Below are 60,948 nucleotides of genomic sequence, written 5' to 3'. Positions count from 1 at the left end.
ACCACACATCACACCGAACACCTCCGGAGGGAAGTGATTAAGCCATGAATAAGAGATCCACCAGCTGTTGTGCTTTGTGTGTGTGCATACACCATGGAACTACTGCAAAAAGCTAAACCTAGGGCCAAGAGAGCCTGGGACCAAAGGTGAGACCTCCATGAAGGACCATGACAACAACTACACGACTAAAAGCATGAGCAATGGAAACAGACACCATGCTGGCATGGATGTTTGAATTTGGCATCTTAATTTTAAACAAAGGAGGATAGAAGAGTATTTTTCAAATCCTCCTCATTAAGTAATGCTCTGAACTCCCCTTTCAGTGGGAGTTACACACACATATCTTTGGTGCCCTTGGAAATTTCAACCTAGCTTTGGTGTCAGGTCTACGGGGGATTTTTGTAGAAGTCTATGATAGCTGGCTTCAGAATCAGCCCTTCCTTGTTTCTGAACAGCTTTTATGCCTGGCCACAACATAGTTTAAAATACTTGATAATTACAACAGAAGACTAATCCCCAAAGACTGCTACCACTGGCTTCTGTAGAAACAGGCTTTTACACTAAGGGCACATATTTTCCCCAGTGGCTTTGGACTTGGACTTGCTGTCTGCCCTGAGAGTAGAAATTGAGCAGGCCTGAGCTGGCCTTTTCACTTCCACAGCAGCTACTGTGAGCATCCAGAGTTGAAATGGTGGCATCCCCTTCCAGCAGCCCCCATGGCACTGCCCCCAGACTCCAGACATGCACTGGCTGGAGGAGTATCCAACCACTCTGGGGCTGTTGGAAGTGTGTTAGAGCAGTTGGGGTTGGCTGGCTGCAGCTTTCCTTCTCCCTGGCATCCACAGAAACTGAAATGAGACAGGAAAGACACGGCAAAAGATAGAGAAAATAAAGAGATGGAGAGAATCTGAAAACCACAAACTGGGGAAAAGATGGGCAGGAACAGGGAAAAACGCAGCGAGAGGAAGAAAGAAAGAAAAAGTCACAGCAAAAGAAGTGCAGCAGTAACGCCTGAGATACAAACAGAAGCAGTTTGAGGCTTGTATGCATTGTGGCTGGGCTCTTGCCTGTGGTATTTAACTCCACAAACTAACCCAGCCATTATGCACCGAGGGATCGTTAGTGCAGCAGATGCAGCCAGACATACGTAGGAGTGTGTTAATATAAGGCCTGATGTAAAAAACACCTGCTGGCTTGGCAGGGTGTCTCAGGAAAGACACTTGTGGCTCGTGTGAGGGTGCAGTATTTACAAAGGTATCTGCTGCTTTCCCATCACATCATGCGTGATTCCCATTTGCATTACTGGGAGCTTTGCACAGTGACAGAGACTCCAGGCAGAAGCTGGATGGAGCTGGTCCCATTTACACTAGAAGGGAAGCTGAGATTAAATGTTCTCCTTCTTTTTCTCTCTTTTTTTTTCCATCCAAAATATTTAGGACATGGAGAGGAATTCTCTCTCTACAATACCTAGGCTCCAGGGCTGCCTTGTTTACGAAGGCTTAAGCTTTTATAAGCCTGAAGGAATTGCACTGATGCCATGCAAGGGGAAGAGGCACTTTGGGAAGATTATAACAATGTGGCTGTGTTATCCCAATCCCTGATGCTGCTGAAGTGGATGTGTGCCATTACTGAAGTCTTAGAAGGGCTGGCACACTGTCCCAGGATGAGATTCTCTTACAAACCAAAGATGGGGCTGGTACAAGGCAATTAGGCAGCAGTACAGTGCCAGGCTGCTTCCAGGAGCATCCCAGGGATGGAGGGCTCTGGCTCACATGCAGAGTGCAGACAGCTGCAGTGGTTTAAGATGTTCCCCCACAGCTGTGTGTCCCGCTCTCAGTGGGAGGCTGCCTGCGAGCAGGGCTGACGGAATGGGAGGGATGCCTGTGCCTCAGCTGTCCCAGCTCAGGGCCCAGGGGACACACGGAGAGCACAGATGGAGAGCTGGAGCGGCTGCAGCGTGGGCATCTCCAACACGAACTGGGGAGGCACCTCTGGCACAGATGCAAAGTGTGATGAAGGAAATACCATAACAGTCCCACGAAAACTAATTATAGTTCATTTGCTAGGGCCCTCAGCAAACAGGTTTATTCTCTGCTTCCTCATTGTTCCATGAGATTTCTTTCCCAAGGTTTGCTCACTTTTGCCTCTCTCCTTGCCCAGCTGTCCTTACTGGAGCTCTGGTGTCTCCCACTTCCCACCTCTCCACAAGGTGCACACACAGGAAAGCCTCTGGCACCATGGGAGCTGGTGGTGGACAGCCAGCACGACAGCCAGCCCCAGCAGTGAGCTGAGACACAAAGCAAGGATGCAGGGAAAGCTGCTTTTATGTCCTGTCTCTTGCCTTTCTTCTTGGCATTTTAAATCTTTCCTGCTCACCTTTCTCTTTCCAGATTTTTTTCCAGCCCCAAATAACTGCAGCAACACAACCCACTGCCTCACATTTCATTCTCAGTCTCGCAGTCGCCACTTTATTTTGCCTTTTCTCAGTTTCATGAAAGAACGCAGTCGCATGAATAACAGGATTATTTATCATCCTCTCTCTCCCCTTCCAGGATGACTCGCTGTTTATGGAAAGCACTCGAGTGCAGGAGAGATCGTGCTACAGTTAAACAGACAGTGCTTAAAGGGCCATTGCCTGCTCTCTGCTTTAACGATGTACTCCTCACTGACTTCCAAAAAAGAAGGAGTTCTGTATCCCAATTGATGGGAATGGCATCACTGCTGAAAGGTAAACAAATGCTACATCCAATAGGATGGAGAAGATGGCTGGACTCAGTGATCTTAGAGGTTTTTTCCAACCTAAATGATTCTACAATTCTATGGTTCTGCACTTCACTTTTTGCAAAAACCAAGAAATTTCATTCTGGTGTAAATGGGTATGTGGTCCCTCCCTAGCCCAGCAGTGTACCAGGGACATGCTCCCAGGCCCCACGCGATGGTGGCTAGCAGGTGACAGACCAAGTTAAGACATCTCCATGCAACACAGCCAAATGATGTGACCAGAGGTGCTTCTCAGAGGTCTTCTGGACCTGGAATGTAGCAGGGCAATGGTAACACTTGTCCCGAGGTGGTGAGAAAAGGGCTTTGGAAATGGTTGCTCCCAGCTTCTCACCTGCAGTTTGGCCACAGCCCCATGGCAGGTTCTCTACATCCTCTCTGCATTTCTGATTACTGATGAGCCCTGTGCCTATGGAGGATCTTTATCAGCTCTCAGGAAGAAATCGCCTAAGTACACAGTGTTGAGAATTTTCAGCTGGAAAGCACTGAATTCCCCAGGAATTTCTGTCGAGGAGCAGATGCCATCTCATGGGTTGCCTGCTCTGGTCCAACCACCACTGCCAGCAGGTCTGTGGGTACCAGTGTGTCTCAAAAGGATAGAAGTGCTCAGGGAGGGAGGGTGGGTTTGGAGACTCAGTGCAGGCTCCATGAAACCCTTCTGGAGAGACGCTGCACTGGGCTGGGGACTTCAGGCATGATCCTTGAATGATGTGCAGCCTCTGAGGACCAGGCTGCTGTAGGTGTAAGAAAATGAAAAGAAAAATGCACAGAACTCTACACTGGAGTTTCTGTTAAAAAAAAAACCAAAAAAAAACCAGAAAAAGCAAACCAATCACCAATCCTTTACTTGCTCTTCTCCTTCCCTTATAGTAACTAGGTTTCTGTGACAAAAAGGGTCAGAAATTCAATTAGGAAGCTTCACAGCCATTACAAACATTTGCAGTTCAAAGTTAGCAATTCCACTAGAGCAGCCTCCAAATCTCCCATGTCCTTTAGGTACTGCTGGATCCTGCAGTCTCTGGTGCGCTTGGAGTTGAAAATGTGTGTATCATTCTCGTGAGTTTTTATTGTAAGGGAGGAAATCTCACAGGACAAATGTGTAATGTTGTAAGAGCAACAAGGTTGCATGGATACAAGAACACAAACGGGGTGGCTCGCACTTTGAGAATACAAATTCTTCGGGAAGAACAACTATCTCACTGTGTTTGGATGGAGCTTAATAAAACTGACTGCTCTAAGCTAGGCCTCTACAGGCCTCCAAGCTACAAACAATGAAGAATAATATCACAGTTTTATGGTACTTAGCATGGCTGAGTTACATCCTGGATGGTCTCCACAGAATCACTGCAACTGGCGTTGATTTGAGTCAGAGGAGAAGAGCTTTACACCCCCAGTGCTGAGGAGACATGAGCACACCACGCACAGGACCCCAGGGGCTGAGCCCTGTGTGCATTGCTCTCATTTACAGCGTGTATCAGCATACCTTAAGCTGGGCTGGTACTTTTACAGTCATTCAGCTGGATGAACTACGTATTCCTGACAAAACACAGCCCATTTTTAATAGCTTTATCCACCAGGCAGAGGATATCCCGCACTCACAGCAGCTCCCTCGTCCCACAGGGGTGGGGAGCAGGGATCAGCTTCATATACCCACTAAAATAGCGGCCAGTGCTGGTATGCAAGTGCCCTAGTTTAATGCCTAAACATGGTATCTTGCCACCCAGGCTGGCAGGGCTGCCAGTTCGTGCTCCAGCCCTGAAGGTGAACTGCGTGTCACTCACCAGTGGCTCTGGCAGCAGGGAAGGTCAAACAGCCCCTCACTGTCAGCTGTGCTGCTGAACCTCCCGGGTAAGGAGCAGCTGGGCACTGGGGGAGAGAGGAGCACATTAACAAGAGCGTTACTAACTGTCTTTTGTAGCTATTACAGCAAGCAATGTCTGCAGGGACAACTGGGTCTAACCCCCACTGAAGTCAAAAGGGTCCTTTGGGCGGAGGATCAGCCCTACAGGAACCCTGCCCAATTCATAGGAGGGCAAAACACCTCCAGAAATATTGTAGCTTTAAGTGTCAACCCACATAAGTGGATGCTGGCCACGGCCACCCTCTGTGTTTGGGGCAGGGACATCATAAAACTTTTCCACACCACTTCTGATCACTCCACTTAGACAAAACCTTGTGGCAGATTTGCATCTCATGACTATTTAAGAAAATTATCAACCGTGAAAGCATCTGGAAAGCTACACCAACAAAAGTTTCAAAGACAACAAAGCTCAGCCAGAAGGATGGAGCCAGTGCAAGGATCCAAAAGGAAGAGCTGGAAAAGAAGGAAATCATATCTGTAGGTGTACCAGCTGGAATAATAACAGCCTTGCTTGTTCTCCTTGCAGCTTTCCTTGCTGCTCTTTACGGGCTGGGATTCAACAAAGGGAACGGCGTGTCTGCCATCAGTGCCTTCTGCATTTGTAATCCTTGCCTGCACTGCACCTGCACCTGTGCCAGCCTCATGCCTTTCCACAGGCAGGCAGCAACCGAGCTGCAGAGCAGGAAAATTACCTCCCCCCCCATGGCCACATGCCCCTCAGAAGCTACAGGCCAAAAAAATGTTCAAAACCAGAGAGGAATCACCCAAAGTGGGTGAACTTCCTGTCCAGCTTTCTGGATTTTATGTTTTGCACTTCTATCCTTTGTTATATGCTGTGGGGCACTGACAGAATGGTGCAGGTCCAAATTGCTGAGAGTATTTCCTATGGTCCCTTTCCAGAGCCAGGACAGCTGTGGTGGCAGGATGTACCCTGCAGAACATGCTGAGCAGCTTTGGCCAGCCCCAAAACCACACTGCAATAAAAGCAGGCCATCCTTCCAACAAAAACCCTTATCCAAACTCATTGTTTTGTTAATTTTAACTGGATTATCTATGAGGGAAAATCCCCGCTAAAATCACCTTGGAAAAAACTCAGGTTTCCTGAGACTCCCTGAGCAGGAATGTCATTGCAATGAAATTATTCCTCTTGCAACCTCAAGACTTGTCAGGAGGGTCAAACAAGCGTCGTTCCAACCTGAGCTCTGAATAGATGCCCTGGGCTTCAGGTACCATTTTGGAGCCAGCCCAGTGCCCCGAGGCTTCAACCCCCTCCGAGCACCACAGTGCCCACCTTGCTGGCCATCCCTGACTGCACTTCTCCCAGCGACCTTCCCGCAGCCCAGCACGCATCTGTGAAACGTGAGTTGGTCCTGTTACACTGCCTGGCCTGTGCTTCTAAGAACTGAGCCAGGAGAGATTTCAACAAGTTCTGTAGTGGGTGCTGCAAGCCTGACTTGGGGCACCCTGGCTTCAGGCGACTCCACCCGCAGAAAGCAGCACTGGTGACACTGAAGTAAGTGGTCTCATTCTGTGTCAAAGAGCTTCCACATCCCTTCCCCTATGCCAAGTGCTGTGCAAACCCTGGGAATCCTCTCTCTCAACACTCTGTCATGGTGTAATTCTATTATAATTCCTGACATTTGAGAGACTTAGTGCGTGCTTTAAATTAGACAAGCAATATCTTGCTTGCTGCTCTCAGATAAATAAAAAAGTGCAAAACCTAATTTTCTGATGCTCTGTTCTGTGTACTGATTTCCTTTTAAACCTGCAAATACCATCCTGTCGCTCTTTCCTCATGTGTGGCTTGTGGGTATTACATAAAAGGTGATATTTCATGTCTGGTGTACACATGTGCAATAGCTGTGCAGACTGCAGGAAGGTGCCATGCTGAAGCAAACATGCACTGGTATTTTGTTTTTCACACAGCTGTATGTAGGGACTTTTAGATCAAACAATAGACAAGGACAAAATGTGTTTTGTAAGCAGACAGACAACCTAAGTATAAAGTTGTTTGCAGAATCTGTGTGAATTTTATTTATGTTCCCTGGTCTTTGCTCTCCTCTGGGATCTTACATATTTTGCATTATTATCAAATATTTGTAACGATCCCTATAAACAGCCTAATGTTAAAAGCTACTCCAAGTGTAACTTGACCCAGAGGAAAGATGCTTATCTGAGCTCCACAATGACAGATTAAAAAAAGATGCTGATGCAGTACATCTCTTGTGAAATGAGGGAAATATAAGAAAAATCAAAACTGCATAGATTTTTTTTCTTTTACCATAAGATAAAGCAGGAGTTATCTCTGATGGCTTTTGCAGTGAAATACCACTAGCAAGAGCTACAAATATACTGCACTTCTGATACCAAATGCACTAGCCAGCCAAGGAAGGAAGGAGAGGAGTAAATGCTCAGCCAGCCGGTACTGTCAGAATCTTTTTCACTGTTTAGTAATTATTTTTTTTATTACTATGACAACACAGACCATAAGAATTGCTTCTTTAACCCCAGCAAATGATAAGTGCAGATGAGACTTAAAAACCGAAGTAATCACTTTTTACTTCTGCCATGTAAAAAAGTGATGGCACTACCAGAGTGTCCTGCCCTGCTCTGCCTCCTCCTGCCCTGCATGGATGGCTCTGCTGCAGTGTGGCACTTGGGTCATTTTTTTAATATCAGGAGGCATTTGAGAATGGCTCCACACTGGCTCAGCATTTTCTGTCTTAAAAAAAAAAAAAAAAAAAGCAGCATTCTCCTTTTTAAAGTGCTTCCAAATCTTTTACATCTCTTTTGCTTTTCTCTCTTTTCAACCCCCACCTTTTTTTTTCCCCCCTTGTGGTCCTGGAGACCACCCTGTAAGCCTACATGACATCATGAGAGAGAATTAAACGTACTTGAAAGGCCACTTCTGTTTTGGTGGGAACTTCTATGCAATTGCAAAGTGCCCATTAAAGCACAGGTTGTTTCCTAGAAGCATGTCCAAGCCAGTAGCGTGCAAACCCCTTCAGGGCTTCTAGAAAGCATTCGCTTTTGAAATGCTGAAGGAAATTCAGAGATGAAAGGATAAGTCTCCCTGGCTGTGCATTTACAGTCTATTGTCTTCCATGAAGGATAGTATCACTCCTCAGTTGTGTTATTGCAGTTAATCCACTTAAATGCTATTGGATTTTCAGATGAGCTGAATTCTTTGCATCTGCTATTAAGAACCTTTGTTTAGATGAGAAAGGGCTGTTATTTAAATCACAATGAGTTCAGGGAGATGTCAGGGTGCAGCAGGCACCTTGTGCCAATCCGCGACGGGGGAACGGGGGCAATTTCTCGCCGGGGCGGCGAGGAGGGAGGATGCGAAGAGAACGCGAGCTGCCCCCGAGGAGCGGCGGGGCCGGGTCGGGGCCGGCTGCAGGGTTCGGGAGCGGCTGCGGGGTTCGGGAGCGGCTGCGGGGGGGCCCGGGCCGGCTGCGGAGTCCGGGTGCGGTTGCGGAGGGTCCGTGCGGGGTGCGGCGCCAGGCCAGTTGCGGGGGTCCAGAGCGGGGGTCTAGGGCAATTGCAGGGAGCCGGAGCAGCTGCGGGGGGGCCGGGGCAGTTGCGAAGGCTGGGTCCGACTGCGGCGGAGCCCCGGGGCGCGGCGTCCCCGCGGCCGCGGCGGGGAGCCCCGCGCCCGCGCATGCCGCAGCCGGGTGCCGCAGGGCGGAAGGTTCCGCTGCCCCCCGCTCGCACCGCCCCCGCTGCCCCCCGCTGCCTCTCGTGCAGTTTGGGGGTGCTTTTGTATTCCTTAAGGCTGTGCGTGTGTGTTGTCCTTCGCAATGAAGGCTGCGCTGCAACAGCAACGTTAAAACCCGCACACCACAACCCTCCGCCGCTCTGCCCCTCCCCTTCTGCAAAAGGCAAGGCCCCCCCCGCTAAAATAGAATAACAACGATAAGAAAGCACAGACACGCGCACACACGATCGCTCCGTGGCCATGGCGATCCTCTGCCTTATGTAAAGGCAGAGCACACGGGCGAGCCCGCCAGGTTACACGGCGGCTGCTGCGCAGCAGCGCCCGCCCCCCGCCCGGTGCCGCAGAGGGCCGGCGGCGGGGGCTGCCCCGCTCCCCCCGGCCCCTGCCCGCCGCCGGCTCCTTGTTTTCCCCTCTCAGTGGGCAGAGCCCCTGGCCCCGGAGCAGGCGCCGCAGCTGCCGGCACCCCCACGACTTGTTGTTGGTGGGTCTGGTGCCGGGAGTACCCGGGAGGAGGGGCGGGGGCGGTGCACGGCGGGGCGGGAGCGGTATATGCTGCTCCTCGCCGGGGCCACGCTCCAGACCGGCCACCGCTCCGGAGCGAGTCCCGAGCTTCCCTCTGCCTGGAGTTGCAGTTCGTCTCCGATCCCCTTGGGATTTAAAGCTTCTTGCATATATATATATTTTTTTTTTCCCCCCTTCCTCCTCCTCCTCCTCCTTCTCCTGTCTTTTTCTCCCGTGCAAAGTGGAGCAGGAACTGCACCAAGGCAGCCCGCGAGATCCTGCAATACTGCTCCGATTTATCCCTGCTATTATTCCTAATTAATTATTATTTTTGACCTCGCCCCAGCCGGGGAGGGAAGCGGGACCATTCTCGGCAAGAGAAACATTTCGCTCCGTATCAATAAAGATTTTTGATTTTTCCCCTCTCCAAGGAGGGGCCGGGTGGAGGGCAGGCACGGCGGGGGGGGGCCGGCCCTCGGCGGAGAGCGCAGCCCCGCGGTCCCGGCGCGGAGCGGCGGCCGCGGCGGGGGAGGCGGCCCCAGCGCCGCCCGCGCGAGGGGGGCAGCCGCCCCAGACAGGTGATGGGCGTTTCGGCTGCGCTCCGGATCGACTCCTTGGGTTTCACTTTGGTCTGATCTAAGCAAATATGCAGAAGTACCGGCTGGTCTAGTCCTAAGAGCCAAGAGAAGCGAGCGAGAGCGGCAGAAGGGAGAGCAGCCACGCTCCCGTAGCGAGGGGAACGTACAAACAGCGGCCGCGCCGTCATTAAGCCACCGCCGCCCCGGGCAGCCCCGACCCACCCTGGATGCGGAGGACCCCCGAGCCACCCCGCTGCCTTTCCCCTGAGGGATGGTACTGAATTCCTGCGCGGCAGGAGCCGGCCTGCAGCCCCTCTCCATCAGCGTTGCCTTCCCTCCGTGTCTAAAGTGCACTAGACCGCGATGAGGACCTGGGCTTGCGTTTTGCTGATAGGTTTTGGCTACCTGTCCTTTACCTTCTCCGAGGTAGGTGAGAGCGGCTTCCTGCGCTGCCGGTCCCCGGGGCACGCTGCAGCCGGGGGTCGGGGCGAGCGGCGGTGGAGGAGAGCGGGGAGGGAGCGGGCTGCTCACCTGGGCTCCGTGGGCATCCCCGCGCCCCGGCCCTGCCGGGAGCGCTGCCCTGCCCCGGGCCCTGCGCGGCCGAGGCTGGGAGCAAGTTGCCATTTCATGCATGGCAGAAGCGAAGGGGAATGACCGTGCATTCCGCGCCCGGGCTGCTGGCTGCCCTTAAGGATTAACATGTATATAATATATATAGTATATATAATAAATATATGATAAAATATCCACGCCCCGCGGGTGCCAGCGGGCTGCGGCTGTGCGGAAGCCGAGGGTGCGCGTAGCCGGGCCGCCCCCGCGGCGCCCAGCGCTGCACACCGCGGCCGCGGGCACCGCTAGTGCAGCGGGCAGAACTTGGGTGAATCCCCCGCGCCCCAAAATGCCCCTCCTCGGTTTGTGAAGCTCTCCCGGAGCACTCGGGAGCTCTCCCGCCCGTCCGCCCGCAGGGGACGGAGGGGGCGCGGAGCCGCGTCCCGGGGTTGCTACAGGTGGCCCCGGTCGGGGCGAGCGCGGTGCTCGGCGCTGCACAGCGGCTGTAACTTTTCCCGGGACCCGGTCTGCTTGGCACTGGGAGCCGCGACGTGGGCGCTGGTAGGGTGGCGGCGCCCCGTAGGACGGGGCTCTCCTCCTCCTCCTCCTCCTCCTCCTCCTCCTCCTCCTGCCCGGGTCGGGGGAGCCCGCGCCCGCGGGGGAACTTGGCGCCCGCCCGGGCGAACTTCGGCAGCCGCTGCCCGGGGTGGGTTCCAGGCGCCGAGCGGGGCTCGGGGGCTCGGCGCTGCCGGGCACACGCTGCCAGGCGGGGCCGTGCGGAGCTGCCGCCCCGCTGAGCCGTGGCGCAGTCGGGCGGGCGGCGCGCAGCCCCCGCGGGCGCGCAGGCGGGGGCGGCGGGAGCGCTCCGGCGCCCCGCGGAGCGCTGTGGGGGGGGGGTGTGTACGTGGATTTTCCCCCCTGCTTCATCCCAACATGTCCCGCAAACACCCCGCACCCTCTCCGGCAAGCCCAGAGCCGCGGCGCGCCGCATGCCCGGCGCTGCGGGCGCGCTTGGCGGGACTGCGCGGTGACCCGCGGTGTGTGTGTCTTTGAAGGAGGCCGAGATCCCGCAGGAGCTCATCGAGCGGCTGGCGCACAGCGAGATCCACAGCATCCGCGACTTGCAGCGCCTCCTGGAGATTGACTCCGTAGGTAAATTAGTCCCGTCCTCCTTCCTTCCGCGCCGTCGGCCGCCGCCGCCCCGGGGGGAGGCCCCGCGCTCCCCGCGCTCCCCGCGCTCCCCGCTCCGCACCTCGCCCGAGACACCTGTGCGGGGACCGGCCCCGAGAGCCAGGCGACCCTGGGCTGTGTGTCACAGGGAGGCGGCGGCCAAGGGGTCGATCGGGAATTAAAACTTCCTGGGGTTCAGGGTGGAGAGGGACCTTGTGAACCCCCGTGTTTTCAGAGCTCTCTCTGTCTCGCAGCGGAGAAGAATTGCCATAAGGTTTGTTGTTGGTCTTGCATTGCTCTGTTATCTTTAAACTACTGTCCTAGAGGTATTTAAAATATTTGAAACAATATTTATGAATGAAGTAATGTCTCTTCAAGCGCTGGGCTTTATTAAAAGGAAAATAAACCGTCCGTGCTGATTTTAAACAGGAACCTGCATATGAAGCTTACCCTCAAAAATACACTCTTTTTTTTCCTAAAGAAAATAGTGCAGGGTTATTTTCTGCATCATTAGGCATGCAAATGGGTGTAGTGAGAACGTGCAGTTTAACAGATCGTTGCAGCAGTAAATCAGATCTAGAAGCATGGTATTGCTGGGTTCCTTATCATTTGGTTTCACTTGATGCACTTTGTTCCTGGTGATTTTTTCCCTCAGTTGAGAGAGAATAAACCCGGCACCTTTGATGTGCCCAGGGGAAGCCTGCATCTTGCTGAAGCACAAACATGGAGAAAAATGAATGAGTTCTTGCTTGCATTGGTACTGGGCCATCTCCTTTTAAACCATATGCTGTGTATTTTTGTAAAGTCTGTACCAGGTTCAATCACCTTCATTCAGAGTTGCAGGATCCTTCTAGAGTTTAACTCACTGCTTTTTGTACAGTGCTTATTAATGAGCAGCAATGCACTAGGAACCTATTTTACAGTCATAGCTTTCAATTTTCATGTGATTAGGGAGCAAATGTTTTCCCATTATACTGAAAATGGGAGTATTTCTGTCTTGCACAAGACTTTACCATAGAGGCTAATTACTAATTACCAGATTGGCATCAGTTTAATATTTTTGGAGAGCAGTGCTTCATCACTGTTGTTTATCACCGCAATTAGAGAAACTTTCACAACAGGGAAGGGGTATGCAGTTCATATTTCCCCACTGAAGGCTCTTTTGGACCAGACAAGTGCACTACTGCTAAAATCGTTTTCCCAGTGAACTCAGTGGAGTTGGCTGCTGTTGCAGAAGGGCTGGATCTGAGCGCTAGCATTTTAAAATAGTGCATTCTGCTCCTGCCTTTGATTCAGGGTTCTGTAGCTACCAGAATACATTATTTTTTCAAATACCTCAGCGTAACAAGCACATGCTTCATTTTTAAATACCACTTAGAAGGAGAGCAAAAGTTCACGTGGCTCCATTGCAAGAGAATCAGGCAGACAAGTGAGGCAACGGCAGGAGCTGAATAAATGGGTAAATGTAGCAGAGAAATTAATTTATTTCAGAAAATAATTACTTACCTCGTGGCAAATATTAACTGGAGGATGCAAGACCAAAAATAGAAAAGGTCAGCCACAAGTTTACCCATTTCATTTTGCCGTTTTCTTGCAATTTGTCAGTTTAGAAACCATTAGAGAAACAAGAGACATAAATATTTTACTATCTCACCATGAAACAGTAATTCCTTAAGACGTGAACTCAAACAATATTAAAAAATAAAACCAAAATATTCAGCCTTTCACCCGGTTCTTGCTTGTGTGAGTGCTGCTTTTGCCCGTGTGCTAAGCTGTACTCTGAGCTGCTCAGGCAGGGTTGAGATTTCATGGAGTAGCCCATCTTTACTACCCATATTTGCTTTTCCTGGGCACAGTCCTGCAGGCTTTACTGTCATGAGTAATTCTTACTAAGGGCTTATCAGAGTGACTAATCGAGTATTGAAATTGCCGTGCTTTCCTCAGTAAACAGGATCGGGCCTGTTTACTATATTTAGTATTAGCTTGAATTAGCAAATCAAGTGCTTTCTCGTTGTCCCTGGTAAGATGATATTTCTGAAATGTATTTCCTTAGGGCTGCAATTGCCTTTAGGGAACAGCCAGTTCAGTGAGGGCTTGTACAGCGTATATTTCTCTTTTATAGCATGTACTCGTTTTCAGCTGAGGCTCAGAACAAAATCACTCCAGTGACTGTTCTCTCCCTCGTTTTAGTGCATGGTATTGCCAGTCCTTCTGCATGTGAGTAGCCCTGTGTAAACTCAGTGGGTGGACTTGAGAATTAAGAATGATCTTGTAGGCTAAGAGTTTGCAGGATCAGGCATGCATGAAGAAAATGTCTGATATTCCTGAGTAACAAGGCGGAATCTGTGGAAAATGAAGGAAGAACAGTAATTTTCTCTCCTGCAATGCAAAACACATATTTTTAATTGGAAAAGTAAGTTTTGTAAGTCAGAGTGGGCAGGTTTTTCTTCTATTCTGACAGATTTGGTCTCTATATTGTAGCACAGAGATGACTGATAACCCCCTTCATAAAATTAGAAACCACACCCCCAGACCATCTGGCATATTACTTAAAGAAAAACACTACCCAACATGGAGCTTATCATTGTATTCAAAAAAGAAAATCCAGGCCAGTTTGTCAGAGCCCAGTGCTGCATGTCCAACTCGGAGGGTAAAGGCAGCATGAAAATTCTCTATCAGGAAATAGGGTCTTGTATGAATTTGCTGCGATTGGGATCCAGAGGCAGTGACAGAATTGCCTTGGCATGATGGAGAGCAGAGTGTGACCCTGTTTAAAGGAGAAAGCATGCACAGTCCCAGGAAGTAGGCAGCTCTAGTGTGCAGAGTACGGTTTTACTATGAGCAGCCTAAATCCCCAGAACGGGGCATTTCCTCCGCTCTGCCTGTGAAGTTCTCTTTGGCTCAGCAGCGTGGTTTTTCTCCTCGTGCTTCACCTCTCCCATCTGTCCTGTGGGAGGTAGAGTTCATTTCATCACCTATTATGTTTGCCTCCCGCTGGGAACAGATTTTCCCCAAGTCATCTGCCTGCATGGGGAAAGGCAGGGCTGAGTGTGCCTCTTTGCACGGGTTAAGGGCATCCACCAGGGTCACCTTAGGCCATGTGAATTTAACGGCCTGTGATTAAGAACTAGCAGAGCAGCTTTTGTTAAGTGGAGAAATGTTCTAAATTAACTGTATACTTCCATGGAAAAAGTGTTAGGCTGCTGCAGAGCTCAGTCTTTTGGAAAATGTGCTGTTGACTTTGCGGGTTTTGGTGTGGTGCTCAAATGTTACAGTGCAATGTTTTGGCTTCCCTTGCATGTCTTACACATCGTGAGAGGCATCTTCCATGTGTGGCCTGTGTTTTTCCTGAGACAGATGAGGGAGTACTCCTCCTCCTTTACAGTTGGTTGATCACACCTAGGTAAAGGAAAAAAACCCAAAAACCTAAACAAAACAGGATCTTGCAGGCTGCTACTTATATTTCCTTTAACAGATCAAAGTCGAAAACTTAATGACATCTATCTCTGCAGTTGGATGTCAGAAGAGCAGATTTTGCATCAGCCAAAAAGAAGATCAAAAAGCCAGACTGATGTTGCCATGGGCTTTTTGGCTCTAGGACTGATTTGTAAGACAGACCGTTTCAGTTTATTGTACCTTACATTGAATTCCTGAAAAAACTGAGATTATAAGAATTTCCTAAACTGCTGCTGTTGGTACTAGAAGTCTTGGATCTGTGCTTTCTGGATGCACATCAAAGTGACATCTAGAAGGGTTTGCATTAACACTGCATGTGTTGAGGGTTGTACCTCACATAAAATAGTTTGGGAAGAAGATGGAAATGCAAAGTATAAATTGATAAATATAAAGTAGCAGTAAACTTAGGATGCTTTCCACCTGCTTCTTGAGGGAAAAGAGTAATCATGTATTGGCAGAATGTCACAGGAACTCCATGATTTATATTCCATGACCCAGTGGAAAATTGCCAATCTGACAAAAAAGAACAATTTCAGCTACACTAATGGATTGACCAAGGCTAATTGCAAGAGTTTTTATGCCCGTCATTGATATGTTGTCACTACATAAAAGATTACGGAGAAATTTCTTGATCAGCTGCCATGAAAACATTTTTTTGTTATTAAAATGTTAAAAGAGAGCTGCACTAATCTGGCTGTGTGCAGCATCCTCCATCTTCCCTTGGTGACGAGCAGTGTTCAAGTTCTAAACTAAGAACCACCCATTTCTAAGCTTTCTGCTCTGAGCCTCATTTTGTGAGGTGCTAAGCACCCATAAACTCCCATTTCCTTTGCTAAGAGCTTATCCTCACCCTGCAATTAGATCAGTACGTTGGGGGAAAAACTGATACAAATTAAGTATCAGCCTTCCTTAAAGTTAAACTAGGGAATGTTTTTTCTAGCATCGTGGTTTTAATGAAATAAAAGAAGGTCTTCTGGCTACACATTCAGAGCCGAGTGTGAGTTTCAAAGCTGACTTGGTGATTTTTCACTCCTGCTTGGACAAGACTCCGGTTGACTTAAACACTGCTTGAAGCGCGATGATTTTCCCATTGACTTAACTGGGAAATGGAATTCCTTCCAAATGCCTGTGGGGATCAGGGGGACACTAAGTGCTTGTAGCATTGTGGTGTCTTCTGGCTCCAGCCATGTGCCCCATGATTCTGTTTATTAGACCCAACATGGATGATGTGTTGATAGAAATACTACAATTTTTGTTAGATAATGCACTGAGGTTTGCCTGGAACTTGTTCTGCTGTCTGCTGAGCGAGCTGTGCAGATCTCTTTTTGTAACCCTCACAGAGAGACATGGGCTTAGGAGCTGCTATACATGCTTGAGACAATGCAGTGAGACAGTGAGGTACAGGACAAGCCAGAGGCCTCCTTCACCTTAGAAATCATCTTACAAGCAACACATGCTCCTCGAGGTGTCATTTTGCTTTATAAACATGGTGATGGAGAATGGCTAAGTGCAGCTGAATTGAGCAGTTCTATGTAAGCACATGGCTTAACATATTGGTTAGCTGATCATACCAGTCCTTTGGTGCTTACCAGCTTCTTTAAACGAGGCAGCGAGGGATCCTTCATGCTAGGAGGGAGCTGTGCCAGCCCTGCTGAGTGTGGGATTAGGAGCTGTGGCCCAGCCCTGCCGTAGCGCTGGCAGCACGGACGGCTTCCCTTTCCAGCCTGACGCCTGTGCCCACCAAGCAGTTCGGATTAGAGGCATTACTTTTGTGTTTAATCTCCTTTTAAACACTGTTTGCTTATGGATGGAGATGCTGCTTGCACTGAGCCTAGCTTGGATCTTAGGCTGAGCAGAATTCATGCTGCTTTCTTTTGAGTATCACTTCATTGCCTCAAATTGAGGGAGAGGTTGTGACAACTCGAAGCTGCCAAAAAGGAGGTCAGTATTAAGGTGTTGGGTGGCTGAGTGCTAGGAAACAGAAGAGGGCTGGAGGCACATCAGAACGGATCCTCATTTTGCATAACACCATTTGGGATCAGGTGGATGGCCTGGTGCCATTGGAATGGGATGTGGGAGACCTGGCTCCACTCCCCAGCTCAGTTGCAAACTTCCTGTGGGATCTCTGGCAAGCCATTTTATTTATACCACTGATGAGTTTTCTGGAGTATAGGGTGCAATAAATGCAGAAATAAAACCCTTTAGTCATTGCTGTGTTACATGACAGGACTGGGACTGCGAATAAGGCCCAGTACCAGCTAATTAGTCAGGTTCCAAAATTTCCTATTGAAATCTATGGGAAACAAGCACTGTACATAGGAACTAGGAGCCAATTTGTTTGGATAAATTGAGACTGTGGATTTCACAATGACTAATTTCGTACAAGGGTCTGTTCAGCTGATAAGGAGAATAGGCAGGACCAGTGGGTGATCCTGGCACTACCTCTTGGACCTCCCATTTTATCTTCTCTTAGCTACTTACAATAGTATTTTCCAAGAAGTGATGATAAACCCTGAGATGCAGAACTCTTCCTGAGGTGCTGAAGATCCTGCTGGCTTCATGTCTCACCTGGCTGTGCAGGTGATTTGACAAGCTGCACATTCCTTAGGGCACAATTTCTTGGGAGGAGAAAAGGAGTTGGTTGTTTTGTGGAGCAGAGCCTTATGATGTGTGTTACTAATAAAGCTGAGATTAGAACAAGTTCCAGAGACAGTCAGCTGTGTATACAGAACAAACTGGAAGCAGGGAGTGTGACAGTGCAGAACATGGGAGTGTAGGGTGTTGGTAGCTTGCAGAGAGGGTAATTGAGTACTGTGTAATACCCTTTTATACTTTTTTAGAGCACATCACAGTTTTCTTAGGAGCCAGCAGTGAGAACTTGGAACTCTGCAGTGATGTTACAGAGGACACTCCAGGCAACAGAGTGCTAAACCCCTTAGTTTGGGTGTCCTGGGGTCTGTGTGCAGTTCTCTGTTTGGTTCCATCCTCTTGATTCCCCATTTGCAGATTGTGCTTGTGGTTTTCAGACCCCATGGCATGGGACACGACCTGAACTGCTTCACTTAACAAACCCAAATAGTTGGAGCAGTTATTTTGTTGTTTTTTATGATAAATGAAATGCCAAGTTTTCCATCTTTGCTTTTTCTCATGGCCCTTTAACCCATGTGGTAGGCTTATTTAAGGAACAAGACAAGCCTGGATGCAGTCCCAGAGTTTGCAGTAGCTTCAGATGCCCCTCCAAAGGTTAGGATACTTCACAGGGGATTTGTTCTGCAACAGAGAGGCTAAAAGGAAACCCATGCTAGTTACTTTTTGCTTTTGATTCTGTCCTAGTACTGCCCTGAAAACCAAGGAACAGAAAATTTACAGAGGCAGCATTGTTACTGTTGAGACTAATACCATATTTTTTACTGTAGCCTCATACCAGAACTTCAAAATGCTTGTAAGAAACATTTCACATGCAGGATTATTGTTCCTATTGCTACACCTTTGCAGTAAGAAAAGCTGTATTATGCCTTTCACATAAAAATGCAACTGTTTTACTTTAGATATGGTTCTGTGCCACGGTGTGTGCACTGTTTCTGGGGGCTTTCGGTAAAAGGGATATTGGAATTAAATTGTGCATGCTTATACATGACATTCAATGTCGATGTCTTTCTTCCCTGCCTTATGCCCTTGCACTTGCATTAACAGGGGTTACATTGGACTAATTGTAGCAGGATTTGGTCTTGTGCCTGTGAACAGCACAGATTTGTACCTATGGAGCAGCACTGTAGTGACGCTGGTGCAAACAACATACCTGAAGTTTAACATTTTGTTTCCTGTTCCAGGATACGATGATGTTTCAGAAACAAACTTGAGATCTTACAGTGTTCATTCTGCTAAACATGTGCAAGAGAACCGTCCTGTGCCCATTCGCAGAAAAAGAAGCATTGGTAAGAAACAAGCTATTTGTACTTTGGGAGTGAAAGCAGAGAGGGTGCTTTTGGTCAGCCAAGCAGGACATTTCACTGGAAAAATGTGACATGCACAAAGGAAAAAAAGGGGCATTTCTAGCTTCTGCCTTTCTTTTTGCACAAAACGAGCCGTTGCCTGAGAAGCTGTCTTCTGGAGGATGTCCATAGGAGACAGACATGCACAAATTCTTTACATTCACTTTCTTGTTGCAGCATGTTGGAAAGCTAGACCTCGGTTAGAAAATGCTGTGATATTCAATGTATAATTCATAGTGTGGGGAACAACTACAGCAGTGTGCTTTAAAAAACATCAACAGTTGGTAGAGTTTTCAGTACAGAAGCTCCACAAAAGGAAACAGCTTGACTCTTTATTCACAAGAAAAATACAGTTTATCCCGAAAATTGAAAGCCATTGATAGAAACTCCAGGGCATTGATTTCCATCACTGTGTAGGGCACCAGGCATGTTTACAGGGGATTTTATCCTTATTAATAACGATGGTGATCCAACAAAGCCCAAATATAAATTCAAAAAAGGCATGATGAAGAGGGTTTATAGGCACTGCTTGTTCACCTGGTTAGGTGTGAGTGTTCCACTGTTCCATCTGACCGTGGAAAACATCCATGGTCTTACCCATGGTGGGTAACTCAGCCTGTTTGTGCTTGGGGCTGTGGTGGTACGCAGAGATAGCCCAGCCTGCTGTCAGCAGGGATTTGCAGTGGGAATTGGCAGGCGTGCCTGGCGCATTGGCTGCCTCGGGAGAGCAGCGGTTCTGAAGCAGCCTGCGATGTTGGCACCTCACCCTGCAAGGTGCTGAATGCGTCCCCACAGCAGGCACTGGGAACTGGGTGTGCTCAATAACTTGCAGGAGTTGCCAGCTACCTTGCAGTATTGGATGTGTTAATTTTTTTGAGTTCATGGCACTGGGGGTTGAGAGTAAGAATTTTCACTCTGTTTAGTCTACTGAAATGCATCTCTTTCAAAACTAAGCCTAGATTTCCATGATGCAGGCACAGGCTAGGCCTGAGCTTCTTGTACTTAAGAACTAAGTGAAGAAGTGCAGGCAGTGTTCCAGTTCCCTGACACATCTAACCCAAAGCTATCACAAGCTTCCACTGTAAGGCAAGGAAAAAAAATCTCCCAGCTGTCTTTGGAGAACTTACCAGCAAACAACTTGTCCCTGCAATTGCTATTTTTTTCTGGACTGTTTTGTAATACCAGCTTGGCTTCTTAAACAGTCCCTAGGTTGATGATGATACATGGTTTGGATCATGGCAGCATCAGGCAGTGCTACAGAGCTACTCATTATAATCCTAAACAAGCTCACCTTACCTGAGCCCGCCAGGATCTTGGTTCAGCTGCAGGTTTTTCGGTCATGCTACTCTGGTGGTTTTGCCTCATTCAGGAAATAACAAATTAAGTAAAACTCACCATGTACAAAGCTTTGATAACTTCAGAAAAAACGGCAGTTGCCCTTTGGAAGGGTGGATGAACCAGACTCCTTGATCTGTGGGATTCTTAAAGTTCTGGAAGTGGAAACCCAAGTCTTGAAAGTTTCAAGCTGGTGCAGGTTGTTTCCCAGCTGGGCAAATTGGGTGTGATACAGATAATTCTCGGTTTCACTTCTGAGGTGCTGTTTGCCAGGTGTTTGTGTGATGGTATTTGTGTGCAGTGATGATCCCAGTGCTGGAAAACAACAGCTGCTGTTGCACAGTCACTCTGAGGCTGTACTAGGGGGTTATCAAATGTGGAGGAGCTCCTGGCTTGCTGTCACTTCCGGAGCCAGGATTGTCTTATCTCATGGTGTGTGCCCTGAGCTGTGTCAGGAGCCAGGCCACTGGAAACCCTCATTTTAGGGCTGGGCTTTGGGAGCGAGTCAAGCTTGTCCCCAGGCTAACACCACAGCTCAGTTGTCAGCAAACAGCGCTCAGCACTGGCTTGCCAGTGACCAGTGGGGACTGGGAGCACTGGTCCCACGTGTACCTGGTGCCTGTGGGTGCTCTGGGGTGGGAGCAGCTGCTCAGCTGGGGCTGTGACTCTCCTGTGCCCGCAGAGGAGGCCATCCCGGCGGTGTGCAAGACGCGGACGGTGATCTACGAGATACCTCGGAGCCAGATCGACCCCACCTCGGCCAACTTCCTGATATGGCCGCCCTGCGTGGAGGTGAAGCGCTGCACCGGCTGCTGCAACACCAGCAGCGTCAAGTGCCAGCCCTCCCGGATACACCACAGGAGTGTCAAGGTGAGCAGGGGGCTGCAGGGCCCTGACGGGGTCCTCTTCAGCCTGGGAACTCCACTCAGCCCTGTGCCTGTGTGACCCAAATCTTTACTCTCCATCCTCGGGTAGAACGCCCTTCTCCATTTGGAGTGAACAGATGGCCTTTTCAAGTTACGTGGTCATTGGAAAATCTTGGGTTTGGATTTGATTTTCACTGGATTCCCTTTAGGTTTTCTCTCTTTTTTTTTTTTTTTTTTTTTTTGCAATGAAAATAAAGTTGATTGTGCCTTTCCCATGATCTTGCACAGTACAGATCTTAAAGTTAAGAAGATAAAATGACTCAAGGGGCATTGGACTTAAAAAAATAAATAAATCACAGTATGGAATGCTGTTTTCTTAATTAAATATTATGCAGCCTAAATTGGGCTTTTATATTTGACAACATAACACTTTTGATCTGAAAAAATGTGTTTCAAATTATCTTACCCCAGGGATAGAAGACTCAACAGCTTCATGCTGTATTTACTCATTAGACAAAATCCCTATTGCAACTTTCCAGTAAATACTACGTGAAATATTTATGTTCGTTTGGCTTCACTGTGTTCTAATTTTTATCAGTATTTAAACAAGTGCTGTTGATCTACATCTGTGTGTAGGAGATTAGACTTACACTTAGCATTCATATTGTGAAGACTCTGAGTTCTTGTTGCCCTGAATTTCTTAAGAAAAGAATTCTATAAACCCCACCACATTCTTGAAGATAAAATTGCTCAGCACAACACACTGATTGCTGCACTTGCAATGGATTTCTTGAGGAAAGTGCTGTTCACTTAGTGCTATACATCCTAGAACAAAAATAAGGCACCTAAGCTATTTCATTGTTTTTCATACACTGTTTTCCATACTGCAGACATGTGTCTGGGCAGGATTTCTTTTTCTTTTCTGTTTCTGAACATCTGAAAAATGTTTTTGCATCCAAATAAGCTGGAGAAACATCTGAGATTCCCTCACTGTTCCCAAAAATAATCATACTTTACACTTGCTTAACTGCCTTGCCTTTGTGGGGTATGCTTTGCAGCAACAATTAAAAATGAGGTAAAAATTTGGATCAATAATTACTTGAGGGTTGAGAACAATCTGGGGAGATTGAAGGACTGCAATTGTGAGCCTTTCTGAACAGGAGCTAAACAGCAAAGTGCCTCAGGGTTGTGATATTTAGTTCTGTTGCCTTTGGGTTTGATGCAGCTTCCAGTTGATTTCGTGCAGCAGCAAACACGTACAGAGCAGCTGGATGTGCTCAGCAAAGAGCTGAGACTTGTGTTATGAACTTGCTGTTGGTACCTGTGTGTGATAATGGAATCTTGTGCTTCTCTCCTACCCCTGCAGGGATGGGGCAGATGCAGGTAAGAGAGAGGGTCTTGGCTGTCCCCTTGCTGCTGGGACACCGAGCGTTCCCTGAGAGCTGCAAACTCCTGGCAGCAGCTTTGCAGGATGTCACTGCTGGGGCTGCTTCCCCAGCACAGCACCACGTTGAAGGAATCTTAGTCTCTCAGTCAGCCCGTTGTAGTGCTTTGAGATTTGCATTCATTTTAGTAGGGCACAAGCTAAAAGTAGGCTCAGTGGAGCAGCTGCTTTTCGTGGCTGTGTAAATATATTGCCACCAGCAATATCAATATACGTCAGCCAGCTTTGGAGGACATTTTTTTTTTTCCAAGCTCCAAGACTGCTCCAAACAGTCATTAAGTAGCAGGGGAAAAAAAGGACAAGAGGTCAAGCAGGAACAGGATGTTCATTGTAAAGGTTGTAGGCTGACCCCACTGTCACACCAGAACTCTTAGAACAGAATCCATATTTATGCCCTCCAGAGTCAGATCCCCTTGTAGCTTTGATGTAATTGATGGTTTTCTGAGCCTTTTGCCAATCCTAAGTTTAGAGCTGAATGTCTGCTCATGCCATTAAGTAGCTGGCTCAGAGCGAGGGTCCCTGGAAAGGTGGGAGCGGTTTTGGAGAGCCTTCTCAGCTGCTCTGCAGTGCAGTTGGAAAGCCGGCTTGTGTTTTCCCCTGATGTCAGACTGCATAAAAGCTCTCTTTTGATGGAACATTGAAAAGGCTTTCCCCGCTTCCTCCTCATTGACAAGGTAGTGAGATCATAGCTGGCCCATTCACACTAGAAAAATGTTCATCCAGAAAGGTCAGCAAGTGGGTTTGCATCATCCAACAGGCGAAAGCAAAGGGTGTTTTCTTTGTCTCACTGAGGGCTGCTGTAGTCAAGGTTCAGAGACGGCTGGGGCAGTGTGGGAGGAGCAGTGGAGGTGCTTGTCTTGGGGCATTTCATTCCTGGGACATGATTCAAAGGCTGGAGGGTTCGGGGATGTCCTTTTTTTCATTTCCACTGAGTTCTCATCAGTGAAATACCCTTAATGGGCTTGTGGAATTGAAGCTGTAGGGAGGCTCCAAGCCAGGGGGGTTGGTGGAACAGCTTCCCTGAAATGGGTCGTGTGAGGTTTCCCTTTCATGGGGTGGGTTTCATTAGTGAAAGGTGGGTTTGCCTTGCATGGTGGCAGAGTGAGCCCATGAGAGCACAGCCTCCTGGCTCCAAAGACATCTCTGTTCAGCAAACTGCACCTGCACAGCCCTGCACAACTCAGACTGAGATGAAGAGGCTGGTTGGGAGCTGCTCTTTGATAGGGAAGGAAGGGCTTGTATTGCTCTCATGATAGGGGAATGATGACAAGGATGGGTGAATTAGGGGTGTTGGTGTCTGTTACAGAGAGATTTCCTCCTCTGTGTGCAGAAGCATTCGGTAACATCTGCAGATCCTGTTGCTTCTGTCCAGTGAGTTCAAGTATTTACCAAGTACCAGACCATAATTTATTTGGGGGGGTCTGAACAAGAGTCTTCCCAGCGTGGTGGTGTTCTTGGTGGGTTTGGTCACAGAAGCAGAAGGTAATTAATATTATAGAGAAAATCCTGCCTATACTGCTCATTTTGAATAGCCAAGCTGAACATTATGATTGTTTGCAGCAGTGCTTATTTACGCACTGAGAAACAAGAGCCAAATGATGCCATCTACCTCAGCTTTGCCTCAGGTTGGCCTTGAGCAGAAGCCGTGCCAGCTTCAGCCATTTCTGCATGTTCAATGTTGAGCTGATCTGGGGAATCTTAACCTAGTATATTGTTAGAGTACATTAATATGAGGGTGAGGTGCAGAGAAAGGGAGCTGGACATGAGGGAATGCAGGAACAGCTCCTCAGCTGTCACTGGGGAGTTGTTCAGAGGTTGGAAAAAAGTGCTGGAGTTCAGGATGAGTTGTTCAGCAGAGCTACCCAGCCTCAGAGCAGGGCAGTGAAAAGGCCATACAGAGCACATGGGATGTGTAGGAGAAATGGCTGTGTCATGTTTGCAGGTTTAAGAACCTTTTTCTTCAGTGACTTTTTCTGCCATTGGGATAAGCAGCACTTTGAGCTGTGGCTTAACTGAGATTGCAGCCAGCACTCAGTGGGACTGGCAGGCAGGACCAGGTATCAAAGGTCAGTTTAGGAATGAGAGAAGCAAAGGAAACCCTGATAGAGGTGAAGGTGGAAAAGCAGCGAGGTGCCCTCGGAGTGTGGGGAGCCTGGCAGAGAGCAGGGTCTGGCTGCTCTGCTCAGGGACACACAGACCCCACACAGCCATTCCTGCCCTCCTGTCCCTGGAGCAGTGCCTTGTCAGGCCCTGCAGGATCCCTCCTCAGTCCTTTAGTCTCTGTTGACTCACATCTTCCTCACAGGCAGGTTTTCCCTCCATTGTATCTGTGTGCATTTATTTTAATATGGAAGCAGTAGATTCCAAAAAGTATCCTCATTCAGTTGCTTTTTGGGCTTGTTTCCATCCAGTATTTAGGTATCAGCCTCATGAGTTTTGCTGTTACGAGGAGCTTTCTGTGCTGAGACTTCTCTTGCAAGCTCCTGTCCATGATAAGTTCTAGCTTTGTACTAGAGGTGTTTTGGACGTTCCTGCTTACAGTCTTGTTTTTTTTCCTGCCCTGATTTCATCTCTCCTGGAGAATCTCTAAGAAGAAGTGTTCCCATGATGTTTCCATTAGGCCACATATTTTTATCAGATTTTATTTTCATTTTTACTTAGCCACCACACTGTATTGCAGAATGTAGACCTAGAATCTGCACTGATGTATGAAGTATGGTGCCACTGATTATAAACCATTTAAGCTAATCAGTTATTTCCCTGTCTTGCTCTCAAAGGGTTTTTATACAGTGGTATTTTCTGGATCTGGAGTGTTTGAGGATTTTTATTTTTGTTGCATTAGAGACAAGTAAAAGGAGCTTGTTGATTTGTTGAGGACTGACCACCTCAAAGTAATACACTTGAGAGTAACGGCACAATATGAACACAAGGGAGAAAAATACAAAGAAGAAAAAAAGATGTGTACACAAGGCCAAATCCCATGCTGTTGGCACAGCTATCCATGTTTATACCCACTGAAAATGTGACCTGCAGCCTTTGTTGTTGTAGATCAGCATTGTGTGTGGCAGCAGGTGTTAACAGGTGACACAGACACAGCAGCTTATCTGGTTTGTGCTGCTTCAGTTCCAATATTTGCAACATCTTACCAAATGACATTCCTTCAAACTTGTGTAGCATGAAGTAGGGCAGTGGAACGTGTGCTGGACTGTGTTTTAACTACAGTACTAAAAGCCAGCTTTAAATTGCTGCATGAATTCATTATGACCCTCTTCAGAGTATTACTGTTTCTGTGGTTTTTTACTGTTGTTTAATACCAAATAGCCACAGGAACTGCATATATCTTTCAGTTTGTAAAACCAAGCAAAACAAGGACAGGCTTTTAAAAGCTTGATTACAGTTTATTTTTCTTGCATGTAATTTTCAATAAGACTGGTTTTTTCTAACAGCTGTAATAAGCATGGCAGATCTGAAAGCTGTTTCGTGATTGCTGGGTCCCTTTCTTTGTCTCTGATGATGGAGGTGTCTTAATTACTGTTTGTTTTCATAAATTTTAAGGATTAGTCATCCTTTGATGCCAGATGACTCAGTTGTACCATACATTTTCAAACCATCGTGTTCAAAGGCTTGATGGAGTTGGGTTCTGATAGGAAACTGGGTTCTGATAGGAAGTTTTGAAACATACTGCTTCGACCCATAGTTAGTCTTTCAGATAAAGTGTTCTGGTGTGTCATGGCCAGCTGTTAATCTGTTCACATGGAGATCTGACAATTTCAGAAGATACTTTTTAATGTGGATCCTTTAGTTATTGCACGTGTCTCTGTAACTTTTGTTAGCTGGGTAAATGAAAATCATCTCCAGATCCTGTTGACACAAGGGGTGGTGACTAAAATGTGGATCTGAGCTCCTTGCTCTGTGGAAGCGAAGGCAGATCTCCCGTTGGCTTACAAAGGCCAGGATTTTGCTCTAGCTTCTCTCACTGGCATTCAGAGGCCCTTGATAGTTGTGTCCCCAGAGCCAGAAGAATGTTTCTGGGAACTGGAAATGTAATGTTTTTTTCCGGCCACCACTCTCATTTTGTGACACTGTTGCTCCAGTTTTGAAAGGGCAAGGGAATGATTTTCACAGTGTGAAGATTGATTTGGAGCATTGAATCCCCACACAAGGAAACCATGGCTGGGAGTGAATTGTGGATGCTTTATTTAGTAATGACTGGAGCTTTCGGTTGGACCAGCCTTTATGGCTTTGTCATGGAACTTCTGTAGAGACAACCAGCCTCTCCTGGCCTTCTGTTCCCCCGTCTCTCTGCTTTATACTGCATCCATGGCATTTGTAGTTGTCTTGTTTGCTGGGACAGCCACACTGCAGCCCTTTTGTCAGATGCTGAGTAGGTCTGAGAAGCCATGATTTAATTGCAGTGGTTTCCATTTCAAGCAATGATCACCGCCTGTTCTGCAGCGTTCAGCACAGCTGAGAACCAAACACTGGACCCTGTACAAGCTCTCTATCACTCTCCTTGCCCATATTATGCCATATTCCCTTGCATGGCCCAGACCATCATGCCCATTACACTTAGCACAAGTCAGTGCCCAGCATCCCACAAGCTATTTCTGCACCCCAGAACGTCAGTGCTCCTGCCCTCTCTGCCATTCTTCCTCTCCCAGCTGCCAGCCTGTGGGTCAGGATGTCCTCGTGTTCAGTATCCCCCACCCCAACATCCTTCTGTTCTGCCTTGGTTTCCTTCAGATGAGAGATCTGCACGTAGCCAGAGCTGCTCCAGCATGATCCTTCCTCCAACCTCAGCTTGCCCTCCAGACTTTTTTATTTTAAGGAAGCCATAAGTGGAGCAGTGCAGTTGTGAACAGTTGGAAGGACTGGGGAGAAATACTCAGTCTGCCAGCTACCCACAATAAAGCCAAAGGCTGGACCCCGTGTAGGAGTGGTCGTTCCCTTGGACCTTAAAACTTGAGAGCTCTTGTGATCAAGCCCCAGATTACTGCAGGGAGGGAGTAGGAATGAGACTCTGCTTTCTGAGGTGATGTTCAGATGCTGGTTGTGTAAGGTTGAGCACTTTACATCCAGAGGGCTCTGGAGACACCAATTTGTAAATAATAAAATGTATTACAAACCATTGTAATGCCTTCACTGTCAGCCTTTAACAACATGTACAGAAGATTGTGCTAAAAGTGGCAGTTTACAAGAACAACCACTGATCTGAATCTGTAAAGAAGTTTATTGTGATACATGTGGAAACTGAGTTGCTTAAAACATCAAACCAAAATGAATGGGAAATTGTTTTATCTCTTGGGGGAAAATTGTTTCAAACTGCTGAACCTGAATAAACAAATAGTCTGTGCAATAAATAGTTACATGATGCACAATTAAGATAAAAGATGATTAGTATGCTAACATTTTATATGGGTTTGGCTACATTAAAAATAGAGGTTTATAGTTATCTGTCTTCAGTTCTGAACTGTAACCATGTTGATGTGTCTCAGTACATACCTCATCGTATTTTATAGGTGGCAAAAGTGGAATATGTTAGAAAAAAGCCAAAATTAAAAGAAGTTCTGGTGAGATTAGAAGAGCATATGGAATGCACCTGTACATCATCAAATACTAATTCAGATTATAGAGAAGAAGAAACTGGTATGTTTTCCTTTTATTTTTGCATTAATGCTGATTTAATATGGACCTTATTTTTATATTAGTAAAGCATATAAAGCAAACATTGCTTACAGTGAACTCAGTAGAGAAGCTCCCAGCTGCTTCTCTGTGTTGAAGATGCAAAATGAGGGCCAGTTTGTGCTGTATAAGGAGTTTGGATTTCAAATTTGAAGTGTATCACTTGTCATTAGGCTGGCCTTTAAATAAATGTAAATGCCCGGTAGTGTTCAGGTCTTGCTTTACTAAATTAAAGGTTGTCATGTTGCAGCTCCTGGGTGAACTCTGTTGCCTAATTTCTTTAGAATTGTGGAGACAGGGCTAACACCGAGATTTACTTGACCTTGGGGAAAATATGAATGAAATTAATGTAAAGCACTTTGGAATAAATTCAGTATTCAAGGCTAAGGAGTTAGTTTGGAAACAACACTCCTCATTCCTGTTGTTTCCTTACGCATGTTTACTCAAGAATTTGTCAGTTGTTGCCTTAAACCTAAACATGCCTTATCAAGACAACCCTTGAGTTACAATGGGGAAAGATTTATGGGGAAAAATTCTTACTTTAAATCTGGCTTTCATAAAATCATTCTGAATGATCTAAAATCATTACTCAGATCTACTTACTGCAGTGCAGTCAATGCAGAGCTTGACACACTTACACAGGAAACCCGCTATGGTAGAAAGGACATTTCCCTTTCTCCTGATACTCTTGAAGGAAGCCTCCAAAGTTTGTTTTGCACCTCTGCAGGGAATCTAAGAGTGCAGTAGAACCAGCCCAAAATTAAAAGAGTCAGTGAAGAGCAGGTAAACATGGGAAGAAAGCTGCCCCAAGGTGATAGATTTTGTAGGTGGTCGGGTAAGGAAGGTTTTCTGTCCTGGCTCCATCCAGGATGGAGACATAAACCTGGTTCCAAGCAGATGTAAACATCAGTTGCTATGTACAGAGCAGAGGAATTAGAATTTCTATAAAAATGAAGTTAAACCTCTGCTGCGATTTTACTGGACATCAATTTATAATCTGAGCTGAGTGTTTAGCTGAAACTAGGTGGAGTTATTAGACAAAACCACACATAAAGTGGCTATTTTTAATGTGCATATGGTTTGATACATTTTCTGTGTCTCCCATTTGGGAAAAAAGTTTCATTAGATCAGTTTCAGTTTTCCAAATTGTCTTTAATTGCCAAAGACTAAGCAATTGGTTTTGATGTGCGTAAAAAATGGGGCAGAATTCTCACGGAGAAATATGTGTTCCTAGGAGTTAATTACTGGTAGGAACAAAACTTGCACCCAGCAAGTGGATGGTGAGCTGAAAATAGCTCAACTCCAGAGCTGAAGGCAAATGTTGAGTACTGCATGGTAACAGTAATTATAGATGGATCTTGGGAATGACGTGTGCAATGCCAACTTCGTTTATTGTTTCTTTACTTTTGTGTAATTACTTTGTAAACTCAATGTCAAATCAGAGTTGTAAAGTTATTACTTTAATGCGAAGGATAATGAGATTTCTTTGAAATGTAAACGGTTTGAGTATTTATGACTTCAGTGTTACACGAAATGCATTACCTTAGGGCTTTTCACCAGCCCTGCCCTTATGTTAACAGGAAGGCCTAGGGAATCAGGTAAAAAACGGAAACGAAAAAAGTTAAAACCAACATAAAACCTACTGGAACTATTTGATATTCAGGTAGGACCTATATGCTGAACACCCTAATAGCACAAGAACTGGAAAACAATCAAATATCATCACTTCGACTTAATCACTGTTCAAAATCTTGACACTTGCTACCTCAAGGCTGCAAAGAGATTAGATTTGATTGGCTTTGATAATTCTACCTGCTGGTATTTTCCCTTTAAGCTCCACATCACCATCAGCATCTTACATTCTTGAGCTACTTCCTTTTCTTGCCTTTTTTATTTCTTTTTTATTGGAGGGTGCTAATACTTCAGCTTCTGAAATCTCAAGTTCCATTGCTTCTGCTTGTGTTTCATTATTGATTTCTGAGGTCAAAGCATCACGTGATAATGCATGAATGAATTTTCAGGTTACAAATTGTTGTGTTCCCAGTCCCTGGCTGTGAAACATTGAGTGTACATACAGCAAATCCTATTATTTGTGTGACCATCAAACTCACGTTCTGGCGTGAGCTGGGGTTGATTGCACATGCACCTGACACAATCTGATGATCTGCTTACTTGACAAGAAAGATGCTAAGAAATGCCATTTTTTTATTTTGTGTTGCAGAGCCCTGTGTTACTTTCACCAGAAAATTAAGATCTTTTTTTGGTCTGTTCAGTCTCAGTAGGATGATGATAGTCAGTCATCAAAATTCATGAGGTTTTCAGTGTAGTGAAAAACTAACACCCTCAGTGCAAAAAATGACTGAAATCCTTTGGCCAACATATTAGCAATGTATGATGATGGCGACACACATTCCAAATTAAATATGGAATTTCCATTTCTTAATGACTTGAAAGTATGTAAACTGCAGCACTTGCAATTGGTTCTGGTATTTGGAGTGGGAATGATTTGGATTTTGCAGTGTCTCTGCCTAATGCCTGGATGATGGTGAATTTAATTTCAAGCCCCTGTTTTTGCACATAAACTCCCAGTGGCAGTTTTCATTTATACCAATGTATCATTTCTAAACAATGCTAAACTTGATATCCTGTTTCAGATTAACAGGTATTTATTGGGAGTAGTATGATAGAAGCAAAGATTTTCTAAAATTCAACTTTAAAAGTGAGCATGTAAACTCAATCAAAACAGCATTTAGAACTTCTTGTCCCAGGTTAGTGACTCTTCATGCAGAACAGTTTTTTTTTTTTTAAGTCATCTACTTCAAGGACAGGACCTTTGATTCTAATCATAGAGTTATTGTATCTTTTTTCTCTCCTGCAGATGTAAGGTGAAAATAAGCTAGAAAAAAAACTTCTCTCTGGGACATGGATGTACATGGTTTGTTACATTCCTGAACCTACTATGTATGGTGCTTATTGACTGTATACTTTATTTGTTCTCCTGTGTGAAAAAACTGGCTCAAAAGAACACTTAATGAGAACAAAGAGACAATGTACATTTGTTTAATGTGACATCAAAGCAAGTATTGTAGCACTCTGTGAAACAATAGGAAGCTTCCCTGTCCAAAAAAGAAAAAAAACGAAAGAAAGAAAAACAGAAAAGAAAAAAAGACAGTTGAATGAATGGAGGATACCAAAAGTACTCAAAAACATGACAAAAATCTAAGTGAATAGTGGATTTCTGTCAGAGCAGTCAACGGTGCTTTACGTCAAGAAATGTGCCTGCGTTCTTGATGAAGATGGATGGACACTGGTGGACTTCAGGCACAAAAAAAGCAGGAATGTATGAAATGATCAAATGCCACGCAAACACTATAGAACAATACGTCCTTGCTTGGTGGTGTTTTAAAAGTCTATACAAAAAAACCTTCTGGGGAGCCTTAAGTGGATTTTTTTTTTTACACCATAAAGTGATTATTAAGTTTTCTTTTTACTCTTTGCCTAGCTTTTTATTATCTCTTGGACTACATTTGCCAATAACACATATAAAAGACTGGTATAACAATAAGCAGAACACAAAACATTATGGTATTTCTCCTAGTGGGATGCAAACTAATGAGATGTATTAAAATAAAAATGGTATACCTATGCATAATTTTCTAGACGTTTCTTGGTTTATGTTCCCCAACCTCCCCCGTAATTTAAAGCATTACATAAAAGAAAAAGAGAAAAAAAAAGAGAGATGTGCGTAAACAAATCATAGGATATCCATGCAAAAATCCTTTTTTTTTCTTTAAGACTTATGCCAGTTGCCTACTAGTGATATTGTGTTAGCAATTGTCATTCTTATCAGTATACAGATACTTTTATTTCACATGTTGGAGCTGTGTGAAATGTACAAATTCTTGTATCTGCATTGTATAATGTCATGGTGGCATGGGAACTACCTTGCTGCAAATATTTGAACAAAACCTAAAATTCTTTATTTTTGGTAAAATGTTATGCTTTATGTGTATTCAACAGAAATATGTGTTTTTGTAAAGGTGAAGTTTGTATTTTTATCTAAAAATTAACAGTTTTATATACCTGAGAAAGCCTGCTATGTTTTCTTGAACCAAAAAAAAAAAAAAAAAAAGAAAAAAAGAAAAAAAAAAGCATTTTGTGGTCATATTTTTGTAGTAGAATAGCCCAAATAACATCAAAATCTATTTTAACTATAGCAGGGCAGATAAAATACTCTGGCACCAGCTCCTGTATTTTCAAAGTGCCAAGGGATTAAATGTTCAGTTCCCCACAGATTGCAGTGGGAGCCACATGGATAAATCCTTCTGTGCTGCTTTGGAAATTTAGGGCTGTGCCAGATATGACATGGCTACTCACTTGGCCAAAATCACTGCCCCACCCCAGTAGTTTGGATTATGTACCCTTTGTTTTACTTGGATTATGACATTGGATATGTAAAGTGAACTACTGGATTCTTTTATTTGTGAAACATCTACAAAGAGATGTAAGAGTTTTCTTAGTTTGGAACAACAGAAAAGTTTGTCTTGAAGACAGTGTTTCCACTCAAATAAAAATATCTTCAAATGTGAATGAACTGCAGAACCTTAAAACAACAAAAGAGAGCGAGATGTTTAACCTTTCCATTTCTCTAAATATAGTTCAAACATTCCCCTCCTGTTCCTGTAGCTATGTCCAAATTCAACCAAACAAAGCAATGTTAGCTAACAGGCATTATTGGCTTCAGATGCTAATGCAGAGATAGAGTTAGTCACCGTTCTATTTTGTGATCATTTTCCCAGTGTATTTGTTGAGCACCAAAACTGGAAATACATTTAACTAAGATTGTCTGTGCTTGTTTTCCACTAAGTGTACTGTTCACAATGTTATGCACATGAATGTATGTGTCTGCGTTTAAAAAAGTGTATAAAATGTAATTTATATATTTATGTTTCAGTGGGATGCCAATAATGTTGCTCCGTTCCTTTTTTTTTTGTCTAAAAGATATCTAATGAAAGAAAAAAAACCAAACATATATCCATTAAAATCATGTAGATGAAAAGCATTATGTGACCCACTCAGACACTGTGCAGGTATGAAAGGATGTCAAAGTCACTTAAGTGGAATAGTTTGCAAAACAACTCTTGGAAAGAGTCCTGTGGTTGCACTGTCATGAGAAGGTTGTGTTTGGGTTTGTGGGCCAACTCCTTGGGAGTGACTCCCCTGGCTATCCTGGAGCTCTGATTTACGTCCCGAGGGAGTCTGGCCTTGTAGCAGAGTCTTGAAAACAAAGCAATCCGAGAGGTTTTGTTGGTGCCAGCAAATAAACGTGTTATGCCAAATTCAGTGCACCAGGAGAGAGTGAAGACTGATGGGGACTTTTCCAGTAGCCATTTGTTTGAGACTTGCAGTCTTGAGTTAATTTTGTTACGAGGAATGAAACGCACACGAGTCGTTGTTGTCAAGCACAGTGTTCATACAGCATGCGGCAGAAAACACAAAAATCTCAGGGCTATGTTCTCAGCTACTATAAATTGGCAAATGTTTCTGACTTCAGCTGCCCCCAAGCTAGTTTACATCAGATGAGGATGCAGTCCGTGGCTGTTAAACTGCGAGGAGTAGTGTCACGACATGAGCTCACTTCCTGTAGTCCAGCTGAGCTCTCACCCACCAGCCTTGGGACCGTGGCTGGCTGTGGGATTAGTTCTCCTTCAAAGTGGCAGATACAACCAGGAGGAGCAGTGACATGGAAGGTTGTGACATGGGAGTCGTTAATTCAAAGTTAAGTTGGACATTTCAAGGACCATATCCTCAGCTGGTGTAAATCACCGGATCTCCATTGCCTGCAATGGAGCTGTACCAGCTTACACCACTTGAGGGGCTGGTCCCTCATTCTTGCTCATCCCTTCCACTCCTCGGTCCCGCAGGGATCTCAGATTGTCGTGTACGGTTAATGTAATCCTGTGTTCTCTAATACTTAAGCACAATAAGTGAATATAAGAATGAGTGTCAGACTTAACTTTGAATGTCCAAGCTCTGAAATGGTTTGTTTCACCATTGTGGCTGTAAATTAAACAGTTCTCTGTGCATTTGTGAATGCCGTGTCATATCTTCTTCTGCTGTCTGCTGGAGGTGGACTCCCTCTGGACTTCTAATGTGCTGCGTTTGGAGTGTTACAGGGAAGGGTGTGAGCAGTTGGAGCCACAAGATATCTGATGGACACCTCTGTTATTTGTGGGGTGGGGGGTGAGTAGGGGATTTAATGGAGTGAAGGATGGTGGTTGTCAAAAGTTGCACTTCCATGCAATGCTTCAACACCTTGTTGGTTTTGTCCTTCCACATTGTAGGCAGCAGTTTGAGGATGAAATGTTTTTCTGTTCTACATTCTGCACTCATTTCCTCTGTCCAGGGATCCAGAACTTCTTGGTCTGATTGTATCTTTTTCTGAGATCTTGTCTGATCAGAAAAGACGTGCAGGGAGGACTGCCCAAACCCAATGTCAGTGTTACAATATGTGCATGCTCACTGGTTCTTTAGTCAATTCATTACATTTAATTCTGTGCTTCATCTTTCCAGACCTGTCTTTCAGTAGATTTTATTGAGTGAAACCAAGGACTATGTGCCAGTTTTCTTTCCTTTTCTCCTGTCCTCTGTCCTGCCTGGCATCTGCTGTGTTAAGCAGTGCACGATGACTGCAGGCAGTTGCTCCTCTCCTAGGTTCCCAGGAAGCTCCAGCACTTTGGGTTTAGGCTTTTTACTCTTGCTTAAAACAGCATATTTGGGTGTCCTCGTTCCAATGGGCTTCAGCACTCCACTTAGGAGATTCTCTTGCCTGTTCTCCTCAGGTCCACGTTACCTTTCTGTGGGCTGTTTGCCAGCTATTCTCTGCCTGACTTTCCCATCCCTCTTGTTTCTGTTTCTCAGAAATTATTTTCCCTTCCTAAGATGTGTCTCATATCTGTTTACTCTCCTCCTGCCTGACAGAACAGCCTTTGATCTGTTGGTCTCCAAATCAGATGGTTTATGTAGGCATGTGCCCTGAGATCCTCTGTCCCAGACCCACAGGCCCATAACTGAAATTATGAAATTATATACATGTGAAAGGCAAATGTTTTAGAGAAAAAGATTTATCTTTGCATTTGGAAAAATACTCACTACTGAAGACTCTTTGCTAAAGCCCTGTCCAATTCCAGCAGCAGTGTGACTGTAATAGTGGCATTGAAGCTGTTCCAGACATCTGACAGTTTAATTAGGATCAGTGGCCCCATTTAATGTTTTAATTTGAAAGTTTCAGATTTTATTTTGAAGTTTCAAAACTACCTCAGGTTTGCATGCTCATGTATTACTGTAAATAGAAGGAAATCATGTTTGTAGGCCCCTCCCACGGCTTTGAAAATGTTGTTCTGGATAGTTATGTGACCCTCACTTGGGCTGGAAATAGTGCTTGCTGTAAAGCAGACACCATTTGGAGGTTTTGAATGAAGTCATTTCCTTGGTGTTTCTAATGCACAGTGTGTACTACTAGCAGATCTCAGAGTCAGGTAAACTCATAAGAATCCCACTTAAATTTCCTTTAATTTTGGGTAACAAAGCCTATCAGTGTTGCATTCCTTAAAAATCAGCCTACGTTTTGTGTTTATTAGTCAATTTAATTACTGCCTGTCTTCCCACATTTTATTAGCGAGGCATTATTCCATGTCTGAGCTTTTCTGTGCTGCTCTTTGCTGTAGCATTTCTGTGGCACAGCCTTGAGCTGGTTTGTGTTCCTATCTCCTCTGAAATAAAGAACTATTGTTATCCCATTTTAGGCGAGACCGAGGCATGGAGAAAAGCCTGTGCAAGGTCATACAGCAAGGCTGTGGCAGAACCAGGGAGAGGACTCAGATCTGAGTGCTCATCCAGTGCCCTAAATCACACGACCATCTTCCCTTTCCAAGAATGAATCCTTGCACCCTTAGAGCTAAATACTGAAAAGATTGAGGGTAAGTCATTTTGCCTAATTACTGTGCATCAGATACATGATCAAAAGCCACTGCCATATTGTCAGAGAACGTAGTGATTGATGGAAATCCATCTTTCTGCCCAGGAAATTATGCAGCCTTTTATCCTATCGTGATGGGCCAGTCATTTCCTGCTTCTGTAAGGAATCAGCCTTTCATGACTTACAGTTATGCACATAGAACAAGACTCAGATTTTATGGGTATTTACAAAAATTTAGTAGACAATTTTCATTCTCCTTTAGTTCAGTGCCGTTCCTTCCTTTTATGGTGTGGGTAACATTTCCTAGGGGAACGGTTTTTATCATGTGCCCAATCCTAAATTTTTTTTCCCAGGCCCTAATATGGAAAAACACTTTAAGAGATGCCTGTGTTTGCTCTTCTTCAAACTGGTGCCTGAGCGTGCTCCTAGCTTTGGACAAACATGCCATTGACCTCAGGCAAATGGAGCAGAGTTGATGCTTTATTTTTTAATTAAGGTGTGCCTTCCTGGCACAGGATCCCAGTTGTGGGCTGGGGGTCTTTGTGCTCTCAGAGTGTTGAAGGATTTTGTAAGCAACCCCAAAGATGAAGTAATGAGACTTGTATATACGACTAGGAGAGCAGCTGGGACAGTTCCACTCCTGCTCCCGTGGAGGTTTCCATTTTGAACTACATGTTTCTTCATTTTGGGGGAAAATATTTCCTTGGCATGGGTGGATTCAGGACTGCAGTCACTAATGCCAATGAGCCCAATTTCAGATCATCTGTTTGGGTACCCAAATTGAAAACTCGCAGTCGTACTGATAACAGACAAATTTGAGATGGGAGAAATTAATGAGAGCAAACTTCCTGTTAAATTTGGCAACTTTTGGTTCAGGGAAAAGAAAAGGAATTAGAAGGTAGAATAAACAAGACCAAAGGCTCAATTATTCTTTTTTTTTTCAGTTGTGGCATGCCACCTGTCCCTTTAGTCATCCCAATTACTTGCTGCATCAGGCTAAAGTATGTGCTGAAGTAGCTCAGAATCACTACAACATGTGAAAAGTTGGGACTGGTTCTTGTTGAACTGCTGCCTATTACCATGGCATATGACTGTGAGGTGGGGCCCACAATCGCAGTTGTAAATCAAAGAACAAGTCATAGGTTAGGTTCTGTTTTCCTTAGATATTGTCTCTAAGTTTGTTTTCTGTATGCTGGTCTCGAGTGATGTTTAGTGAGCTTTCCAATTAGGTGGAAAGTCACGAATACCTCGTTCCCAACCCAGAGGTAAGGCAGTGCTAGCTCTTAGTCTTGTTCATAATCAATGGATGAAATCCTGGGAGCATCCTGGTGATAGCATTTCTGTCACTTGAAAGTTTCATGTCAAATTTTTCCAGGGTTACTTCTTCCCTGTAAGAGGGAAGAGGGAAAAGAGGGGAATCCAATCGTTTTTATGTTTGACTTACTAGCAGGCCGTCAAATCTGACTTGGTTTGAGTTCTGAGCAACTCAGAATTTCTGTTTGGGCTGATACTTGTGCATGCCAGATGTCTCCCAAGTTCTTAGATAAAATGCACAAAGAAAGGCTCGCTTGAGTGCTTCAACAGAAAAGAAGTTCACGTGTCAAGGCTGAAGTAGTCCCTCAAACCAGGAAACAAGGAGCCAAGTTTTGTAACAAGTGTTGCACACTCATCTTCAGATCAGACCTGGTGTTCTGGCCTCTGTGTACTGTCTTTGATCCTGCATAATGAAGGCAACTGTGTTTACTGTCCAGCTTTGAAATTCAGAGTAGCTGTTAAGTCAGGTGTGCAAAAAGCAGAAGCATCTAGAGATAGAGTTGAGTCCATAATGCTTGAAGTCTCCTGGGGATTTTGAAGATACCTGTATTCTTGAAAGCAATCACAAGTAAGTAGGAGAAAATAATTTTAAACACTTCTGAAAATCCCACCCTGGTTTATTTGGCAGGTGAAAAAAGGATCCAGAAGAGATACTACTTATAAGGATAGTGACAAAGTAGATGTTTGTAGAGAATGCTCATGCCTAAATCTTTCAGCAGTTAATTATCATCTTTACAGACCATAATACTGGAATACTTCACTTATCAATGCATCAGGGCTTGGATGAACTTTGAGACGCATGAAAACGAGACACTCCTTAGGCCTGTGGTAGCTCTGTGTTCTGGTAACTGATCAACCAATTACATAATTGGTCAGGTCTCTACCTTGCATGAGCAGATACAACTCCATTGACTTCTCTGGAGGTGACAGTCACCTGAGAGCTGACCCGAAACTCTTGCCACGAAGCAGATAATGGTTTCATATTTTGCTGTTTAGCGTTGTTGTAAAAATAGACTCATTTCCTGGAGCAGTTAGAACAAGAAAATAGGGAAAAGCAATTTCCCACAGAGACTCATCCACACTGGAATTCACCAAGGACCCCGGATGTGAACATGTGCTGATAGAAAACATAAAACAGCAACTTTGTTTAGGGAAGCCTCTGACCTGTCAAGAATGCAGAGCATTTCTTACCAGACTTTTCCTTGGCAATTAGTGGGTAGAATTACTCATAGAAATTGTTTTGTTTGCTTGCAAGGGGAGAAGTAAGACATAAATTCAAGATAGCCTCTCTTTGACCACAAGAAAGACTCTGTTCACAGAGGGCCTATGGGTGAAGTGCTGGGTGGCCTCAGCTCCCTTTGGGGATGAACTCAAACTTTTAGACCTCACTGAAGTATGAAGAGCCCCTCCAGACGTGCTGGACATCCCCAGCTGGAATTTTTTCAGCAGTCTATGGGATTTGGGCATCCACTTTTAATTCATTTCTACGTGACTTTCAAGAAACCTTTGTTGGCATCAGAACATCTCTGTTCTGAAGAGAGACTAATTTTGACCCAACGATGCTGCCATGACTTCTGCCTTCCATCTCGAGGCAGCAGCACTCAAACCTTAGGTTTCAGACATTTCAGATGGGGAGTCCCCTTCACTCCAGCCACGCTTCAGCTTTCCTTAGCACTTTGGCTTTTCATGTGTTTTCTGTATAAAGGTGGTGCTGGTTTAAGCTGAAGACCAGGGAAGTTTCAAGAGGCCAGATTTCACCTCTGGGCCCTGCTCAGCTGCTGTTGAGTCTGTGTGGGGCCAGAGGCAGAGGGAGAGATGCTCCAGCACTTCCAGTGTGGGTGTGGGCTGAGGGCTCTGTGCTCACACACTTGGAAGTGAGGATATTTCTTGGCCCAAACTCACCCACTGTAAAGTATTCTGCTCAGAGGTCTCCTTGGAGCCAGGAAGCTACTCAAAAACCTGCTCAAGATCCGAATTCCCCTTGACTGCAGGGGGTTTGCACAGCAAAAGTGACAGAAGCAATTTATCCCAGACAGAGTGGTTTCCTCAACAGGCCGTGTAGGAGTCGGGCAGGTTAATGCTCAGCTTGTGTACTTCACTGATTGTCCCAAGTACCTCTTTTAAATCAAATTTTAGCTGTTCTGGGATATGTTTCTTGTAGAGGTGCTTCAGAAGAGCTTGCCTAACAGCTTGTATCCATTTGTTGTGAAGAGCCTGCTGGCCCATCCAGCGTGGTTGGGCTATGCCTGTGTAGCTTACAGGGGGTTTGGGACCTTGCAGCTGGGGTCAGCGAGTGCAAATGTTTCCCGTTAGCTCCCTGCATACCCCAAGTTGTGATTCATCAAGGGAGGCAGTGCAAAGCTGAACTTGAGGCGTGTGAGATGTTTCTTTGAAGTTACTTGTGTTTAAAGTTAGGCATGATCTGAGTTGACTTGCTGAGCTGAGGCCCTGAAGAGCGCACTGTGCTAAATCAGCACAGTTTAGTCTTTTCCTCATTGTCTGGAGTGATGTGAGTTTCAGAAGGGTCTGAAACCTTTCAATAAACCATTCCACAGGAATGAGGGAAAGCTTTAACTATTCACTGGTCTCTACACTGGAGAGCCCAGAGCTGTGCTTGCCCTCTCTGGGCCTTCTCCTTCCTTAGTTTCTTCAGCGTGTTTCTTTTCAAAGGCAAGTGGGAAAAAAAAATCTTAAAATGGTGCCTTAAAAGGTGGGAAATTAATCAGATCATATCATCTTGATTTCTTTATCTCACTTAATTAAGGAGAAGTTTGCCAATAGTGATCTGGTATTTCCTAAAACAAGCATATATGAAGAACACTTTGAGGAACTTCAAAAGAATTTTCAGGCTAGATCAGGAAAAGATAAAACCAGAAGTGGAAACTTCTAATACACTTTATATTTCAGTACTTACAGGAAGTACATTGTTGCATAGGATACTAATGAATTCTGCAGGAGAAGGTTTCCAAAAGAAAAATGAAATGGCACCTTCTCTATCTTAGAGAAAAGGTCTGAGGGCTTTTGCAATTATGACAGATATGCACTGGATATGTATGGTCATATCACCTGGAGAGAGTCTACCTCTGGCAAAAGGCTATTTAGAGTTTCAAGTGTGTACACTATTGAATTTCTGTAGCAACTTCCTGGTCTAGCTGTGAAAAGTGATAAAGGGAATGGTAAAAGTCTATCTTGCTTTCAGTTGCCCTGTTCTACACCCCAGAGGGCAGAAATGCTGCCCTGTGTATAGCTGGCTGCAGGAAGCAAGGCAGGAGCACATTGGAGTGGTGAAGGATGAACACATAAAGCTGGTGCTGATGTTCCCAACCAGGTAGTGAGACCAGCAAAGTGAAAGTAGCAACGTGGATGCTCAGACACTCCAGTGACACTTGTCTGGAAAAAATATTATTTGACAGAGTCTTAATTAACTCAAGTGGAGAAGTAATTCTAAAATCCTGATTTTGGAATCCCAGAGAGTTAATGCTCTCAGAAACGATGTGGTACAGGATTGCTTCACATTTGTAAAGCACACAGAAACCCTAGGGATAACAGGTCACAGTTTTGTACTGTTTGAAGAGGTCCCTGGTGTCAGCAGAGCCCTCTCTGGTGCCTTGAGAGTGGAGGGGTTGTGCCCCAGGCTTGGCTCAAGGGTTCAAGTCCAGGTATGAGCATACTTTAGGCAGCAAGGCAATTTCCATCAGGACTGAAGCACATGGACATTTTTTCTTGTGTACTGGCAAGATATTTAAATATGGTGTTAGTTGGTCTTTGTATCTGCAGGGACCCAGATCCTTTTAAGCCTGTGGTCATGGTAAGGGAGTCTGACTGAAAATCCAGAAGCCTTTGCCCTTGTGAAAGTTTCTACTCTTGCTTGGAAGTGATATTTGGACTCCAGAGTTACAGAGATGCTTTTGCAATTGTTATATCTGTCTTTCTGCTTCTTTATAAATCAACCTGCTTGGCCTGAACTGAATGTTTAAATAATAAACAGCTGAAAGACAGTCTGATGGCTTCTTTCTGAGTGTTTCCCTTAGGGAGCCCTTGGGATCACATGGCATCTGCCCTGACCTTAAGGACGTGCTTTCTGGAGGCTTTTTTACAATGCTAACAAACCTCACATTTTAACTAGCTGTTAAATAAGCCAGTCAGTGGTAACTATTCAGGACAGGGATTAGGAGAGTATTCTTGCTGGCATACAAGATGGCTCTGTCCATGTGCTGGCCAGGGATGAAGGGCTGGAAAACTGTGTGGTGGAAGAGACTATTAATGTGATTTTCCACAACTTTCCTTGCAGCTGCATTTTTGAGAGGAGAGAGGCAGAGATGGCTAGGCTTGCAGTAACATGTTGTGCCGTCATAAATGCTACAGCCACCATCTGTTTCCAGCCCACGACTTGAAAGAAAACTGAGCAGTAATCTCATAATTCACATGAGAGTTTTACACTTGTGAACCCTTCCCAACCTTTGTCTGATAATGAGGGGAGTGCATGGTGCTAAGTTTTGTATTTTTCCTGTACGTATTAGTGTTTATTCGTATGTCTTTTCCTGTTTTGTTGTTTTGTGGGGTTTTTTTTTTCCACCAAAAAAAAAAATTTCACTGGGAGGAAAACCAGACCAGTTCCACGGTCAAAAGAAACATAATAAAGGCAAAATCCCAATTCCAGTGATCTTGCTGGCAAAATTCTCCAGGAGGAGGTGCATTTAACATTCCTCACTGTGTCTGTCTTAGTTACTTGTTGATTAACAGAAAGGAAGACATTAGAGAGTGAGGGGGCAGATTGCTGAACTGCCCTTTCCCTGCAGAAGCAGAGCTGCTGCAAGAGCTGGACATGCGCATTTTAAACCGAACCATCAGAGAGGACGGTAAGGGTAGGTTGGATTTTAACGAAAACAGATTCTTCTGCTAATCTTTGCTTGGGGCTGGCCCTCCGCAGGATTAAGGATCCCACCTGCTGTGCCAAAGACATGCTCAGGTTGGGGCTGCTGGTGGGTGGGAAGAACACAAACATCTGAGAGTGACTCTGGTGAGCGATCCCAGTCTGTCCTGGTGCAGTGCCCTCGGGGAAGCCAAAGAGTTGAGATCATTTAGTCGATGGAAATACTGCTCCCCTCCAGCCTGCAAGGCAAGGTGAAGCATCATTAAGGATTTCTTTCTGGCTGCTCTGCGAAACCAAGGGCTGCTGTTTCTCCAGGCCTTCTCTCACCTTTGGACCCAATTTGCACACCTCCTCCTACCACAGCTGAATGAACTCTTGCTCTCCTCTGGCCTTAGGAACAATGGCTTTCATCGTCTCTACCAGACTGCAGAGCAGTTTAAGGATGAAAGGGCTTCTCATTTCATATATCCCACTGCTGCTAGAGCTATAAATCATCGATGGACTGAATTTATAGCCAACTGCTACTGCAAGCAAGTGAAAGTTATTTTGTGTTGTCATACGTATGGTCAAACTGTCCGAGACGTTGCCAAACAAAAAACTGAGCTGCTGCTGAGCAACCCATTCAACCTATTCTCATTTTATTTAAAAATAATAAATAACTGCCAATCAAAGGAACTTATTTTAACATGTGCTACCTGCTGGGTGATCCTCAGTATCTCCGGGATGTGTCTGTAAGTGGAAGATAGCTGCTAGCTGTTGCCAGGTCCAGCAGATATGACATGAAGTTCCCCCAAGAAAAGGTTTGTGGGCTCACTAGGGTTGAGGACAGGTTGAGGGCCACCTCCTTTTTTAGCACTGCTTGCTGTTCTGAGAGTGTTTGGTCAGGTAGCAACAGTGCCCAGAGACCACAGTGACTTCTGCTTGAATCAGGGAACAATCTCCATTGACCTGTACAGAGCAGTGGCGCTTCTTCTGTCTCACAGTTTGCTGACAGGTGGATTGTTGGTGGATCTCTGGGCTCTGGAAGGCTGGCCTGTGCCTGTTTTGGTGCCTTGTGATGGTGATGATCTAAAAATGAGAGAGTAGAAACTCTTCAGGCTGCTGGGGTCTGAATCATATATTTCTGTATGATTTGCTTACAGAGCCAACAAGCCTGAAAGGTTATTTTTGTATTTTACCCAGGCTCATTAATTAGCTGGGGGTGTTGGGAGCTGTCATATTGAGTGGCCTTTCCCTGCTCACTCCTGTTGTCCTGCTGGATTCAATCCCTGCAGCCTCCCACCCCCTTGTCTGCAGTTTATGGCCACATCTGGAGTGTCTCCCTGCACACGTGCTGGTAGGAGCCTCCTCCCTGCTGGCACACACATCGTGGCTTTTGGGGTCCTTGGAGTTACAGGCATCCCTCCCAACACTTTATTTTCCATGAGAGGGAAAGAGAGAAGGGGTACGGAAAGGGCAGTGGCAGGGAAGGCCCCTGACATGAAATTCCCAGGAACAGGATTTGCACATTTTATGACCGTTCAGATGGAAATGCAATGGAGCTGAATTATTCCTCCTTAATCCTGCTTTCTCACTTTCCTCCCAGCAGCCTCTTCCCCTGCAGTTTAGGTAATGCAGAAGCTTATAAACAAATCCCAGCGCGTGAAAAATAGCAAAGGGGGGAAAAAAAAGGGACCTGGGTTAGGGCTGTGATGGATAGACAGGTGGAAGGCAGGCACCAGAAGGGAGGATGAATGGTAAAAGCCTTTGATGGAAACACTAAAGAGCTATTGAAAATCCGAGGGGTGGGGGGAGGGAGGAGAAAGAATAGCAGGAGGAGGGAAAGCAAGGGAGTCGTGCCCCCGTCCCCCCGCCCTCTTTCTCAGGATGTTGAAAGTATTTGTCCTTCGTTACAAAATGATTGAACTGCCGCCAGGCCAGGCCACCCTTCCAGCCATTGCACTGGGAAACTGGCACTTCTGAAAGCCTCGTCGCCTCTCAAATTTTATAGCTTTCCCTTTTTGTGGGAGTTTTTGTGTTGTGCTACTTGCAGGATTGTTTTCAGATTTGCTGCGTATCAAAGAAACTGTGTTTTGGTTTTGTTGCTCTGACAAACACAGAATCCAGGTAATGAAAAGAAAAATTAAAAAATAAAGAAACGTTTTTATCAGAATACCCAGCTGTCTGCCTTTTATTGAGTCAGAATTTCATACACTTGGTATTCACAGTGTGAATTTGGTTTACCTCTAGTGCTTTTTGAAGGAGGAATTTCATCCTACAAATAGAGCTTCTGCTTTACTAATGTCTCTGTGTGCACAAAAGTGGTGCCTGTTCTTCAAGTAGTGAGGATGACCCTGCTGTATCGTAATTAAAATGGATTTTGCACCACGTACATGTAGACAACAGTGGGAAAAAATAATCATTCCCCTTTTCAGAATGGTTCCTGAAGCTCTGCAATGTCTTTGACCTGCAGGATCTACAGATGGGAAGAACTGTTGAAGATCTGAGTACGAGACTGCTCCTGCTGCCAGAGGCTGTATTTGTACCATGTATTTATATGTGTATGTATTTATATAAGCCTGATGCTCGGAAAGGACTGGAGCCGTGCGTGTTCTTAATTGGATTTGGAAGTCTGTAGATGCAGCATCCACCCAGATTCTGTTAACCAGGGGAGGACCCAAGGGCAGTCACATGTCAGAGAGGTCGAGGTGCTGGTGGTGCCCTGGCCAGGGGGTGACCAGGGCCTGGCTGTCCCTGGGTGGGTGCCTGCTCTGTGTGTGGGGTGAGGGCTTGTCCTCCTGTCCCATCATCTGCATCGCCCTCACTGCAGCCCCAAGGGCGCTTCTCTGAGTACACAGTCCAGACAGTCAGCTGTCTGTTGCCTCCAGGATTAGATCCTGGGATTAGGTCTCTGATGGGCCATGCCATATAATTAAAATAGTCCTGGGAGAGCAGAGAGGCAATGTGCCACCTATACACAGCTGAGTACTGGGGGGCTGTGCTTGCTCACAGACCTGCTGCAGCTGAAAGCAAATCTCTCCACTAACATGATTTACAATAGCAGTTTCCACCTAAACATCTCCAGTGCCTGGTTACATTCATGAGTTTGCAGTGCCTCAGAGGTAACACTGCCTTTGCCCCCAGTTCCAAAAGAGCAGAAAGAGTAAGTGGTTCGCTCAGGGTTAGCTGGGAGTCGCTGGAGATGGTGCTCCACTCTCCTGCCTTCAAAGGAATTTGCTGCAGTGACCAAAGCAAACAGCCCCTGCTGTTACCACGCCGGACTGTGGCGTGTCATTCGCACTTTGTATCTGAGATGCTGTGTCTGGGTAGGTATCACTGTCCTTGTGAACCAGCTTTTAGTTCTGGAGCGTGGGTGAACACTTGTCATCATGCCAGGATGACACAAAGTCTAGAAATTATGATGGCAATTCAGGTCATGGGATAAAGGGGGAAAAATGCTGTCTCAGAAGTGTCCCCGTCTGGTGTCACTGCTGGCGATTATTTAAGATGCAGGACATGACTGTGGCAAAGATCAGGTCGTAGCTGATATGAATCATGCCTTGAAATAACACTTTCCTTCTTACATTGTGAAAATTACAGCAGTATGGGAAGTGAGAGAAAATGGGATTTCCCTGGAGGTTAAAGATTTTCCTTTAATCAGCTTTCATAATGTTAATTAAACGTTTGGAACAATGGCTGAGTCCTGGGATCCGCCCGCTCTTGCATAACTATCTCACAATGCTGATTTCACTTTCATGTTTATTTGCCAGCATGATTCCAAGTGAGAGCTGAGCAAGATCTCCACACCAAGGAGCTCCTTGGGGTTTGGGAAAACTCACCTCCCTCTCCTACCTCTCCTAGGGAGAGCAGACTCCAGCTCTCCCCTCCCGAGGAGGAGCAGCCTAGAGGGATCAAGGCACTTTTGTCTGTCATCGTCGCCCCATCTGCAAATGGGGCTAATAAAAACTTACTGGTATTTTGAGGCTGGTGCATATAAATATATTCCCACCCATATGGAGAAAAGGGTGTGTTTATAGAGATCAGTACATGGGTACATCTATTCCGGGTAGGTAAGATGGATTACAGTGCCACTTGTTCCCTGAATTTTTCACTCTTTCTGTAGCATAGTTGCTACGTGCCCATGGGAGCCCTCGTCCCTGGTCCTTTGAGCAGTGGGCTTAATATAACCTGGTCTCATATCACACACACACAGGGCTCTGGGGAAGAGAAAATTTGGGGAATGGTTCACAGGCAGGGCATGACATTGATCACCCCAGGGACCACACACCATGGGAATGGGAGCTGTGCTGGGCACATTTCCTGGGCCTCTTGATGCCAGACTGGGACGTGCCTCCCGGTGGTCTGAGATATGTTGGTGAGCCCCAGAGCTGGACTAGAGATGTCTCAGAGCAGCCACCAGCCACACACGTGCAGGGGGTGCCCACACATCCAGAGCCACAGCCTGGCCACTTTGTTCTTCAAGTTAGAAAGGACTTGCTTCAAAAACAAAGTATTAAAATGTACAAATGTCGGACACTATCAGAAAAAAATAAAAAAGAACCTATTATATTTTAGGTCAAAGAGTTATCTAGCTCAAGATTTTTAAATATGTGCAAAATGCAGTTTGTGCAGAGGGGCCATTAATCAGCCTCTGGAAGAACTGCCTTTTCTGTCTTCTTTTATGCTGCAAAGATGAAAACAAAAAGCAGGGAGTGCAGGGGCAGCTCCATTTTCCCATTGGACGGAGCAGGAGGGCACCTCTACCCGTGCGGGCTCCTGCTTCCCTGGCAACATGTTCCCATCTCTGCAAAAGCTGTTTAAATACGCCGAGCCACGCAAACTACACGGCACTTTCCCTGTTGACACACGCCTTTGTCTGCTCAGAGGAGGTGCTCTGTAAACACCAGTGCTGGATGGTTTTTATGTGACTTATTCCTGATTCATTGGTTCTAAATTAGTAGCCCCAAGGCACACACCTTTCGTACAGGCAGGGAAGGGATTGCCTCTTCTCCCCACCTTTGGAAACTTTGACCTGCTGGGATCACAAACTGTAGGAAATCTCAGAGGCGAAGTCCCAGGTACCGCCAGCAGTAAAACCTGGGAGTAAACAGATTAGATGTGTTTGAAAGACATTTCAAGGCAGCTTGGGCTATCTGGCTCAGTTTCCCTATACCACAAGCAAGATTAATTTCAGGACTGATTTTGATGGCATGAAGGCTTCTTCCTTAATACAGGAATTGGCTGTGTAATTTCTCTATATATATACATATTTATCTTATTTTCCTCTTTGGGAGTGAGGAATTGAAATCTCTTCTCCACACCCCTTTGATTAGCACAGGAGTGGCAGGAGGGATTTTTCCTCTCTTAGTCATTCTGGGCAACCTTTGAGCCCGGGTTTTCCACCCTGTTCCCATTAGGAAGCTGCAGAGGCCACACGAGTGAGTTCCTGGCCAGCTGGGAGCCGTCAGCTGCCTTCAAAGCCCTGGCCAGCCCTCCTGTGATAAATCTATGGCGAGGTGTGTAATGCACATGGTATCAGCCCCATATCCCACACAGTTCCTGTCCCAACAGGGATGAAAGCTTTTTTAAAAACTGGAGTACAAAAGGGGAAAACCTATTTCTTGAACTTTTAAGTCAGTTTATGGAGCAGTCAAGAGTGTTAAAGTTGGGTCTTACTTGGCTTTATCCGAGGGCTGCTGGCTGTAGGTTTTACCAGCCTCTCACAGGAGTGAGGTGACAAAGCCCTAAAAGCTGAGCTGGTCCCTCCCAAATCCTCCCTTGCAGACGGCAAAGTACATTGTTGATTTACACAAAAAAGAAATGCAGAAACCTCTCTGCACCTTTTGGGCTGAGACAAATGAAGATTTTGTTGTCAGTCTGGCTTGGGCATCACCTTTCCAATTCTCTTTTGTTTGGTCTCTCAGTGATTCATCTCTCCATTTCACTTCTCTTTTGTTTGTTCCATAATTGCTGGCTTAACCTGGAGGCATGAGGCTTCCTTGTGGAAACATCACCAGGCTGTCAGTCAGCCACGGAGAGGTGGTACAGCTGGTACAGTCCTTCCTCCCTCTCAGGAGTGAGTGAATCATCCCTTGAATATGCAATATCATCCAGGACAGGAGCCAGGATTCTCAACAGGCACATGAATTCCAGCATCTCTGGAAACATTATTTCCACATTTTGGGCAGACTAAGAGACAGTAAGTAAATAAGCAAGCTGTGGCATTTGCAATCTCTGTAGTTTTATTTAAAGTGACTGCCTGTGCTCGAAATGCTTGTGTGAGTATTAAAAACACAAAGAGAAAAGCAGTGTATCCTTGATCTGATACTGCCCAAGGCAGCTTCAGGGTATGGCCCATTTAATGCCATTGAGCAGTCCATTGAACAGTTAAGAACCCACCAGAAACAGTAACTGCCTGCTTTCCTCCTGAGCACTCACATGAACCAACATATCCCAAACCCTCTCTGTTGCTGGCCTCTGGATTTCTCCTTTGGAACTGTGTCCGTGCTGGCTCTTGGTCCTGCAGGGAGTCATTTCCCACTGCCCTCACACAGGAGCAGTGAAAGGCACACGGGCGCCTTCCCTCAGCTGGGATCTTCCTCAAAACTGTCTCCCCTCCAAGGAAAAGACCAATTTCCCATGGTTTCCTGGCCTGTAGGTGGGATGTAGCCAGAGAATCGGGGAATATTCACTGCATCAGTAGTAGTCCATGACACAGCATTTCACAGCATCAACTGGCTTCCTGAGCCCTCGTGTGCTGTGTTAATGAATCCAATAAAACTGCACCTGAGTGAACGTACAGTGAGATTTCACTGCTGAATGTGTGAGAGATGCAGTGGGAAAAGAACACTGCTCTGATTGAGCTGGGGAACACCAGTCAGGAGGGCTGTGATATGGTTTTCTCTACTCTTATTAATACCAAGAGCCAAGACTTTTTCTGCTTCGTTTTTGTGCCGAGGTTATAGCTACGTGTTAACCTTCATCAGTCCTTCTGATGATAACACTGAAAGTGAAATACCATTAAAATTATCTTCCAATATGTTTAAACCACTCTGGCACTTTTCCAGGCAGTGTTTGTGCCCCTGTTTATGCCGCAGACCCTGGTGACCCTGGAATACTTTTATTTACGACAGCATAAGCATCATTTCCATGGCAACATGCTTTTCAAGCTGCAGATTGAGGATTGCAATTTCCTGAGCAATAGAAGAAGCAATGGTGGATTTTTTTCCTCCTAATCAGCTAGTAGCAACTTTCATGTGCAAAACGACCAGCCTCGACAAATCAGTTAAAAGCCACATTATCATCAAGGCAATTTGAAAGCTCAGCATGGTTAGCCTAAAAATAAAAGAGAGTTAGATCCAGTTGTTTAATGGAAATGGAGATCGTGCAATGATATCCTCACTGCTGCTCTGGTAAATTGGCTTCGACTTGCTCTGCAATGCTGCCTAATGAGGAGCAGAGCACTTCACTGCAGTGACACATCAGTTACAGGAAGACTAGGACACAGTTATAATCCTATATGGCTTCAGACAATGCCTTCCCATATTGGAGGAGATGACAGAGCCTGTTTGAAAAGAGCCCAAGCTATCAGCAAAGGAGTGTTATTAACAGGGATGTTGGTTAGCAGCTCATGTGAGGCTGTGCTTGGTGCTTCTGCCTTCAGAGAGCTCCGGGGTGCAGCTGCTCCCCGGGATGGAACAGCCTCCTGTGCACACAGAGGTGCCAGCACAGCCCTGGGGGCAGAAACGCAGAACTGACTGGGGGAAACATCGCTCAGCAGTGCCACAGCACTGCTTCCCTCCCCAAAATAAGTCTTCAACAGCAGTTTAGTGCTGTCACTCCACTAATAGGCTCACGGAGGGGAAGAAAGGTGCAATGATGTGCCCGAGGTTGCCCCGGCTGACAGCCAGAGGTGCTCCCTGGAGTCCAGGACACCATCCTGTCTACCAGGGGCCGTGACCCATCTATCAGAGTAGGGTGTGTTTGAAGGCTGAAGCTGTCCCCTGCTCCGCCAGCTTGGTGCCCAGCACTGCCAGGACCATCACTGCTCACTGGAGAACAGCACTTTTCACAGCTGCTCTTCTCACCATCTCTCACAGGCAGAAAATTTGCACTAAAAATACTGCTTTAAGGAATTCAGAAAAAGGTGAGGATGTTCTTTCCTGTGAGATTGCCCTTGAGAGCGAAGAAATCTCACTTCCTATCCAGGCAGGATTTGATGCTGACCACGCCAGGTCCAGGAAACTGTTATGTACCTTATCAGAGACAAATTTCTAAGTCATAGTAGATATCACCTCAGAGAAAATAAGTGTTGTTGCTGGGTTTTTTCTCCCCCTAGAATTTTTTGGGGTGACAGGTAAGTAAATATTAAACTACATTCTGTAATGGTACAGGTACACTCTACTTGATAAAAACCACGTTCACACTGATTTGCTTTGGGCCTCCAATAGTTTTGGGGCAAAACTTCCACTGTTTTGAAAGCATTAGGACAGCAGAGGTGCCTTCAGGTTCAGGGGACTCCCATATCTCGTGAGGTACAGTGGGCCATTAACTCTCCTGGTGGAGGCTGAGGAGATGCTGCTTTCAAACACAAGCTTTTCCCTGGCAGGGCCTGGTGAGGTGTTCTGGGGTGTTAGCTAATGGACCAAGCATGCTGCAGAGCTCAATGTCAAAGGCTTCCAGGACATCAGGAGGTGCAAGGAGCCCTGGACTAGGTGACATTTCAAGGTTCCTTTTGACCCAAACCGTTCTGTGATTCTATGACTAAAGCCACTGCATACTCCTGTGCAATGCCAGCCAGAGCATCCCAGCACCCTCCTCCCTTTGAAGTCTGTTGTCAGACTTGATTTGGAGTCCAGGCACCTGGGATAGGAGCTCAGGCAGCCACTAAGCACGTTCTGCCCCAGGGAGAGTGCTCACCCTCACGCTGGCTGGCGATGGGAGAGCAGGAAGGGTTTTCAGCCTCCTCTCATGGTTTAGACTTGAACTTGGAACTGTTTGTTTTTGCTACGCCACCCCTTCCGCCCTAGTTAATAGTCAACTTTGAAACCCAGCTTTATGTCCCATGTTTGATTTACATTTCAAATGCAGGGCCAGCAGGGCAGGCTGTCTAAATCACTTGTCAGCACAAGGGAAGGAGGTGACACAGTAGGAGGAAAGAGTGAGACGGGGCTATGGCCCAGTATAAACGTTCAGGCAGCTGGGCACTGGGAGAGTCCCCAGCAAGCGACAAATGCTCACCTGGCTCAAAGGTTGGGGTCTAACCCAGGCACCACACAGGGACCAGCTTGTCTCCTTTGATTTACTCTCCATTCCTCCAGCTCTACAACCCTGCATCCTGTTTTCCTTCTCCTCTGCAGCTGTACGTGGAGGTGAGGCTCAAAAAGACCCAGCGAGAGGAGTTTCTTTTGAAACCAAAAATAGCCTGTCATGATTTTGCTTTTTTTTTTTTTTTTGGTCAGCACATTGCAGTCTTAAATTTATCACTGAACTGGCACACAGGAAGCCTCTCTAATGGCTGGTTGGAGGGCACAGGGCAGAGCGAGTTCACCGGCCACTCTCAAAAACTGTCTGGCTGGAAATATCATTTTCAGCTGCTCTTTGATGAGGTAACATCAAGGAGCAGAGCGACTGCACACACCACCCAGGCCACTGCCAAATGGTTTGCAGGGCCAGTCAATGTTGCATTGAGGAAAGGGAAAACATTTGCAGAATCGGTCAAAAATGAATTAAATGTGTTTAAAAGTGATTCCTGTGCAGACTGTTTACTTGGAATGGCACAAATATGATCAGCCTGTCCTTAGAGACCTTCTCAGGCTTGACCTGATGGATGTGGTGATGCTTAATCCTGCCCTGATGCTGCTGCCTGGAGTTGTGCTGTGCGTGCCTCGACAGCTCATCAGCAGAGTCCTGCTGGCTGCCACACACTGCCCTGATGCATTTGTACAGCAGGACAAACTCTTCCTTTCATCTTTTTAAATTAGACACAAGATCCTTGGGCTGCAGAAGGAGCAGCCAGCCCCTCGTGGAGATGGCAGGTGGAGGAGCCAGTGTGGAGGCACAGCCCAGCACCATCAGAGGCTGGTGAGAGCATCGTGCCTCTCCAGTGAGCCCACATTCGCCCCAGCTTCCCAAGATTTTGCTGGAAATAGCTACCTCTTTTTCTTGCAAGCATGTTAAAAACTACCTGCCAGGTTCAGCTGATGTAAATCCCCATAAATTCGTTCACCAGCCTTATTCCCAGAGAACTGCTGCTTAATGCTCTGTTTCTTCATAGCTGCAATTTCTCTCAGTTTATTTTAACGTGGTGCCTTGCTCTCAGCTTCACCACACACATCCTCTGAATTGCCAAAAAGGCACTGATGAACATGAGCTGTGTTACCAGAAATCACATTCCCGTTCCTGTTCCTTGGCTCATTTCTCCCTCATTTCCCTTTGCCTTCCTATTTTAAGACTGCATTGCTGACATACCTGTCAGCTAGATCCAGTCAAATATTTATCCAGTAATTTAATCAGCGAATTTTATCGTACCTTGCTAACTACATTGATGATTTTCTCCTCATTCATTGCGGTGTGTTAGGGAGCTGGAAGGCTGCAGGTTCACAGGGGTGTATGAAGTCAGAGGAGTTTATAAAGCATAAAAAATTTCTCCTTTTTCCTCCCAGCCCTGACACCTGTGAGGAGCCCTGGCTGTGCACTGTGCTGAGGGGAAGGAGAAAGCTCTGGAGCCTTGCTGGGACTTGAGCATCAACGTGACCCCACATAAGCCTCAGCTGGGGCCAACTGCCGGCACATGCCGAGGGAAAAGCAAACAGAAAAGGAGCAGAGTCCACTGAAACTGGGAGTGAGGGATTTTACCTTTAAATTTCAGAGCACACCCCCTTTTTCCACTCCCTCCAAATCCCCACTCATTCAGAAGACAGAAACTAGTCTTTCATAGGGAACTGTTGCCCCTCAAAGAAAGCTCTTAAGCCGATCCCAGCTCCCACGCTAGAACAGCTTTAGGGAAGACACCAAAGCTTCAGGCTGTGCTTTTGAAGCCTACCTTGACCCCAAGCTGGAGCTCCCCAGAGCCAGGCACCATGGCTGAGCACCCCACAACCACCCTGCTCAGTGCCCCAGGGCTGGTTCACCCTGGGCTCTGGTAGCTTGGCCAGTCAGCCCTTTCCTCACCTCAAAACGGGGCCTCAAAGGAAAGGGAGGAGTGAGAGGTAGCACCCTTTTCTAGTGTGAGTAATGGCTCAGCAATATGTTCCCCCGGGGCAAGGTATGCTCCACACACCGTGATTTCAAAAGAAGTTGGGGGAAAAAAAAAAAAAAGCAGCAAAGAAGGAATGAGGAACTAACTCAACACACCCTGTAGGTAGGTTCTGGCTTCCCGGGGGAGAATCAAACTTCCAAACTGTGCTTAACGTGTTATAAACAGCTTTTCCTTTTTCTTTTGCCCCTTCCCCAGCCTGAACCCCTGTTTTTTTGCAGGATAATGCTCTACCTTGACAGGATGAGAGAGATGTTGTATGTCTGTAGATAGAGATACTTTATCACCCATTTCCATTAATAGCTATTAAGAATAGGGATAGAAATGATAATCTCCCCTGTGCCCAGTCTCCAGGAATCCTGTTACTTAATGTTTGAAACATCCTTTGGAGGATGGATGGATGTAGTCACCCCCCACTCATTCCTGGCTCTGGAAGCAGCAGCACACCCAGAGCTCTGCTCACCACAAGCCCTGGATTTGGCTGCAGAGCTTCAGGCATTTGCTGAAGGGCTTTGCTGGGCTGGTGTGCTTGATGTCTTGCAGGATAGGGTAGGAAGGCAGCAGGAGATTAAGGATTTTACCGTGATCCCACGAAAGTTCAGTGCAGAGTTTCATTGATTTGTGTGGAAGAGAAGCTGACCCTCACAGTTTGTGCAGCTGGGAAAGAAGATCCCAGTGTCCTGTCCTTTCCTCTAGCCATTAGGCTACACTTCTTGGAGAAATATGGGACATGGGGGAATTTACACTCTCCTACAACCATGAAGGTTGCTCCAAAAAGAAGCAATGTTCTTATATAATAGCAAACATAAATCTACAATAATTGCATAGTAATGTGTATTATCAGTGCATCACAGTAAGTGCCAGGCTGGACGCAGTGCCTTTCAGAATACCTTGGCAGTTTTACTAAAACAGCAGATAAGCGGAGATTGATACAACCTTGTCAGAAGTGTGGATATTTTTTTCCCCTGTAGTACCTCCACTTAGCTGAAATTCTACAAGTGATTGCATTTCACTTGGGTATACCTCCTGCAGCAGTGGCATGAGGCCTATTAGTAAATAATTTCAAACTCACTGAAATTCAAAGCATTTTCAGTACATTTGTTGACCTCAAACAGCTCTGGTTAATTGCTGAAGTGACACTGCCTTCACCTCTCAAACAGCATTAGCTGATTTTATCCAGAATATGAAGATCAGAAGATGAAAAATTTTAGGCTGGAGCATGTCTTCTTAAGACTCTTGTAGACACAGTCAGATTAGGTAGCTCAGCATGCCCTGGTTCTCTCGAAACTCTTTGATAAAATTATAATAGTAATTGTAGTATATTAGTTAATCCTCAGGGATAGCTCCATTTTCCATGCATGTAACCTTTACTGCTTTGGGATGCAAGCTATTTGTCTTGGCAGCCTGAAGCAGCCCATAACTCCACCATGATAACCATTTTTAGTTTGGCCTGTAGATGTTTTTTTTTTTTTTCCTTTTTCAAATCCATCTGTCCTGAGCAGTCAAATTCCTGATTTTATCTCGAACCACCCACCCTCTTCACTTACAAAGGAGACCTTGGAACAAACCCTCATCCTCTTCCCTTGCTTTTTGGTTTTCCCTTGCCTCATTCTCAAAGAGATTCATGTTTCTGTTTCACCGTGTCTCGTTTAAATACTTCTGTCCCTGGAATTTCTGTACTCTGAGGTTCTGTATTTATTACCTTGCAATAACAGCAATAACAGCCAAAACACTTTTGTTGAATTCACAAGTTTTAAGAACAAGAAAAACAACCCAGAAATCATTTTCCTGGCTTAACAAAGCTGTTGATGATGGGTGCATGCATGAGAAAAGAAACCAGCTCTTCCCCCATCCTTTTCTATTTTTTTCAGAGGAAAAAACAGCAAAACCATCTCTGCTAGAAAAATCATTGTCTCGTTGGCAGTGCTTTGCCATTCAGCAGGTTCATTCAGGCTGTTTTCATGGGTGATTCTTTTTTCAGATGTCCAGCATCCAAATATATCAGATGTGGATGTTTTCTGTCTCTGAAAACAGAAAAATAGTCATTTTGATGAAGACAGTGGGACTGATGCAAAATGCAGAGTGAGACCCAGTGCCTGGTGAGAGCCCTCAGCTGATTTTGATCTTCACATTGTCATGGGGGCAGCAGTGGGGAGTCTGTAACTAATTTATAGCAGAGCATGGGGCTATTCCATGTTCAAGTTCCGCCCAGAATCTGCATGAGGTAGGGGGGACATAGATCTGCCTTTGCTCTGTTCTTTCAGAGTGTGCCCCCCGTGATTTACACAGCCTTTGCACCACGTGCTCTCACCAGCTGCCCAAGTGCAATTAGACCTGAGCAAACTCAGCGATGGGGGAAAGAATTATGCTGAAGGATTGTCTTAAGAGTGCTGTGAAAGTGGCAGCAATCTGAGAGACACTGGGAAAAATGCCTCTGGTGAAACATGTACTTCTTCACCGGTATTTTAGGCGTAGGCACAAAATGATGTTGAGTGTTTCTTGCTTCCCACAAAGTGCAAAACTGTTCCTTTAGGTTCATCCCAAATCCTCTGAGTGACTAATTCCCTCTCGGAGTTAGCAGGGAGAGACACGTTGGGCTGTTATGCAGACTTAGCAGGGATTATTTGGTTTATCACCATCAGCTTTCCTACACTCCAGAGCCACTCTTATTCCCAGCCAGATGTTCAGAGGTGGGCCCAGCATCTGGGCGGTGCCTCACCAGACCCTCTGGATCCTCACTGACAAATACCTGCAAAAATGCTTTAATCACTTTGGTTTGGCTTGTCACAAGCCTCACAGGCTGGATTCAGTTACTTGGGCTCCTACTTGGCCATCCCTGGTGGGCAGTCAGGGACTGTTTTGGGTTTTGAACCGCTGGCTCCTTGAAGGACTCATGTAATCACCCATTTTGCTGACAGTCAAGGTTGTTCAGCAAATCTGCTGCCTCTTGGGAACCAAGGCATGGATGTTCTTCAATAACATTCAGGGTTTTACCTCTGATTTGTAACAGAGCAACATTAAAATAATTAATATTAATGTATTGTATTAGTAGAGGTCATATTTTATTATTGCAAGATATGAATATCAGTGAGCTAATGTTAATTTTTAGCTAATTAACATCAAGTTTCTTTGGTTATAGTCTTTGCTTAGTTGACCACTGTACAGCTTCTGGAAGTTACGTGTGATAAAGACTTGCAAGATCAAAGCTTCTTTAAATGTTTTTACTGTAATTACTGTTGGTTTCAACATCCCAAGCTGAAGAGTATTGGACTGATCTCTCCTGGCAGAACTGGAATGTGTCCTGTGTCACTTGAAGGAAGGTTACTGGGTGAGTACAAACATGCCACAATTATTTAAATCTGTCATTTCCTTTCCCCATGGTTACTCCTAATTCAACACCATAAAGGCTTTGCCTCCTTGATGATGTTAAGAAAAAGTCTTTGTTTAAGCCTGCTCTGCCAACCCAGTGACATAACCCAAGCTGCCAGATATCTCTTTCCTCATACACAGGTGTCATTCCTCTGGATCTTTCCAGTTCTACTGCTGAAGTGTATCCCATTTATTCTGGTTATCTAGAAATCCTCTCTTCCCCTCCAGCCTGGTCCGCCTTTCATCCCGACCATCTGGAAGACTGCTGTTAGGCAATGCTATCTTGGTCTAATTTGCAAGAAATAATTGATTTATTACTGCTACATACCTTCCCTGATTTTCCTGGACATGGCAGAAATAACAGGCTGTCCTGGTCCTAAGGAACCTCATATAAATTGCATTCACACACAACATATCTCTGCGATAAGGGGACCTGAGCTCAAAGGAAGCCGCATCATATCTCAACTCTCTGGAGTTTTGAGAGGTTTATTTTAATAATATCCTGACTTTAGCATATACAATCCATGGTATTTGCCAGGCTTAAAACAACAGCCACAGGAGGATCCTGTCGTACGTTTTGCAACCGGTTCTCACATCAGCAGAGTGCTGATCCTGCATGGAATTCATTCCACATTTTATTCATTATCTGAATGAGTTATCAAGACAGCTCTCTGCCTGGCTGGAGGTACCAACATAGTGCAGACAGATTTTTTCCCACAGAACTCTCTGAAGCGATACTGTCAGCATGGCTATATTTAATGGGCTCTACCCATGCAGTCAATCTCTCAGTGCAGAAGAAATAGTTTACAATCTCTGAAACCCTACACTCCTCTCGGCCACGGAGCAGGAAAAAGTAACATCTACCGTCATTCCTTTTGCATGTCGCTGGATCCAGGGGGAAGGGAAGGCTAATAAGACAATGAGGACATTGAAAACAATATTTTGAGAGGCAGAGCAAGGCAAAAAAAAAAAAAATCAGTAGTCAGCATCTGCAAGCAATCTTTAACCACAGCTAAAGGCTGCTTTTAAATTCACACATGTCATGCCCTTCTTACCTTTGCTTTAGGCTTAGTTTAGAAATAACCTGTGATCTTCTTTATATCATTGCTATTGCTGAATGGAGAGTTAGGACAAAGACTGTTGCATGCAGAGAGGTTTCCCCCTAGTTAAATGCCACTAGGCAGAAAATAACTGACATTTTGGGAAGATAGCACGGGGCAGCATTATGTGCTTTGGAGTTCTGTGCTGTAGCCCTGCAGAAAGCCTGATGGAGCTGCCACACACATTCAGGTAAAGGCCATTTTTCCAAAGGTGATTTCCATGAAATAAAATTGCCTGTTTGACAATTTTCAAAAGAAGTCTGGTCCATGAATATGGCAGAGAAATGTCACTACATGCTGATCAAGAGGCTGGGGTGAGTGGCAGGGTAATGGTGTGACCTTCCCTTCACATGTGAAATAAATCTGCTGGGGTGTGGAAGAGGGGTTGGTGAGTGATGTCTGTGAAAGCCTGGGCTGGGGAGTGGGAAGGCTCCACACTACACATGGCATGAGCACCATGGAGGGAGAACAGTCATTTTAGTGAGGTTTGGCAGGATTTACCTTCAGAACAATGACACTGATGAAAAACAAAATGACCAGATGAGACAACACAGCTGGATGGCAGTGACAAGAGGGATGGAGAGCCCTTTACCTGGGAATGAGCAGTGGTACAGCCATGTTGGGCAGCTCATCACAATTGAAAATGCAACTCATCCGTGGCAGGGAGAAGGCCAGGAGCTTATATGAGACATCTTCTACCTCTGTGAGTCCACAACCTTATTTCCAGAGTCTTATTCTTAGAAGTGCTATTAAGTTGGGAAGTGTAGAGGTCTTGAGATACAGACATGTAAATTCTACCTTATAGCCCAAAGCTTTAGGATTGATGTTCATCACTTCTTACCATGCTGTATGTGGTATGTGTGTGGATCCCTTTTTTAAAGTCATAAACCACATCAGTTTTAATTGTCCGGGTCAAGATTTGCTCTTCTACAAGGCATAGGTATAAAGTTGACTGCTCTTATGACACAGTTTAATTCTTAACTCTTCAGTCAGACAGGAAAAGATCCAGAGTCTTCTTGCCCACTATGTCCTCCTCCTCCCCCCTTTATGAAAAAAATACCAAATGTGCAAGTTATAAATAACACAAGTTATCTAACATTTCACCATATAAGGAATGAGCAGAAGTGGAAATGCTGATTTCTTTTTTGCCTTTAGCATTCAAATGAAATGGACAACGCAGCAAACTGAATATTCCCAGCGAAAAAGGTTTGTGGGTAGTTCTGGTGTCCTGCTCTGAGCTTTGTGGGCCCCTTTGCTGATGATTCAACAGCCACAAATCAGGAGCTTGACGTTGTATTCCCAAAGCACAATGGTCTCTGACCAGTTTGAAAGGAAGGGACGCGGGGCTCCCCTACTTTTGTGTTCCATCCTGTGTAGGGGTAGGGAGACCACAGGAAAGGACTGCTTGTAAGAGCTCATGTGCTCCCCAGGAACTGTCATGAGCTCAGCAACACCATCTTCACTGCTGTCTTTAGCCACAGAAGGGATATTCTGAGGGCAAGTACAGGCAGTTAGATCTGTTGTCATATAGATTAATCTTGGGGTAAGGTTTGAAGCTAATCTGGAGCTAAAATGGGAGTCTGAAGTAACTGCTTGGTTTACACCATTTTGTCCCTTATTAAATAATAGGTGTCCTTCCAGACCGCTTTCCCCCCATGAGCAGGAGCTGATCTGGTTCTGGGAAGCAGATTCCTTCCCTCTGTGCTTCTCCTCTGGAGCCTGAACTGGCCTCCAGTTAATTCATATGGAATTGAAAAAGGGATGAAGATATGAAGCTGTTCTGAGCCTCTCTCTCTCTCTCATACAGGGAGATACCAGCTACTGAAAAGCAGTTTTGTATCCCCTGGTAACACCAGGCTCAAGGAAGATTTCACAAATAAGGAATCTGTCTACCTGGTTATTAACAGCCCAGTGCTTACTTACAGTTATCTCCTACTCTATTTGCTCACAACCAGGTATGAAAACATTCATGCTAAGAACCAAAAATAATGGGAAAAATTCACTGATTTGGGAAACAAAGTGAGCTAAAGCAATGAACCACAGTACATGTTTTTTTTATACATGTACAGCAGCATAAGGAAACTGTGGGAAGCTAATTTGCAAGCCTGTTTACTGAATACCTGGAACAACTCCCATTTCCCATTTAAATTATCTACAGGAAGCCAAGTGTCTAATTTGCTTCTCCAGTACCTGCTTGCTCCACTCATTTATGTCCTTACTCTCATGCATTTAGTAGACCATCTCTCCTGGCATTTCAGATGTTTATTGCTGCATCTATAGTCTGTGGAAGCCTTTCCAGGGAGAAATAAATGCAGCCTGCTAGCAGACAGGGCTGGCTCTGTACCTGCCTTCCACTTCACGGGCACAAACAGATATTTGGAGTCAGGAAAACAGCAGGTCAGGGTTATAACATCCAGAATCCCTGGGCCAAAAACAGTATGCAGCTCTTGCAAAGGCAGGGACTGAGGAGCAGCCTCCTATTTGTGGTCAGTGCTAAACCTGTTCCGTATCCGGAGAGCTCTGGCTGCCCAGTGTTAAAGCAAAAGATGTCCAGGCAGGGTAATAATGGGATTTAAAGTATTCCCTTCCACTCACAACAGCACCTCAGAGCTGCTTTCCAACCTCACCTGCTCAGGGCTAACCCAGGCTGTGAAGGAAGCCTCTTGTGTCATCAAATTTGTTGTCTCCTTGGAAAAGAAGGGGTCGTAGCTTTGGCTGTGAGAATTGCTCATGGAAAATGGTCCTGGGTTTAGTCCCTGTGCTCTGGTCTCCAGAGTCTGTGAGCTTGAAGGCTCAGCTGTGCGTCTCTAACCAATTATGGGCTGTGTTAGCGCTGCAGCTTGCTTTTCCAGAGGCAGTGGGAAAATGTGAGAAGTGTCAATAAATAGTGACAGTTTTGAGAGCACTGGGCCAAGGTTTCGCCTTGCCCTTTGACACACAGTTATATAATGGCTCTTCACCATCTGTGGACTCTTCTTAACCAAAAGTTGACCTGGAATATGCAGGTAATACAGACAGTGGAAAGTAAATGCCTCTGGTTTAGCAGTTGAAAAGTGGTTTACTTGCAGTAAGATTGAACTAGGTGATCTTTCAGGTCCCTTCCAACCCAAACCATTTAATGATTCTACAATTTGCAATGACATAA

The 60,948-nt window shown here is 45.6% G+C and overlaps 1 protein-coding gene across 8 annotated transcripts; it reads left to right on the top strand.

Annotated features, from left to right (window-relative positions):
- Positions 1–8,926: 8,926 nt before the first annotated feature.
- Positions 8,927–46,053, top strand: PDGFA (platelet derived growth factor subunit A). Of its 8 annotated transcripts, XR_005603112.1 has the most exons (8): positions 8,927–9,865; positions 11,044–11,140; positions 18,445–18,549; positions 20,624–20,811; positions 27,771–27,897; positions 29,514–29,596; positions 30,588–30,701; positions 30,812–34,027. XR_005603112.1 is itself a non-coding variant. In XM_039560017.1 (7 exons), the coding sequence occupies exons 1-6, from the start codon at positions 9,803–9,805 to the stop codon at positions 35,870–35,872; spliced, it is 714 nt and encodes a 237-aa protein (XP_039415951.1). In that variant the 5' UTR covers positions 8,927–9,802; the 3' UTR covers positions 35,873–35,912; positions 44,551–46,053. The 8 variants fall into 8 exon arrangements, 6 of the variants coding, with proteins under 6 accessions (XP_039415951.1, XP_039415948.1, XP_039415950.1 ...); XM_039560017.1 differs by lacking the exons at positions 29,514–29,596; positions 30,588–30,701; positions 30,812–34,027 and adding exons at positions 35,739–35,912; positions 44,551–46,053; XM_039560014.1 differs by lacking the exons at positions 29,514–29,596; positions 30,588–30,701; positions 30,812–34,027 and adding exons at positions 35,739–35,912; positions 41,517–44,250.
- Positions 46,054–60,948: the final 14,895 nt, after the last annotated feature.

Source organism: Corvus cornix, chromosome 14, assembly GCF_000738735.6.
Source record: "Corvus cornix cornix isolate S_Up_H32 chromosome 14, ASM73873v5, whole genome shotgun sequence".
In the NCBI taxonomy this organism is placed as follows: Eukaryota; Metazoa; Chordata; class Aves; order Passeriformes; family Corvidae; genus Corvus; species Corvus cornix.
The sequence above is the reverse complement of the archived record's forward strand: the minus strand, read 5'-3'. Positions and strand labels throughout refer to the sequence as shown.

What these genes read in the sequence shown, in the direction of transcription:
- PDGFA (XM_039560017.1), top strand. Translation starts at nt 9,803, where the DNA reads ATGAGGACCTGGGCTTGCGTTTTGCTGATAGGTTTTGGCTACCTGTCC. An exon ending in TGTCCTTTACCTTCTCCGAG is followed by an intron (nt 9,866 to 11,043) that starts GTAGGTGAGAGC and finishes GTGTCTTTGAAG; the next exon opens with GAGGCCGAGATCCCGCAGGA. An exon ending in TTATAGAGAAGAAGAAACTG is followed by an intron (nt 27,898 to 35,738) that starts GTATGTTTTCCT and finishes ATCCCATTTTAG; the next exon opens with GCGAGACCGAGGCATGGAGA.